The sequence below is a fragment of the Periplaneta americana genome, chromosome 6 (genome assembly GCF_040183065.1).
Source record: "Periplaneta americana isolate PAMFEO1 chromosome 6, P.americana_PAMFEO1_priV1, whole genome shotgun sequence".
Lineage (NCBI taxonomy): Eukaryota > Metazoa > Arthropoda > Insecta > Blattodea > Blattidae > Periplaneta > Periplaneta americana.
Genome location: NC_091122.1, coordinates 8,508,368 through 8,580,456, shown reverse-complemented (window position 1 = coordinate 8,580,456; position 72,089 = coordinate 8,508,368). Strand labels below are relative to the sequence as shown.

General features: G+C 36.0%; 1 protein-coding gene across 1 annotated transcript; it reads right to left on the bottom strand.

Annotated features, from left to right (window-relative positions):
• Positions 1 to 16,763: 16,763 nt before the first annotated feature.
• On the bottom strand, positions 16,764 to 61,655 carry LOC138702177 (uncharacterized). Its single transcript, XM_069829783.1, has 9 exons — positions 61,544 to 61,655; positions 55,533 to 55,600; positions 49,737 to 49,764; positions 42,756 to 42,784; positions 39,537 to 39,576; positions 37,409 to 37,464; positions 29,798 to 29,840; positions 22,266 to 22,300; positions 16,764 to 17,105 (listed from the first exon to the last, which is right to left on the bottom strand). The coding sequence occupies exons 1-9, from the start codon at positions 61,599 to 61,601 to the stop codon at positions 17,079 to 17,081; spliced, it is 384 nt and encodes a 127-aa protein (XP_069685884.1). The 5' UTR covers positions 61,602 to 61,655; the 3' UTR covers positions 16,764 to 17,078.
• Positions 61,656 to 72,089: the final 10,434 nt, after the last annotated feature.

Below are 72,089 nucleotides of genomic sequence, written 5' to 3'. Positions count from 1 at the left end.
AGTGTAACTAATATTACATAACAAAACTCTTATCGCATTATGCTTTTAAGGTGATATTAGTGAGCAACTTCCTATCATCAAATATTAAATTATTTTCTCGAAACCTGCTGAAGCTACAGAGCTGACGTTTTTACAACACATGGACATATATCTTTTGTTTATGATGTAACAGTAGTTGCTGTGGAGTAACGGCTAGCGCGTCTGGCCGCGAAACCAGGTGGTCCGGGTTCGATTTCCGGTCGGGGTAAGTTACTTGGTTGAGGTTTTTTCCGGGGTTTTTTCCTCGATCCAATATGAGCAAATGCTGGGTAACTTCCGGACTCTTTTCACCGCCATTATCACCTCCATCTCAAGACGCTAAATAACCAGAGATATTGATACAGCGTCGTAAAATAACCCACTAAGAAAACAGTAGTTGCTTTGTTAATTCATTTACTTACAAACATTAATGTCCCATACGAATAGTTTCAAAATTTGTAATACACTATCTTCAGTAATACGTAGGCTATGGGTATTTACGGTGTATTACATTTACGAAAACATTGTTTTAGTTGCTGTAAGGCAACTAAATAAATAAGCCTAGACCTATATCTGAAAATTTCAGTTTTGTATAAAAAAAGTTGAAAAAATATTCCTTTTGAATAAAAAGACAAACAAACTTGTGAAAAATGAGCATTAAAATTAAAACTTACATTCTTATAATGCACGTATACTCCTCAGATAAATCTAAAAATTAACATGGAATGTGAATGTCAATGCTCACATTTGCACGCTCACTCCGACGATGCTCTAATACTTGCAAAATCAAGCACATTTAGGCACTTAGAGGACATAGCCAATGAAGCAGTAGCGGCCGTCCACATGTGGGGCAAGACAAACAAACTCAACTTGAATGCGTCCAAAACATCAGCAATGCTAACTACAAGGAAAAGAAAAATAGGACCGATAAGCATCTCTATGGATAACACAAGCATTGTACTAGTTGATGAACTTAAGTACTTAGGCATAGTCCTAGTTAAGCGCCTGACTTACCGTCCACATCTTCAACACATTGCTGGTAAAGCTAACAAGCTACTTTCTGCTCTCTCTGCTGCAACTAGACCCACATGGGGCCTTAACTCCTCTGTACTAAAGATAATATATCGGGGAGCAGTAGAACCCATGGTTCTTTACTGTGTGGCAACATTTCAACATATATTGCAGAAAAAATGGACGCAAGAAAAACTGTCTCAGATTCAACGAGGATATCTCTTACGAATCATCCGAGGATATCGTACAATATCTACTGCAGCCTCTCAGGTTATAGCAGATATTGAACCATTATATTTGGTTGGTGAACTTAAAGCAAACATCAGCAATATAAAACAAGGCCGAAAAATCCCTCAGTTTTTGACACATCTCCGAGCAGAAGAACCAGCAAATCCTCTCCAGGCAGCGCATCCATCTTTAAACATACCCTGTCTCAAAGAAATTTGTGATGCAGATTCCCATGACTGTTTGATCTATACAGATGGATCGCGTTTGGGTAAACTGTCGAATCAAAATGCCAAAGTAGGTTGTGCCTTTGTCGCCTACAGGAACGACAGCGAACACACCTCAGCCATCTTCAGACTCTCCTCAGAGTGCTCGGTGTTTCAGGCGGAACTATTAGCTTTGCGAGAAGCAATCAAATGTTGTAGTCAGTCTGGTTACAGCGCTTGCGTTCACAGTGACTCGCAGTCAGCAGTAATATCAATTAATGATAAATATAACGGCTAACATTATAGCCTCAGAGATAAGAACTTTAATAATGAAAAGTGCCGTTCATATTTGTATAACTTGGGTCAGAGGGCATACTGGGATAGTTGGAAATGAGAGAGCCGATGAATTGGCAAAGATGGCAGCCAACTCTGATGTGCCACTGTCGTACAATTTATGTCTGATATCCTATATAAAAAAAGTAGCCAAAGAACATTGTATGCAAGAATGGAACGAAAGATGGGTCAATAGTGATAAGGGAATTCTTACAAAAGAGCTATAGTTTCCAACGGTCTATGATCGTAATAAATGTAAAGTAATAACGCCAAATTTCGCACTGACACAGTTTTTGACTGGGCATGGAAAATTCGGGGAATACTTAAATAGATTCCATATTAAAGACGATGCAACTTGCATTTGTGGGGAGGAATCTCAAGATGTCAAACATGTATTATATGATTTTCCAGTCTTTTGCAGTGAAAGATACGAGAGTTGTTACTGAACACTTTAAATTATACGTTTACCAAACCGTTAACCAATATACTTACCAACTGTAAATCATATAAGCATTTCATTTCATTTTTGAATAGAATATTCGTGAAACTGTAAAATGTTAAATTATTCCGAAAAAAAAACGTATTAGTTCTAATCAACTATAATGAAACTGTAAGTCTTCAATTTCGCATACTATAAAATTGCACTATTGGTTGTAATTTTTATTTTAATTAGGCATTTGAGTTCTAATTTTGGGCCATTTCTTGTAATACCTGATTATTGCCAATTGTTGTTACTAAATAATGTATTTAATTCGCAAATTTTAAGCCATCTCTTAGTATAGCTATTTATTGCTTCTAAAACAACATGTTTAATAGCTATATATATATATATATATATATATATATATATTTCTTCCTATTACCATTAGATATAAATATAGAGACATGTCTTGAGGCTTTATGAAACGATCCATTCTTTCATTAAGGTGCAATTTTGTACATAATTAATGTGAATTGTAACCTTAATCACAATTTTCTATTATAATTTTATTATTGTTTATTGCTTATAAAATATGTATTTTTGATGTCAACTATAACCCTAATATACCTCAGGGTGAAATAGGGTTTATTACATTGGATAATAAAAAAAATACATTTATTTTAACAGTATTTCCGTTCTAGTTCACGTTGCCGTTTCCGTTCCCGGTTTATTGTGAACCAGCTTTTAATATTTTCATGTTTCATATCATTGTGTTACAAACTATTTTTTTTATTTAGTTGCTATAAAAGATAGCCTAATTACTGTAAAGTGTAAACGTTCTTGGACTATATAGCCTCATTTTCAACTACCAATATTAAAATACCATTTAATACTATCCGTACAATAACGGGTTTTCATGCGTTGAAGGGTTCCGTACAAATTTTACGGAAAAACCGTTGAAACATGAGTCCTGCGCTAACAGGTTAACTCGCCGTTATTCGAGAACCAGTAAAGAGTTTGAGTGGCCATCACTTTTAAAAGTAATTTCCATCCTTTCTCAACATTTCTCTCGCTTTGACCCCCCCCCCCCCATCTAACGTGAAAAACAAAAAAGTTTGCCGCTTACCAAAGGCGAAGTCTGAACGATTTTTTTCACTTTCCAAAAAAGATTTTCAGTTCGATTTCTTTTTCAATGCTTTCCTTAGACATTGAGCTATCAATCCAAAAAATTACAACGTGATTGATTAAGTACAGAGCGTTTGCCTACGGGTGGGGCCAGCAAAGGGGCATGTGTTGATAGTCGCTTTGTGCGCGCAGGTGTTGAGACACGCTCGATAATCAAGGTCGACAAGTTATCAGTTGTGAGCCAGATGTCGCAGTGTAGTTTCTTGACACAGTTGCTTAAATATTGAGCGTGTGTAAAGTTTATTTAGAATGCAAAACGCAAAATTCACGCTTGAACAGAGAGTTTTTATTTAAGATGCATATGTGAAAACAGAGTCACATAGAGAAGTACGTAGGCAATTTGAAGTGAAATATCCAGGTGCTCCAATTCCGGGAAGAGAAACAGTTAGACGTCTTGTTAAGGACAACAGGATCGCTAAATGCTACAATTCCTAAGCGAAAACGAAGAGTATTGACGGGAGAAAAAATTGATGAAATCAGTGGATCATTTACACGCTCTCCTAATAAATCTCTAAGACGTGTTTCACAGGAAGTGAGTGTTTCAAAAACATCAGTCTTCACTGCTGCTAAACTTTTAAAATTAAAACCCTACAGAGTGAGTATCGATCATGAATTACGGCCTAGAGACGATGAAAAACGAGTTCAGTTTTGTAACTGGATTTTACGAAGTATTTTGGACGGTATGGTGGATCCTCATTTAATAATTTTTTCTGATGAGGCGTGGTTTCATTTACGAGGTTATGTTGCCTCACAGAACAATTGGTATTGGAGTACAGAGAATCCCCATTTAATTCATGAGTTTCCATTGCATGACGAAAAGATTGGCGTTTGGTGTGATGTTACAGGGAAGCAAATTATTGGGCCCTTTTTATTTCAGGATGCAGTAAATGCACAAAGATATCGCACTCTAATACTCGCGTCATTTTTCCAAATGTTATCAGATAATGAGAAACTCAATGGGTATTTCCAACAAGATTCAGCATCAGCCCATACAGCCCATGAATCCATGAACGATATAAGTGACGTTTTTGGAGAAGGGATTATTTCTTAGGACTTATGGCCGCCACGTTCCCCCGACCTTACAGTGTGCGATTTTTATTTGTGGGGAACTCTAAAAAATAATGTCTATAGGAATAATCCTCACAGCATAGATGAATTGAAGGCGAATATAACAAGAGAGATTAGGAAAATTGCCGAATACGAACTTATTCGTGCGAATGATAATTTTATTTAAAAACGCCAGAAATGTGTGGATTCAGATGGACATCAATTCCAACATCGCCTATAACAAGTTTAGTACTACGTAGAAAAATTCTCGTGTGCATGCTATTAGTATAGAAAGCGGAAGCTTACGGATAGACGATTCCCGCAAGCGACGCCGCTTTCCTGGCCCCACCCGTAGGCGAACGCTCTGTATTATAGGAGCTACGACATGATATATATTTGAAGAACCGAGAAATGTATAAGCCAATGCTTCCTATAGAAGCACGGTCCGAGCGATATTGCTTTCTTATCATTACTACAGTCCCGTCTAGACCTCCGATACTGTCGGGAGTGATCTAGTATCGGTAATCTCGGGACCAAGAGAATCTCGCGTTCCGAGACCGGAGCAGTTCCAAAATAACTGTTGTGTTATTTTTTACCCATCTCTAATATGGATATAGTCATTGTTTGGGCCGGCATTGTTCGTGGGACCTGATGTTCTTCCACCCAGGCTCATCGGAGAAAAATACAAAGAGTTCTTAGAGTACACCTTAACTGTTCTGTTACACCATGTGCCGTTAGCAATACTTCATGTACGATGAAGCTTCTGTTCACTTCGGTGTCAATGTCCGTCCATTTCTAAAGCAAAGGTTCTGTGACAGACGGATAGCCTAGGTAGAGATGGTCCAGTACCTTGATTCCTGCGATCTCCAGACTTAAACTGTATGGACTTATTTGTTATGTCACTTAAAAGAGTTTGTAAATGGAGCCTCGGTTCAAGACAAGAGTCTTCGAGCCCGTATTTTGAAAGATTGCGAGACAAAACGACATTCTAAAGGGATACATCAGCGCATCCGAGATTCATTGCGACGATGGGCTGATGCTTATATTCATGCTAACGGGAACCATCTTGAACACTTCCTGCAAGAGATTTTCATTTGGTATGCTATTTTCATTTCATAATGTACGCATCATACAATGTAAGCAGAGTTGTAAGAAAAGGGCTGTAACAAGGAAATAAAGCGTTTCCACACCACTGTTCATATAACATTTTTTTCATCCTCTATGTGTGAGGAATATGCCCCTAAAGTTTTGACATACTTTTTGGTTACATCCTATATAACTTAAGATCTTCTGTGGGATTTTTTTTTGATGGCATTCTAAGGTGATAAAGCTCATACTTGCTTTTATTTTGTCGATAACATTTACAATTTTTAATTTTTTGCGAATGTGATATTTTCTTATTGTGCAGTAGCCTATGTCCTGTCAGAGGCCAAAGTAACTTAATCTCTGTTCCTTTTATTCTTTTTGATATGCTATTTCGCAAGTGTCCACGTCTCTGATTCAGGAGTGTTGGATTTGCCAGTGTTTTGTAAAATTTTGATGTGGTTTGTCACCTTATTTTCGTTATTTGTTCTCATTGTGGCAATGAGTTGTTGGAGTATGGCGAAATCACGTAGTGCGACTTTTCGTCCCAAGGAGCACAAAGACACGGAGTAGACAAAAACAGCTTGGAGGTGAAGCCGCGCTTGCGGACAGTCGCCATCATGATGCTACCAAAACATCTGCTGCCGCTTGGTGTTACATCGTCGTTTTTATTCGTAAATCAACTAATTTCAAGATGCCTACATTTGCTGCGTATGACTGCACAAACAAATTTTTCAAAGAAAATTACTGCAATAAATTTTCACAGCTATAAATGTGCATGTTTGGAATGTAGGCCTACTTGTTATATAATGATTTAATCTAGATTAGATTCGTGCATTAGTCTCATTAATAGAAAGGTATAGTGTATGGGTATTATTGTAATTAGTTTTTATAATCATGATACCACGAAATCAAACTTCAGCTTCGCAGACTTAAACATTTGCGAGCGAAGTTGACCTAACGTAACCCAAGTTGAAAGTTTCGGTATCGCGTGCTGTAGAAAAGCCAGCATTGCGTGTACCGACGTTTGTCTTAAACCGAATGGAATAAGAATATAAAGAATAAAGGTGAAACTCCGGTATCTCCCCACACTGCACTATTCCTCGGTCTCATATCACTTAAATAATCCTCTCAACTGACTTACTAACCTTGTCACATACTCGACTTAATGTCACTTAGCTATCCCCTCATTTAACCCATCTAAGCATAAAGAAATTTAAATCAAACGTCAGTCCCGTGTGTGATGTTGGGCGATATCGTAGATTGGCCAGAATAATAATAATAATAATAATAATAATAATAATAATAATAATGATTTATTTAACCTGGCAGAGTTAAGGCCATACGGCCTTCTCTAACACTCAACCAGGAGTAAAGACTGCGTTACAAAAACACTACAAATTTACAAATTACACTACAATTTTACACACAGAACTGAATAAGATAATAATAATAATAATAAAAAATAAACAACAAATAAGAAGAAATCGGACATAATATATAATATACAGAAAGAAAGAAAAAAGCATAATAATATGTGAACAGCAGGTCAAAATAAATGAGGCATACAAAAAAAAGACAATTATTCATAATAATAATAATAATAATAATAATAATAATAATAATAATAAATAAGAATAGTAATAATAAATAAGAATAGTAATAATGATGATGATGATGATGATAATAATAATAATAATAATAATAATAATAATAATAATAATAATAATAATAAAATAGTGCAGTACAAAGTATACAGTGAATACAATATTTCTAAGTACACACAATAAGGAAAATTAAGATTATATATAGCTCAACTTATCACATTAGAGATATAACATTATCGGAAAATATGAAAACAAAAATATAAAATAAGTTGAATATCATTAGAACATAAAAAAAAAATGTGAATACGTGGAAACATGCAATACAACACTTGTCATAATAGTAAGTTAGTTTGGCAACTCGTCATAAGATAATTTTCTAACTTGGATTTGAAAGAATTCAATGTTCGGCAGCCCTTGACTTCAGGCGGCAGAGAGTTCCAGTGACGAGAGGTAGCAACAGTGAAGGATGAGGAATACAGAGATGATGTGTGAAGTGGAATTTCTAGCGTGTTATCGCGTTGTGATCGAGTATTAATATTATGATAGCGAGAGAGAGTATGAAATCGAGCGAATAAATAATAGGGGGATGAAGAGTGCATAAATAAGTAATCATATTACAAGAATTCGGGAAAATATTGTTTTACAGAACTAAAATTATTTAAAAGTCATTAGCATCATCCTTGTCATATTCACTTTATTTATGAGTATTGTATTACCGTATACAGTAGGCTACTGTGGAACTATTATTAAGTAATAACTATCAGTCAAGACGAAGTAATTGAAAATGACGACATACGTACTTCCATTGAAACGATCCTCCTATCAAAACAGGTATGTTATACGGTAGTATACACATGAAGAAATATTTAAATGAAATAATAATTTATCTGAATAAATACTGTATGTATTAATTACATAACATGGATTTTAGTTACATCTACTGTATATATTTTATTTAACATAGATACTAATAGAAAGAAGTGAAACCAGCAATTAATAGAAATTAATTTCCATTCGCAAACATCAATAATAATGCAATAAGTATGGTAACATTTTTTTTATTGTCAAAATCATTATGTACCGTACAAATGTTATAGCTAAACAATATTAACGAAGAGCCTATCAATTTTATATGGTTAAGTGGAGTACATTTTCCCTAAATAAAACCGGGACATCTACATATATGAAAATACTGGCAAAAGGAAGAGAATGATAATGTGCAATAAGCAGCCAGGTTCATTATTAACTCAAAGCAAATGGATCAACCTATCAAAGTGAATTGTAAGTTCGTATTTTTTTCTGGATCAGTAGCAAAATAAGGTCAAAGTATTTTTCTTTCTTTTTCTTTTCAACCTACCAAAGTATTAAATATACTGCATTGTGAAGAGCTGTCAATTTAAATAACTTGTATGTATGTGAGTTATCGATGACAGTTTTCCAATTTTTGCTAAAAATACGTGCCTAGCGGTTCTGTATTACGAAACAAAATAGAAACTGTGACTCCTCCAAGAAATTAGGGACTTACTGGATTCCTATTATCATAAGATCTTCTATAACGCAGTAGCTATTTTGCAGTGTTTTGGTAGCAACAAGATGGCATCAGGTCCATCAAAGCGGCTCACCCTGTCCAATGGCATTAAGATGTTAGTGTCTTCTCTGTCTTCTGTGCTCGCTGGTTCGTCCCAGGTCACTGACATCCCAGGAGTTATTTTGTCACAAACAGTTTTCGTACCAAGCGACTAGGACCAAAACGAGACACTTCTGTCCCACATTTCTGCTCGTTCCGTTCGTTAGTTACGAAAATAACGACAAGCCTATATGTTATGGTTAGAATATTCTTAGAACTCATACAACATTGTCATTTAAAAATACAGTCTTGTTGTCGCTATAGCGTTACAAATCAATAGGTTTTAAATTGAAAGTGTAAATTACAAAATTATCCAACGATGAGAAGGAAAAATTCATGTAGCCGTAGATCGTCAGGTGCAAAGAATTGTATATCGTTATAATGAGTAAAAGGATAATGATGAAATTACACAGTAGCCTACTTACGCGCTTTGGGACATCCTGGTTGAGGACATTTATTCCGATATATGTACCTGAATTAGGTTAATAAACTAGCACACTTTGATATCGTGATCAGGAAGAGGAAAAGGAATTGGTTGGGTCACTAGCTGAGATGAAACTGCCAAGAATACTGAAGGATGCACAGGAAGGGATGGTGAACGGGAGAAGAGTTCGGAGCAGAAGAAGATATCAGATGATAGACGACATTAAGATATGTGGATCATATGCGGAGACAAAGAGGAAGGCAGAAAATAGGAAAGAATGGAGAAAACTGGGTTTGCAGTGAAAGACCTGCCCTTGGGCAGAGTACTATGAATGAATTAACTTTTAAACCATTTGTAATTTGTTTGTTTTTTTTTTCATCAGAATTTCATAAAATATACAAATTACCATAACTTGAGCTTGGGACGTACAGGCGTTTGGGACTAAAATTGGAATACAAAAAAGAAAGGACTAAGTATCTCTGGGACGAAAGTTACTGGCGCCTTTTGCTTGGGAAATCGTCGTACATTCGCGAAATCATTGTAACTTCCCTTGCTAGAACCGCTGCAAATCTATCGTAATAATTTTTTAACTGGCCCACGCATTTTAGCATTATTTTTAAGGTGGCCTTAATTGAGGAACCTACCTTAGTTGTAATGGTATTAATTATTAATTAAATCTCCTGGTAGAGTTCTAGCCTTCATGCCTTCTCTTCTATTCAGCCATGCGACGGTAGGACCTCGTTGGGGCGCCAGAATCTGCGGCGGTCGGGGGGTGCGTTGGGGCGCCAAAATCTGGGGCGGTCGTCGGTCGTCGTCGCCCTCGGCTGCCAGCTTCGTCGTATATGGAAAGTAGCTCAAGGAGGCACGTTGATGTAAATAATTATAGATGTACACTAATTAATTTGGGCGCCAGCCTCCTCGAGATTACTCCGGTAGAGTATGAGATTCCCAGGTCAGCTACAAAACGGTCGGGACATGGGGTTTGGGAGACGTGCTCGTAGATTGAAATGATGTAGGCGCACACCAGAAGTTGTTGGTAAGAACTATGAGAACGTTTATTATTATTATTATTATTATTATTATTATTATTATTAAGTGTTCGTTTCAGATTAGCAGAAATGCGCGTCCAAGTGTATAATATACTGCTCTCACTTCCTACAAGTTGGTAGACTAATTTCTGAGTTCACGTAATTATATATTTTGTACTATAAAACGCCAGTAATATAATGGAGAGTTGATAACTTGATGACAATTTATTCCGAATGTAATAATAATGACGAGAAAAGAATTCAGACTTATAATAATGATACAACACACGACTTCTTACTAAACCACTAAAAAATTCTAAGTCCGTAAATTGTTATCCTTCCGAGTTAGGTTCGCCGAGAATATATGTGGAGAACGTCCACTCTGCACGCGTTCTATATGCCTTCTCTCCATCTGCAAAATCTACCCTCTACTTGCAACCACCAAACATACAATTTCGCCCTCCTATCTATAAATCACGTGTCTCTATTACGAATCCTGATTGGCCATGATTACTCTTACGTCACTTAAGACGCGCTCTTCAAAAATTGTTCGTTACTAGATTCTCCCCTACTTCCGATGTTTCCTGACACTTTCTAACATATACCAGATCATCTCTTTTTCGAACCTGGCTTGGCGTCATCTGCTGACCACCCGCAGGCAAAGTCCACACATTCCCTCATCGGTCAACTCCACGCCTGGACACATGTTTCCTGTCCGCGTAGCTAGGCTTCGGCCTTCCTGCCCACCTGTTACTTCCGCCTCACATTCTGTAACTTTCTTACACGCCCTACACTTACTATCCATATAAGAATATTAACACGAAATACTAATCTGATAAGAACCTCCTTATCCTATACGAGGAACCGTCTCAGCCAGAATTAACTAGCCTACTACAAACCATAGGAAGTACTACAAATATACGATAGTGGTAGTAAAATTATTATTAACTAGCCGTACCCGTGCGCTCCGCTAAATAAATATAAAGTAATTACGTAATTAAAATAGGACAACTGGTCCATGGAACATTCATGTTTGACAGAAGGATAAATCGTTTAATATGTTACTTAATTTAAATTGTATTTAAATAATTAAAATGCGATCATTTTGGTTCAGTGACCAGTCATTTGGTGCAATGATAATACCTTTAACATGTTTCTTAATTGTTATTACATGCAGATAATTAAAATATGATCATATGGTTCAGAGAACATCCGTTTTTGGTGCAAGGATAATTCGTTTAACATTTTTATAAATTAGTCTTGAATGAATCCTTTAATAAATCATTCCAAATTAATAAAGTTGATTGTGTACGAAGATAATTTTTATGTTAACCTTACTGTGCATCTTTGTTTTTTTTTCTTTTTTTTGTTTGTTAAGTTTATTTTATTCACGCCTTAACATCTGTGGTCATGTCGCGTGTTTAGAATGTGTGGGTATATCAGTAGGCCGTTTTTACTCTTGTTGACTTCCTGTTTCTATTGTGTGTTGTAGATGGTTTGTGTTCATGTAACTGATTGTAAACTTTGATTAACGTTTTTGGTATTGGTAATTGAGGCGGTGATGAATCATGGCATGTATCTTTCCAATCTGGCATTTGCCTTTATGACTAAGGGAAATCATGAAAAAACCCCAGTCAGATAGGTCGGCCACGGTGTTTGAACCCGGGACCTCCCGAATACGTGTCTCAAACGCTGCCGTCTGAGCCAACTCGCTTGGTTGTATATCATTGTTTATGCAAAATAAAAAAAATGAGGTACCCTACATAAATATTATTTTAAGAAACACAGGAAACGAATATGGGTAAATTATATATGTGCACAGGAACGTCATTTCGTGACACCTTTTACAATAACTCAGCTCCAGTGAGCTCTATGGTAAAATGCTTATTTATTATGGGCTGTATTTTTGGTCCAGTAAAAGTACTCTTCTTTACCACAAAACTCTTAACTATTATGTTCTGTGAACAAAAAGGAACTTAAGTGTATAAAATTAGAGTATTTTATGTGGATCAAATAAAGTTGTAATAATTAAGTTAAACAATATTTCGACAGAATATCAAGTTTTCTGTGCGTAAAGATCTATTTTCATCTTACCTCAGTCCTCATATGTAGCAGTGCATCCATCTAGGGAAACTACGAATTTCAAATAGTGAAGGTATTATCCAAATCGGTTAATTAGCTTCTGAGATTACTGCATACAAACACACAATATTCTCTGTATATTAATAATGATAACAGTCAAGGCCGCCTTAAATAGATGGAGTCATTTGTTTTTATTCCACTATAGCCATCGTCGTCGTTCCTGCAATAACTTCTATATTGTGACATCGATTTTCAGATTTTTGCTTCTGTTAAATAACTTAAATAGTGGTACAGCAAATAATACAATCTCTTATATGTAATTATATTTCTTTCTTTCGAAAATGTAATAATTCACGATCTCCTATGTACCACTGCCATGGAATGAATAAATGTGTTTTTTCTTCCTTTTATATTTTGCACATAGGAATTACGGAACAACGACGCTTTAATCTGAGGCGGCGGTGAAAATGTATTGTATTGTTATTTTAAAACTCTTGTATATCCTTAAATATCAGTCCTATCAAAATTTTGCCTGGAATAAATATCGGAAATCATTTTTAAAGATTGTTATGTAACATTTTTCACAAAATTAATAATAAGGGAGATATTTCGATTTAGTTAATTCAGGCCCCTTATAACCCCCCCCCCTTTAAATAAAGCAGTTGGAATGCCATATAGCCTAAAATCAAAGTTACAACGAATTTAATTTATATTCCAATTTTCATCGAAATCCGGTCAGTCATTATCGCGTGAAAAGGTAACAAACATAGAGACACAGACATACAAACAAAAATGCCAAAAAAGCGATTTTCGGTCTCAGGATGATTAATTATACATGTTAACACCAATTATTTTTGGAAAGCGAAAATTACCAGAAAAATTTCGGTTACAGATTTATTATTAGTATAGATGACATATTATTACGAAACAAGTTTTTATACTTTATGGCATGAGTCAATGTTTAGGAAAAGAGGGAAGGGAGTTTCATAGTTTTGAGGAGTGTAATTTAATGTGTTTCTTACAGCATTATAAAACAGTATTAATAAATAACATCAAATTAATGTGTAATGATTAGTAGCTTAATATCATGAAGAAAGGGGTTGCTATCATAACAGTGTTGTATTAAATGTTTTAGCACGGTAAATCGTGTCATAATGTTAACTTTATGGCACAAGTTATGCCGTCATAATAGAAGTCATGACGTTTTAGTTGCCATGGTAATATTTTACGGCTGTCTGTGGTACAATAATGTGGCATATATTGCACTGTTTTCAGTAACGATAATATAATGCTGGAGTACTAAAAAGGAAACAAATGTCCAGAAGATGACTTATTTCATCGTATGTTCTCCGCGTTCGATAGCAATTGAGGCACTCGGAAGCAAAGTAATAAAAGTGACATTTTTTTAAAAAGTGAGATATCTTTAACGTCACTTCTGTTCAGAGAAAAAGTAATATAACTACAGTTCCAGTCAGTGCTGCTCCATGTTGGCCTTACACTTGTATTACAATGCATACAGAGTTTTGATTGAGAGGCAAACTAATACAAGTGCGTTGCTTACATACGTATTGTTGTTGCGTCTCTTCTGTGTATGACTAATTCATTTGCCATAATGGAGAGAGGTAATAGATTACTTATTCGAAACATCTTCGTGGAAGGCCTGAACACATTGAGCTGGACCAACTATACAGTGATGCAATAAGGATAACATTTGCTAAGTGGAGAAACTTGCAATAGCTAATGAAATTCATCCCACTCATATACCACTCTTTCTTTGATGACCTGAAGCATTAGGATGGGCCTATAATAAGGACTGTAGGGCGTGGAAAAGTGCGTGGAAGAGGAAGTTGAAGGAATATTCGCGGTAGGAATACTACAGATGCACTTCATGACAGAAACATAGATGTTTCAGCAGAGAGAGATGTGGCTTCATTAGACGAGGTAGTGACGTAATGAACAGCGACTAAGGCTGAATTTCGTTTAAAATTTGAAATTTTCTTAGCCCTCTTCTTTCGGAGTATCAAAAACCACATCAATTGTTGCCCTAGAATTTGAATATAATATTCAACCAATCAGACACTATATATTAAAAAAGGATCTAAAAATACATTTAAAATTGCAAGCCTCATCCAGATCTCAGATGTTCTTCAAACTGTCAGATAATATCCTACGTAATTTCTACAAAATAAACAAAGAAGAAATACCAGTCTATATCACAGACACACTCATTGCTAAAACTCCAGTTGTAAATTAAATTCCTTCATGAAAATGGATAATTCCAGAACATAGCCTACAAATTCCACGAAATCATTTCAAAAATGATCCTCCATACATTCTTAAGTTAGATGCCAAGGAACTACTCTGCAGCACATATAAGGATTACATTCAAATTTATACAGATGAATCTCTAAACCCTGATGATGGAACATCAGGAGCAGGGTATTATATTCCAAAATATCAAGAAAATTACTTCATACCATGTTCAGCCTCCTACAGTCTTGACACTGAATTGCTAGCTATTGATGCTGCTCTCTAGTGTGTTACTCAAATTTCTGAAAGATCTATTTGAATACTTACCGACTCCAAGGGGGCTATATTTAATATAATCAAATATGTACCACACCTATACGCACATAGAATTATTCCAATTCAGAAACAACTAAGTGAACTAAAAAAACTCCAAAAGAAAATAAAATTTCAATGGATACCTAGTCATTGTGGTCTACGTGGAAACGAGAAAGTCGATAACGTTGCGAAACAGGCAACATATTTGAAACCAAGACCTCTTCAAGTGATATCTCTATCCAATGCCTTTACTTAGGTAAAGCTTCATTTTATAAACTAATGGATCAACAATTGGCTCTCTTCTGACAAAGGAAAAATTTTACAGTCCGTTAAAAAGAAACCGAATGACCTGGAAATTTACAAAAAATTGCTCAGACATGTTCAAACATTTTTAACAATAGCCAAAACAGGACACATTGTCACTCAATTGTAGCTACACCGATTTCACCTTTCTGATACTCCTACTTGTCTGTGGTGTAATAATCATGATGAAGGTCTGGAACACATTCTTCTAAACTGTCCATCCATAAACCACAAAAGAAGTAAATTAAAATCATCAGTATCAATTGCAGAAGACACATCTCTGCAGTATATATTGAGTACACCCCAACTCTAGCTACTAGCAAAAGGCGTCTATAATGAACACCGATCAAAATACCCCTCATTTACTATGAAAAAGAAGAATTGAAAATATTACAGTGGACTATAGTCGACTTTATGTTGTCTGCAAACAACTGGATACATTAAGACTGATTGATTCTTTCGGTTATATAGACACATTTTTTGTTATAATATGATAATAAGAAAGCTCAAGTGCTGTTAAGACAGAAATGTTTCAATGTTGTAAGCAATGTCCTTGTTCTTGTCTTAAATAATATAAGAATACTGAAAACCCTTGCACTTATATTACTTTTCCACAAAAATATTTTCGTGGCAAAATAATACAAGTGACTTTAGGACCCTATTTTACCTAAACTGTTTTAGAATAGATAATTTCTATTTAGAAGTTAAAAAATATAGGTACCGACATATACAACTGTAAATTTATAGCAACATAGTGCTGTAACAGATTTTTAAAGTTCCGTTTCAACTTCAAAGTCACTTATCTCAAAACTTACTAAATGTCACTTGTATCACTTTGCTTCTGAGTGCCTCAATTCTGTTTCCTTGTCATGTTGTAAATGGTACCAACTTTTGAAATTTTATCTTCTTGTGTTTTCATTTAAAAAAGGCACGCAAGACACAAATGAAATAATTTAATATGCATCTAAACAAAAGATGAAACTTCATTTCGTGATCTACAGACAAAAGTATTCTTTGCAATCCAAAAAGTTGAAGTAGATATTTGAATTAATTTATAAATTGTACGATTGAAGGATTATAGGAACTTTCATCCAGTCGTACAGTTGTATTCTATTTTGAGTTCTATAATCAGAATGGAATCACCAGAAGTTTAGGAGAATGTAATTTATGTTTCATATTTTCATTGTAGCTGTTTTGCAAGGAAGTTTGGAAAGTAGTTAATGGATTCAAGGAAAGACAAGGGCGCCCACAGAGGGTAGCGAGATTTGTATTTTTATGCTTTTTTTTCTCTACGTATTTTCTCAAACCCTCTGTAAATCATTCAACAAAAGCGAGTGCTTTAAGCTATGAATGCGTGCGCAAGGTAATTTGGGTTTCAAAACTGGCTATTTTTCATGTTCAGTTTTCTCTTTCCTCATCTATCCATTTCGTCTAATTTTCTAACCATCTTGCTACCACTGAGATTGGATCCTGCGGGCGTCCTTGAGGAAAGAACCCAACATTGTTCACCCTTCCAAATATAGTCCTGTCACTCTTTCTTTTGTGAAGAAGGGAAGGAAATATTTCGATACATTATGTTTATTAATTAATAAGTGACTTGGAAAGTTATATTTGTTTCATAGGTACAATTTATCCAATAAATTTTATTAGTGTATGAAGGTGTAACGTTACGGTTGTTTACTGTGATCGTATTGTCGCAAGTATTCAACAAACTGTACCTTAGTAGCGACAGTAACATATTAAATTATAAATAAAGAGCGTGATTGCATAAATCAATAAGTGTTTATTATTTTGTGCATAATCTTGAAATGTGCGATAAAACAAAGGAAACAGAATCCCACAAGAATGATATTTTCCCATATCGTGCAGTTTTTCTTGGAGAAAGTAGGATTAACTGGTAGAGGCAGGAATGCTCATCCTTTTCTCACTGCTTTCGTTTTCTGGAACACGCAAAAAATAAACTAGGTCTACAACATGGTTAAAAGTGGCAATAATTGGTGTGTCATCGCCTTGCAAGAACAATAATTTGTTACTTATTACAAAATATGGCTTATAAGGAACCCCCAGGTTCATTTCCGCCCTCACATAAGCCCGTTATCGGTCCCTATCCTGTGCAAGATTAATCCAGTCTCTATCATCATATCCCACCTGCCTCAAATCCATTTTAATATTATCCTCCCATCTACGTCTCGACCTCCCCAAAGGTCTTTTTGTCTCCTGCCTTCCAACTAACACTCAATATGCATTTCTTGATTCGCCCTTCCTTCCTAATGCCCTGCCCATCTCAAACGTCTGGATTTAATGTTCTTAATTATGTCAGGTGAAGAATACAATGCGTGCAGTTCTGCGTTGTGTAACTTTCTCCATTCTTCTGTAACTTCATCCCTCTTAGGCCCAAATACTTTCCTAAGAATCTTATTCTCAAATACCCTTAATCTCTGTTCCTCTCTCAAAGTGAGAGTCCAAGATTCAGAACCACACAGAACAACCGGTAATATAACTGTTTTATAAATTCTAACTTTAAGATTCTTTGACAGCAGACTAGATGACATAAGCTTCTCTACCGTATAATAAAGGCATATCCCATATTTATTCTGCGTTTAATTTTCTCCTGAGAGTTATTTATATTTATTACAGTTGCTCCAAGATATTTGAATTTTTCCACCTCTTCGAGGGATAAATCTCCAATTTTTGTATTTCACAATAATTTGTAATTATTTATCAATAGATTTTGGCTTTGGCATTATTGGAGACCCTAGATACATCTCTTGTACCTCAGTATAGATGAAGCGCTGGCAAAGTAATATGAGAAATATGTTTGACTTTGGAAGAATGCGTGCTCCCATTGCAAGTTATGATAGTAACAATAAAAGTACAAATGACGATGATACTGATAGCTATTTTTAAGAATCTTAGATTCACTAAATGAACGTAAAATCATATAATACCTTTTTCTAATTGTGCATAATTTCAACCGCTAGCTACGGCTAAAGCGTGAAAGATGAATTAGAACATATTTCAAGAGAAATACGGTAATAAATGCGACCTTTTCAAACATGCAAACCGTTCTGATTCTCGTCTTACTTCTTAGCATTAAGACTACTTTTGCAGAGGTTGTGGGGACATTCCAATCATACTTGGGTTGAATAAAAAGTAATGGCAACAGTTCGATATTTCTGACATGGCTTTATTCACAGGGGCACAACATTTACGTACATTCTATATAGTCGCCCCCCTTATTTATTACCGTTTGCCAATGTTTAGAAGTCGTCGTACACCATCAGCGCGTCCATCTTTGTTGAAGTTCCGTATTGACCGCCCTAAAGCACGGATAAGCTCATCTCTGGTATTGTACCGGGTCCCTCGCAGTGGTTCTTTCACTTTGGTGAAAAGATCGTAATCGCATGGATCATATCGGGTGAGTACGATGGATGTTCCAGTAGTCCGCGTTTTCCGTCTGCCTTGGAGGTACAGCGTGGTGCAGTATTAGCCCATCAGTGTCATACGCCACAATGAACATCTCCTTCACAGCACTTTGTGTAGGGCGCACGTTCTTTGGACGAGGAGAACCGGGATGCTTCCATTCATTTGATTGGCGTTTCAAGTTTGGTTCATACGAGCGAGTCCAGGTTTCGTCCATAGCGACGATTCGTCCAAGATAGTCGTCACCTCCCCTTTGGTACCGGTGCAACAAGGCCTTCCCGGAACGCTTTAATCCATCGTGCAACTGTGCGATATGGCAACGCTGCATCGCCACATGCTTCACGCAGTCCCTGAAAACATTCTTGTGCACTGTGACCTCGTGCCATCTCAATTTTGATCCAGGAACGTTGCTCTAGTTTTGTAAACATGATCTTAGGGCGCTCGCACTATCCCTATGAAAGTGAACGTTTTACACACTGCAGTAGATTGATGGAGTACTGTCGCCGCTGGCTGCACTAACTCATCTAACAGTCCTTGTTCATGTCCACACAGCTGGCAGCTCTCGAACGCACCATCGTCACGTGACAGCAGTGTTGCCATTACTTTTTATCCAACCTATGTATTTAGCGGGTTGCTTTAACGTTAACATGATACAGTAACTTCATTTGGACTCGTGGCCGGTTGGCGGGGATTAGCTCGGCCTTGCGCTGCGCTGCTTGTAACCGGTTGTGTTCACCTTCACTCTCCGGTCTCTTAGTATGCCGGCAAAATCAGTTTGTGTGAGACCACGTGTTTCAGTATGCCGGCTTGGTACCAGGAAGCACGCTGTTTGCTGGCGGAGGCGGATATTCAGTAAAATTAAACAGCATAGATGCAAATCATAACCACATACCTTGTCATAGAATATGTTGGAAATATGTCTTTGTTCCGCCACATATCTCTAATATCTTCAAGAAAGATTTAATTAACATGCTTTAATTCTTCTTCTGAAATTGCGGCAACTTCTCTTCTGATACTGTCTTTCAGTTTGTCCAACGTATGCGGGTTATTCCGATACACTTCATTTTTTAAAGTTCCCCATAAATGAAAAACGCATACGGTAAGATCTGGAGACCGCGCTGGCCATAATCCCCTAATGATGACTCTATTTCAACAATTTCCTCTATTAATTGTAACGACAGAGCAGCTGTTGAAAATATGCCTGTGTACATTCAACGTCCATAATTCTTCTAGGAATGCTGTGATTATGTTATCCCTGTACCTCTGCCCATTCACAGTATACTAAAAAAAAAAGGCCCTATAATTCTGTAAGCATTCACAGCACACAAAACAACAATTTTTTGGACATGCAAAGGCATTTCGTGTACAAGCTCGGGTTTTTCTGCACTCCAGTATCTATTGTTTTGTGTCGATACATGGCCATTTAGATAAAACCATGCTTCGTCAGTACGAGTAAAAAAAATAAATGCGGGTCAATACAGTCATCATTAACATTATCTAACGCCCAATTGCAAAAATTAACTGTACTTACACCATCGTGTGGTTGCAATTCCTGAGCTACAGTTATCTTATAGGGGTTTAATTTTAAAAGTTTAGTGGCATTCCAAGCCGAAATTCCTGATTCCTGCGCAAGTTTTCTCAGAGATTTCCTTGGACTTTGTTCTAGTTTTTGCCCCGTAAGAACACGGGGATTTGTTACCAAGAACGGATCCCGTTCGCTTAAATCTATTCACAAGATTACGAACTGTTTCTCTGTGTAGCGCTCGAACGGCAGGGAATCTGACTGACTTCTCTACAAGAGGAATCATACATAAAGATTGTGTGTTCTGAAGCATACTGGCACTATAACAGCACTAACGCACTGAAACGCGTACCTCATTAAGACTTGGCTTCAACTGATTTGGCGGAAACACTGTGAGACGGGAGAGTGAAGGGGGACATAACCGGTTACAAGCAGCGCAGCGCAAGTCCAAGCTAATCCCGCCAACCGGCCACACGTTCAAATGAAGTCACTATAAATAATTACAATGCGGAACTGTTTGAGTTTATGAAAAATACTTATGTTTTCAATCTCTCCCAAGGATCAACTAGATCTAACTCTTGCATTGACATAGTATTTGGAACTAATGTCAAATACCTTACTATTATAATACCGGACAGCTAGCAGTTCTGCACGCGAATGACGCTGGTGCTGCTACCTAAGCGGCCGGTGTGGAGATACTCGCGAAACAAGGTGTGATCAACTGCAGTGTATATTGTTGCTGGGTTAGTTAATAGTTTTATGAATTGTTGCTGTGTTAAAATGTCAGAATGTGTATGTACTGTTTATAATTGCTACAATTACAGCATTACAAATTGCTCCAAATCGTACTTTCGATTTCCGAGAGGTCATAAAACGTGAGTCAACAAAATTCTTTATTAGGCCTAATGCCTTTGTCTCTGTGTTTATAGAACAATAAATATGGGCTTTTTCTAATTTAAATCTAATAAATGAATAGAAGTTAAAATATGTTGGAAATTTTAAGGTTTTAGCGAATTAAGTTTTATTGTTATCCACACGCCTTTACTAATTACTACAAGCATCAGATTACTATCAATTTTATCTTTGCAGTTGTCAGCAATGCGTATATAAAGCATTATTGTAAATTCATTCTTAATGTCAGAATTGATTTTGTCTCATTAAAGCAAAGAACAAATACGCAGTATTTTTCATAATATGCAGCTTTGATATAAAGTACGGTACTATTCAATTAGTATTTATATTTGTGGACGTAATTCCACGCCGCTCCGCTAGATGTCAAGTCCGTGATATTTCGCACTCACGTCAACGCTGCTAGTGTACAGCTGTCCGGTATCATTATAGGAAGGTATTGCCAATGTAGGCAAGTTATCTGCCTGAACTACGTTTCATACTTGAGTTACCATACCGCCTATCTTAAGTACAACGAATCAACACACTCAAGTCACTGACATAAATAATAAATACGGTAATATAAATACTTCGGGTGCTGTAAATAAATAACGTAGATACTTATACTGTAGCAATATTTCAGTAAAGTTTCAACTTTAATTCCAAGGTAAAGTTATTTTAATACAAAACCTGATATTTAGACATGTTTGTCAACGTTAATCCCGGAACTTCGGATCCCTAATCATTTTTATGTACGCGTAATATTGATTTTATTTCGAATTTATTTGTTGAGTTTTATACTGCTTTTGAAGTTCAACTTACTTTGGAATATAGTGACGTGTAAATATAAATTACGTAAATTTATATACTTTGGCCTTGGATTGCATGGAATTAGCCTATATTCAGTAATGGATTTTTTCTTAACAAATGGCGGGCAGTACAATTTTCGTCAGTAACTGGCATCACGTGTTTGTAATAGTCTGATTTCCGATTACGTGATTATTTCATTTACAGTTATTACGAACTTATGACGAACACAGAGTGAAAAAAGAAAGCAGAAATATTACGTAACCAAATAAATGCGTCATGATTAGTGAATAAATAAATAATAATTTAATAATAAACAATTAAATAATAAATTGTGTATTCGTTACACATAGAAATAATAATAACAATAAAGTAAAAATAATGCATTAAAAAGGGAGTAACCAAATGGTAATATTGGTACAAGAGTTACATTGTAAATGGTGATATTGAATGTACTTACTTTATCCATTTCTTGGAGTACTTTCTTTATTGCAGCTGAAACAAACGGAACAGTTATTATTCATCTTTATATCTGAACGCGCGCTGTTGAAACAAAAGACAGATGTGTATTGTTGCAGAAAAGTTTGTGTGATAATCGTGCTTATTGCATTGGATTGTATTTCTCCTACAATATACAGTATTTCAGCATCAGATTAGGTAGTTAAAATGAACTATTATTTAAGTATGTTGTCAAGATCCATTAACATACCATTTACTTAAAGTGCCTCTTAATAGTACTGGTGATTGATAAAATGAAGAATGATTAGTTTAACTCTCTTTTTAAGATGTCCAAAGCGACCAATCTTATGAAGTTACCGTTTTTAACCTCGTACACAAATTTCACAAGTAAAGGACCTTCGTTGCAGGGTTGGGTTGAGGAAGCCATAAATCTGACTGACACGCTCCCCCAACTAGTGAAACCGCGGACAAAGATACCGCCAGGATGCCGCGTTATGAATTTTCCATTTTTGAAAGAATATCCCTGCCACTGCACTACGGTACGGTTTCAGTTGTGTGTTGTGGATGTGGCTCTCAGTAGGACGATGTTTAATTTCTTTCGGCCATGGATAAACTATAATAATAGTGAAGTGCATGCTGTGCGGGAGAAAACAAGTGGCACTGACTACGAATTTCCTTATGGGAAAAGTACTGTTCGTAGATTACTCCGAAGTATGGGGTCTTACATAAGGAAACTCTCTAGAGCTGAAGCCACTAACATCATTGCCTGGAGGTACTCGTTGCGTTCACAAGGCTACGATGATATGTATTTAGACGAAACCTCCCACGACAGTACAGTATATAATTATGTCGCATGAAAATCTGAACAGGCGACTCCGAAAACTGTGTGGTACCGATGTCCGGTGCAAAGGGTGACAGAATTGTTATTGTGCCCGGTGGGGCGTTTTGGTTTCACCGATGGTGCTCTAGCTGTTACAAGAAAATGGCAGACGCACCTACAGATTATCATCACAATGAACTTTGCAGTTTTCGAAAATAGTCCTGAAAATACTGTAATAGTATGTGACAGTGCACCTTATCACAGTTTTCAGTGTTACTTAACTTATAATAAGTTAGAACCTAATCTTGTTTACTAAATTTGTTAGGCCTAGCCTATAGCATATACAGTAGACTAAATATAAATACACTCAGGGACAAAAAAAAAAAAAAAAGGACACTTTAATATTTGCTGGTATTTTGCAAAACATTATCTTCTCATACAATATTATGGTAGCCATCTGTTGTTATGGAGACGTGTATACATTGTTGATTGTTTTTTGTTTTATAAACAAGCCATTACAACCAAATATTCCAATTTTGCTTTCGAAGTCTCAGCTATAACAATTTTGTCTCAACCATTTTGTGCTTCATTATCGTTATCATTCGTTATTTCTTTATTTTTACATTTTCTGAGTTTAAGTGGTGTTGTAACATTTGTCTTAAAACAAGATGCGACCCGAAGATGTGGCTCGAGCTGTAGCCCTTTACGATGATGGACGCAGTGTACGTTATATTGCAAATGTTATGAATATGACTAGAAGCACAACCCATGATGCCATAAAACGGTATAGAGAGAGACCCTAGAATATACCAGAAGACCAGGTTCGGGTCGTCCAAGAGCTACAAATCCAAATGAAGACAGGTATATGGTGTTAAGGGTTCTTAGGGAGCGCAACCTGCCAGCTACTAGTGTAGCCAAGCAATTTGTTAACATGCATGGACGCCCAATTTCGGCCAACACAGTTAGAAGGAGGTTGAAAGCAAGTGGACTGATATCAAGTAGACCTGCAACTGGTCCCAGACTTCTCAGGATGCATCGAGTTGAACGACTGCGTTTTGCAAATGATCACAAGGATTGGAGAAATGGACAGTGGAGCTGTGTTCTGTTCACCGATGAGTCCCGTTTCAATTTGTGCTCACCTGATGGACGTGAAAGAGTTTGGAGAAGGAGGGGAGAACGATTTTCACAGTGTTGCATTTCCGAAAATGTGCCGTATGGAGGTGGTGAAGTGATGGTTTGGGCAGAAGTGTGTACGGATGCTCGTACAGAGTTGGTTTTTGTTGAAAATGGAAGACTAACAGCTGATAGGTATATAAATGAATGTTTGGCTGATAATGTTGTGCCATTTGGCCAATTTGTAGGCGATAATTTTGTTTTAATGCATGATAATGCACGGCCGCATATTGCCCATGCGGTCGGAGATTATCTCCAAGAAGTGGGAATCCATGTTCTTCCATGGCCAGCAAGGCGTCCAGACATGAACCCAATTGAACACGTGTGGGGCATGCTGGGACGGCGTGTTAAGAATAGACGACCGAGACCAGAATCGTTACAAGAGTTGAGGAGAGCACTTGGCGAAGAATGGGAACTTATTCCTCAAGAAGACATTGCTAACCAAATTGAGAGCATGCCAAGACGTATGGATGCAGTTATTCAAGCCAGAGGGGGTAATACCCGTTACTAAAAAGAGTTTTTAATGTTTAAGGCACCATAAAATGAAAAAACAGTTAGACGAAACGATGCCATAGTTATACACTCTTTGTAATTTTTTTGTAAATTTTCTCATCAGAGATTTTTTTTTTAAATGTTGTCGTATAAGGTGCTAAATGAAACATTATTTTGTTTAAATGGGTTTTGTTTCATTTTGAAATAATTGGCAACAAAATACAAACAAATATAGAAGTGTCCGGTTTTTTGTCCCTGAGTGTATTTCAATGCGCGATAGCAGAACAACAGATATTGTTTACTTTTCTTAATCCAATGATAGGCATGCTAACGGCTCGATCATCGGTGATGACCTATTATTATTATTATGCAATTGATTTAATTTGTTCCTAAATAGAAAGTATAGTATATTGAAAAGAATCCAACCAGCTACAAAAGACAATGCATTTAGAGTCCAGCCAAGAGCAAACGTGGCAACAGCTGAAAGTTTTAGCAAGACAGTTTCCCCTAACTGGCCTGTCAATCACTGTCATCTGTGTAGAAGTGGTGTGAGGCCAGGGTTCTTTACTTGTGGAGCCGAGAATGAATTTGCCGATAGAAACTTTCTTGCTGTATAACTCTGTGGGAGAATAATATATTTGCAATCTGATTATGCTGTAGCTTTTGCTAGAAGCCTTCATGTAATTCTGAAAAGCCGCAAGGTCGCGGGTTCTATTCCCGATGGGGTCATGGATTTTCTCCATTGGTCTCTGCCGCATAATGGCCCTGGTGTTACGCAGCCTCTGACAAATGAGTACCAGGGGTATAAATGTTATGTTTTATTTAACGACGCTCGCAACTGCAGAGGTTATATCAGCGTCGCCGGATGTGCCGGAATTTTGTCCCGCAGGAGTTCTTTTACATGCCAGTAAATCTACTGACACGAGCCTGTCGCATTGAAGCACACTTAAATGCCTTCGACCTGGTCCGGGATCGAACCCGCAACCTTGGGCATAGAAGGCCAGCGCTATACCAACTCGCGAACCAGGTCGACCCAGGGGTATATCCTTAGGAGTGGAGTAATGGTAAAATTCAAAATAAGCTTTTTGAAATACAGGAAAAAATACCAAAAGAAGGAGTAAAAAGCCATAGTTTTGAAAGTATTCAATAAGGGGAATCAGAAAGATCCCAAAAATTACAGAGGAATAATCATATTGAGTTCCTGCTGTAATATTTCTGTCCAAATATTAAATGAGAAATTAAAATTTTATACAGAAAATTGTATAGATGAAGAGTAGTGAGTATTTAGGAAGGATCGTTCTTGTATAATTGCAGATTTGACTGTAAAATATTACTAGAAAGAAGACGAGAGTTCAATTTATAAACACCCTTACTTTTTTCGGATTATGTAAAGGCTTCCGATGATATTAGAAGAGCATTATTAATCAAGATTTCACAGAATGAAAGCGAATCCTATCCTCAATGAAATAAAGATGACTTTAGATTAAAGACTAACAAAATCCATCCTTATCAGTATGTCAGTAAAGGACGCCTCCTGTCTCCCACTTTAGTATATATTTATTTAACCTGATAGAGATAAGGCCGTCAGGCCTTCTCTGCCCCTCTACTGTACCAGGGGATTACAACTGTAATATGGAGAATAAAATTACAATTAATATTAAAATTACAATTACAATAAAAATCAAAGTACGAAAAAATTATCTGATTAATGAAAGCTAGACAATTTATCATAGAAGTTTAGATCAAAAGAATATTTTTTGTATTTACTGAATTAGAAATTAAACCTAGAGTACCGTAACAGAATAGGATAGTGATGAAATTACCGGATATTGAAATATTTCGTGATAGATTAAGAGAACTATTTACAAGAAATCAATTACTGACCTAGTGCCTAGTAAGTTTGCGTTTGAATTCAATTTTATTTCGACAGTCCCTGATGCTAGGAGTTCCATAGTCTTGGTAGTGCTATTGTGAAAGAGGATAAGTATGTGGAGGTGCAATGGAATGGTATTTTTAATATTGTTTCATGGCGAGAGCGTGTGTTGAGATTATGGTGGGAAGAAAAGTAAGTGAAGCGAGACGACAGGTACGAAGGAATAGAAGAGTTCAAAATTTCTAAGAGGAAAAGTGAATGTAAATTTCCTTTCTTATCTAGAAAGACTAGACGGCAGTTCGGAAGGCGGTCGGCTGCTATATGCGTCGTAGCATTTCTGGCATGTGACGTCACAAGCTTGTACAGCAGGACCAATCGGAATCAGTCTGTAACAAGTGCTTTCCAAGTTCGTTTGTTCACGTGAGTGTTTCAATACATTGAATAAGTAAAACTAACATTTACTGTGTGTATGTAAGGTAAATAAATGGAAGAAGAGACTGTAAAAAGACAAGTATTGCACAGGCAGGTGCGGAAAATATTGTTTAAGGTGTAGGCCTATAATTATTTTAAAAACGTTGACGAGCACAACGCTGCCGACCATCTTGATGCTGGCTGCAACGTTGCCAACGTGCAAGAAACGGCTGCAGAAGCATGTGGTGTGGGATTGAGAACAGTCCAAAGAATATTGTTAGTGAAGGAAACAGGGTTTTTTGGTGTCATGCTTACAGTAATCAACGGCTAAGATCATTATTGTCTTTTGATGATTTAAATTCTCTCCTGCGCGATTTGCATCGCACGTGCGCGTGAAGTACGATGTGGCAATGTTGTACACTGTCTTGCCCGCTCTGTCTCTGTCGACGCAAACGCTAGCAGACTACCGCCTTCCGAATTGCCGTCGACTCTAGTTTAAGCCAACCTATTGCTTCCAGGGATGGAGTAATATAATCATAATTACGAACATTGCTTACAAAACGTACACACAAATTATGAGCGCGTTGAAGTTTCGTTTTGTTGTCGCTGGAGAGGTCAGTCAGTAAAATGTCCGCATAGTCGAAATAGGGAAATGCAAGTGTCTGCACAAGGGACTTTTTTAAGCAAGAGGGGAGATGAAAATTGATCTTTTTTGCACATGGATAATAGAATATACTTTTGTGCACTACATTCAACACAGACGCGCACGCTCAGGAGGGAAGCAAGAAGTTATAAAAAGGAATCAAAATATAAAAAAATAGTAACATTCAGACAATTTATATGCATATATGACCAAGTCGTAAGAGCAAATTCAGAAGACATTAAAAAAATCTATATACATTATAAATATAAATTAATCCCGTATCACCGCAGCAGACATGAAATTCTTGACATGGCAAGATCACAAAACAAACACAGAAATATGTCATAACAATTTTATATATTATAGTTTACCTTGGAAGTATAGACTATATCTAGGATGAAAACCAGAAGAGAAAAAAGTGAAATTTAAAAAATTTCTAGGCATATAAATTTTACTCAAAACAGAAAATGCTAACTTATTTTCATAAACTTTCATTATATGTCTATCATGAGACCTGAGTTGCAGTGTACGATGAATGCTTGTAAAAATTTTCAAATGAAAATAATTGTCTGTTATCAGTTAACAAAGCTTTGTACACAGAAACGGTTCATTTTCCTAGCTTTGGTGTCCTTTGTACCTCTTTTGCTTTCCTCACACACACCCTCTCTTTCTAAAATTTGGCAAGGAAGTGGTTTTCCCTACTTCCCCATTCAGTTGCTTCAAGTGAGATGCCTGTCCACCCCTTTCTGTACCTGCATGAAAACAATAGCAGATATTTGTCGTGATTCGTGACCATTTGGGGGCGATCCTGTTTTTGCACATTCCACAGAATAGGGGAGGAAGGAAATATGAAAGTATTAAAATTTTACCACATGGAAATGAAAGAACATACTTCTAAGAAATTCAGAGAACGAAGGAATCCAACTTTCCATATAGACAAGTGGATAAAATAGCTTCAAAAGGTAAAAATGTGGTGAATATGACTAATATATCATTAAAATATGTCATATCAGGATAAAATTGTCAATTATACACAAATATGCTCAACAAAGTACTTTAACTTAATTTTTTTTTCGGATGATGCAATTCTGTATATTTCAGCAACTGACTGTGACTATAAAATATGCTAAATCATGAAGATAGTAGTCCTAATATGAGCATGAACAAAGGCGGCGGACACGTAGGACTGACATCTCTGATTTTGGTTCAAACAATCTTAAATTAAATTGCTAGGTAAATATTCGCAGCTCTCCGTGTTTCATCATCATCATCATCATCATCATCATCATCACAGTGTTACAGCTTTAGTTTAGCGGTCTTACTAATAAAAACTGCATATACAGACGTTTAACTGTGTTATACAATGAGTAGCTCGTTTATAAGTCGTGTGTAAATTTCTTACTAATAATCGCTACATACGTCGTGTGTAACAGTCATAGTTTCGTCATTACTTCATTAAGAAAGATAATAGAATGTTTGAGGTTCTCTATTGCATCTGGTAGAGTGCTCTAGTGTGCCGTGTTAAGTATCGATAGTACAACTGGCTCTGATCTATTACCACACTATATTTTGGTCAAAGAGTACAAGCTACAGCAATATTATTCTAATTATTCTGTGCTCTTTGGTTTGTTCTTCTGTGGTTACAAGGCGACCATCATCATGAATTATTACAGTCGATACGAAGAGCTGATAGAGGGGCGGCCATTTTTTCTCTATATACAACGCTTAAACAAGGGGTTTCGTGTATATAACTAGTGCAAAGCAATTCCCATTGTATAGTTACAGACTGTTTATACATTCATCGCTTATGCATGGTTTATTAGTAACGTTTTCTGTCTCAACCCTGCATAAGTCTCGCATAAAAACTATACACGGTTTATTAGTAAGACCGTAAATGTTTTACTGTTTATTCTTAGGAAAATAACACGTACAAAAATACAGTCTTAATTCTTCCCTGAAGGAGTAAAACCTCGAATTTTAGAATTACATGTTTGAATTATATTTAATTCATGGCTTGCTTTTGTATTATTTTTCTATACAATTATGACTTGGTCGTCTACAAATTAAATTATGATCTTAACTTGGCGTCAAGACTAGGAAAATGGTTAATCAGTAGCTCACCTTTATTTTCAGGACTCGCAGCGTCAATGAATTGCTGTGACTCCTGTAAAAATAAATGAAGAAGAAGTGAGGAAAAGTTTTTATTCGCAGGATAGTAGATACTGAGAGTTCCGGAGAATCACAGCGAGTCCACTAACCACATTGAAGCATTTTGTAAGTAAAATGATAAAATAAAATCATGAGTGGGTTCTGTTTGACTGTACGAAAGACTGTAGTGCCTGCAGTTAGTGTTCAAATGTGCAGTTTGTAACATTGTTGTTACAGATTAATGAAAACAGAAGGAGCGTTACGAAGATGACACATACTTTCTCGTTATCAGTGTTACGTGATTAAAAGTGATTGAATTCGTGGTGCTGCCATGACATTCCCCGTTCCTCGTCGGTGGTGTAGCGGTTGCCATGATACCATTGAAGCTGGAGTTCGCGAGTTTAAGGCCGGTTGAGGTAATTGGATTGTAGAGGGTGATAAAATACGTAACAACATCTCCTCAGGGAGAGGAATAAGAATGAGTGTTCCGTTGAGGCGTTAGATAAAATACTAGCACTACAACTACTAAAAAGTCATCGGTGTAGCTCAATCGGCTGAGGCGTTTGCTTGCCGATCCGAAGTTGCGTAGGGGCGTGGGTTTGACTCCCGCATGGGCTGATTACCTGGTTGGGTTTCTTCCGAGATTTATCCCACCCGTAAGGCGAAAGCCAGGTAACCTATGGCGAATCTTTGACCTATATCTCCAAATACCATCTAGCTATCACCAATTTCTTCTGCACTAAATAACCTACTAGTTGAATGTATTTTTCTTGCCTGACTAATTAAAGAATTGCTGGGCTCGGTGGAAAAGGCGTCCATGTCACATTCCTGTTGATTTTTAGTTTCTTTGATAATCCGCCAGATCTTGCCATGTAGACCTCTTTTGTGAACTTCCAGTCTTGTGGCATGTATCTACCGGACGTGATAATCATTCATAAATACCTTTTCTTCATTCGAAGATATAATCTCAGAGAAATAAATGCTTCTCCCACAAAATTTAGTTTCTGTGCCATGGGTCCCTTTTGCACTCACAACCAACATTTTCATGGGGCAGGTAAAAAGTTCATTTTTTCTTCCACTGTGTTAATAATGTCGAAACAAATTCTTATACAAATTTTGGTCACTCGAGCGCTATTACGAGGGCCGTCGAGAAAGTAATTTTCCCTGGTTCGTTTACAGAAAGAAAACACAATTTGATTGGAAAATTTATTGGGACTGATACAGCAATTGTTGATCTACGTATTTTTCAACATATTTTCAATTTGAATTTGAGACATTGGATCGACAGACAGGTGCACACGGTTGTCGCACACTGGTTCCGATCCCGGGTGGCAGACTTCTACGACACAGGGATACAAAAGTTGATCACACGGTGTGACAAATGTCTCAATTCCAGTAGGGAATTTGTTGAACAATAGCTCAACTGCTGTATCTGTTCCATCAAATCCTTCCATGAAATTGTGTTTTCCTTCCTAGGGAAGCTTACTTTCTGGATGACCCGCTTAAATTCACTCGAGGTGGCCAAAATTTCTATAAGCACTTGTTTTGACGTTATAAATATGGTGGAAGAAGAAATAACTTTTTTATTTTCCGCCATGAGGATGTTGGTTTGTGAGCCCCTGAATTGCAAAGATCTATCGAGATAAAACCTCTAGCATCAAGAGAATGCAATGTTTTGTATTACTATGTTGTATTCTGTTGCCGCTATACTTGTAATTGAATCGCAGGAAAGTTTGTGCTTACAAGGAATGTTCTTGACCTGGAACTCTCAGAAACGCACAAAAACATGCTTTTAGTATAAATCGCTGATCACAAAAACAGTGGTATGAGTCATACCCATGCAAACTGCGCGCTTTACCACATGATACATTTGAGTGATCTTCTATTGGAAATCTAGGAGAAGAACATTGGTAAAGCAAAGAAACAAAATATCAGTACAATGGAACCAAAAACACGCATATTTCAATATCGTGACTATATTGCTACATTTCCCATCAAAACAAACAATGAAATATTGCGAACCTCTTGATGTGTTCTTAACTACTTTAGGCTGTATAAGCACAGTCTAGTATATACAGTCGCGAAGCTTGGGGTGATTTTTTGCATTTCTCGCGATAGTTGCTAGCCGCTAGGAACAATAGACTGTGTCACTGTCATCGTGATCTAATACAGGGCGTAGTGCAGATCATGTGACTCGCTTAACCCGATCTCGAAGGGCGGCGTTTCAACCATATAAATTAATTGGAATGCATAAAAAGTAACATATATTTCTCAAAAATGTAGTGTAATTGCATTAATAAAATTTAAAACAATGATTAGGAGACACTTCAGACATAATTCTTTGCGAGTTAAGGTGTAATATTATTTTTGGTGTGAAAATTACGTTGCTCGTATGTGTAATAGACCTACCTGCCTTTATTTCGATTAAATATTGCGAAATTATTGTACATTTATTTATGCACGATTCAGTAATTTTCAATTGCACCGCACGAATATTTAGATATGTTGAAATTATAGGTTATGTTTACTGTCCCAGTTGCCCCTTTCTGTCTAATTGTAGTGGTCTCCAATGCCCTCCCATTCAGATGGAAATATTATAGGTTATGTTTACTATATCTTATAGTCCTAAATTCACAATTATACATTATAATGAAGCATAATGTCATGTATGATACTCCGCACATTCAATTTGTCTGCATTTTAATACTACAATTGAGTATTGAATTATTGTATTTATCTACTACCTAAGAGACGAAGTAACAATCGTACGTACACTAATTTCATAAGAGTGGTATGATAAATTTTCTGTCTTTATCAATGAAGGTAGATGTGCTATATTAAAATCACAATATAAATTCTCAAAATAGCTTCCATCCTAAACTTAAAATGTTGATGGGAAAAGATTATGTTAACATTTGTAAAATTCTCTTCACACTAAAATAACACAGTTTTGTAATTATTTCTGCAACATATTATGCAACAAGAAGTAAAGGGAACTTATGGACACATTACACTAAATAAAACTTAGCTATGATACGCAATAAAGTTATAATATAATAATTCACTGAGCTCCATACACTGAAATAGAAAACCCGAACATATATTACGGCCTGGTCTAGATCGAAAAGGCATTGACTGTGCCGAATTTCGCATTGTTGTGAAAAGTTACGTAAACTGAAATGTTCGTTATCGGTTGTAATAACTGTAAATGGCTAAAATACAATAATTTGAGTAATAATATGGGACAAGGAGACGTTTGTTGTACTATAAATTCTAAGAAAAAGAGGTCAGAGTTATCCTTCCGAAAGATGCAGGAAGGTGAGTTTATAAAATATAATATATACTTTATGAAAATAATATATAAACCTTATGTAGTTCGTATTTCAATAGTGGAAGGAAGGTGTTAATTTTTCAAAAGAACACGATATCAAAAGTACAATACATTTTATCGTCTGCTAGGGAAAGAGTTTGTGATGAGGCGATAGTAGCGATCGTGGTGGCTAGCAACTATCTATGGATGCATATTTCAACTGTCTATGTTTGCATATTTAGTAAGTATTGAGCTTCGCAACTGTATATACTAAACTGTGGTATAAGCTCTATATCAAATGGTCGTTGATTTTGTAAGATTGAAATGTGAAAAACCACTAGTAAAGTTACCTGATCGCCACTTCATCATCAGACTTCACTTTGTGACATACAATCAACTTTCTGTACCGAAGTACAAGCATACTGTATGTTGCAATATGCTTTGACAAAGGCAGGTTATGACATTGATATTCTAATATCGTATGAAAATGTAAATAGTGTGACTTATGATACTGGACTGCTTGAATGCTGAAGTGACGTTAATATGAAAAAGTGGCTTTTAAGAAGTGAATATTGTTCAGGTCCACTCTGCTGTAACCACTTCATTGAAAGCACACACCTATACTTTGAAGATAGAATAGCCGTGCAACACTATCACGTCAGTAGAAAAAATTTTCGGGTTTCGTAATTACTTTAAGCAGAGGTTCTGTGACACTCTTGATGAGAAATGTAGCAATATAGTCGCGACATCGAATTAGGCCTATGTGTTTTTGGTCCTATTATATTGATACTAGTGGCTTGTGCAGCAAATGCTGCTGCAAACTAAGTTCGTTAGACGTTGAAATAAAAATTTTTCAGATTTATTTTCAATGAAGAATACTTGTCTTTTTGATAGTTATTTGCTTCCATAATAATGAAACATACTCCCTCTGAATGCATTTTTTTTAGGCCAAATACTTTCTCTTGAACCTATCCAACTTCAGTTTTTGAGTTTCAACGCGAAAACGCAAGTATCAATGTCAGGACGATAGCAGTAGCTATTTCAGGTCATTGTGGATTGTAGGCAAAAGTTAAAAAAATGTCAGATTTGCTAAGGTTTCGAACAATAGCATTTTCGTATAGCTGCTGCATGTAGAACTTGAAATGTAGAGCGTAAAATCATTTTATCCTGCTAAGAGATCTTGCTGAAATGATCTGGAGACTACAAAATTTTCTAGGCCTCTTATTTTATCAGTAAGTAATACCTTTTGATCTTTCCTTAGGAACTGTAATTTTTGCGCTCTGTCGAGCCAATACTGAAGACAATGACACGTATCAATATCTACACTACACCGCCATTAAGTATATGAAAAAGACCCAACCCCACTGGGCTAATAAGTATAAAAATATTTGATTTTTAATAATAATATTATTATCTTACTTAAGTTTTGTAGTTATATATAGCAGTCATTCAGTAAATTATAGAAATGAAGATCTAAATTAAGATATTCTCTACATTTACTTACATAACCTCAAAAGGTTTCACTTTCATGTCATCAATATAGCATCAATATTATGTACAATTAATGAACAATAGATGCATCATGATATTAACTATAATAATATTTAATTTCTAATGATAATAATGTCATCAAACCACCTCAAATTTCGTAGATTTGAATATCCAATACACAGCTGTACTCAGAAAATTATTATACACTGCAGAATCAGTTTTTAATAACAAATTGAATTGAGCTCTAAATATGTCGGCAATCCTGCAGGTCATGGCCTTCGTGTAATAGCCTATTATTTATTGTAGTGTGTGTTTCGTTCTGAAATTCAATCAAGTCGGTCGTGATTCGATAAAATAAGTTCTCAAAACTGACAACAGATGGATTTTGGAAAATGGGAAAATTATGTAGGAAAATTGACATTTCACTGAAAACTACAACTTTTCCGAAAAACTTTGGGTTCCAAGCTTGAAAATGAGGGGCCATTTATTAAAATCCGTTCAGCCGTTTTCCCGTAATTTCCATTACCAGTTAAAATTATATATATAGATTTTGCTTCTTTGTGTTAGCAAAGTTCTTCTGGTAGACCTTGATCATTCAAATGTGTCTTACGGTAAGACGCGCGGTTTTGCCTGGGAATGACTAATGCGACTGTTTTTCTGATGGGCGATTTGTATTATAAGCATGATTTTGTGCGCTTCTAAGCTTTAGACGTCAAGCACATCCCTTGTGAGAGCTTTCTTGTCCAGCGGCAGAATTCCCTCTGGCGTCGTACATCTAGAGGCGGCCCTGCCAGCTTGCCATGCTCGTGTCTTATCGGTATTTAAAACCCGTCTCACACGGATAGTGTATGTAAATTAGTGAAATATTAATCACCAGGGGCGGCCCGTCCTTACGTGCTACAGTACAATGATAATTTTTGCTCAAATAATGTATTTGCAATACCACCATAGTATCTGATCTGTCATTTGACAATTTTCCGTGGTTATGTTCATGACGTGTTATAGAGTGTTTAGTTCTTCGCTCTTAGCTCTTTGGTGCCTCAGGGGGTACGTTGTGTTACTCAAAACTCTACATGAGAATGTAGACAATTAATGCGCATGTGCGAAGCTGAAATCACTGCTCTGATTGGCTATTTTTACGCGGGGAAGTGCTGTAGTCAGCTTCAGCACAACACAGCTTGGAGATTGCAAAAGTAAAGCGTAACGAAAGAATGCTTGTTTGTGGAAGAATTCGGAACTATGTACAATGTATTTGGTAATTCAAGTGTCCGACTGCTGCTGTCATCTACCTGGTTTTTGAGGTTCCTCCTGAATCAGTCAGCAAGCGACGGAGAATGGAATCCCAGAAAACTGAAGCCAAGGAAGTATGTGACCGTATAATTCAGAAAACTACTCACCGTTTCCAGTCGTTAAGCTATCTAGACGCAACAAAATTGTTAAACAGCAAATTTTCTGGCAATTTTTCGCATAGCCTAATTTTCCTGAACGCGAACTTGAAGTTGCTGCCAACAGCTATACTGTACTGAACAAAAGAGTGTTAAACACACAACTTGGAGTTCTATACGGAACACCTGCCTTCCGGAATATAGATGGAGCTGTTCAATTGTTACGATACATAGCCTCCAACAATTCACAGGATCCATTCTGTGAAGTAACGAAGTTGTTAAATATTTTGGTTACAACACCAATGACCACTGCTGAGCCAGAAAGATGTTTTTCTTGCTTAAAACGCATAAAAACGTTTTTAAGGAACACTATGTCCCAGGATCGCCTCACTGCTCTTGCAACACTGTCAATAGAAAAGAGTATGATGTCCAAGATGAAGGGTTTAACACCAGGGTAATAGACAGGTTCTGCAGTAGGAAGGAACGTCGTATGGATTTCATATTTCGTCACTAGGCGAGTCTCAAATTAAGATAAATACATATAAGTGTATACAGCAGGCCAATATAGGAATTGTAGCACACTCATTATTTTGACCACCAGCTGCTACTGTTAATCACATATAATTTTATCTGCTGTACTTATACTGTACAGGTACAGTTAATAAATGAAGTAAAATTCCGTATTTGTAGACGTCATAGTTATACGAAATGCGTTTGGTGTGCAAACCAGCAAACAAAAGTTAATGAGCACATTATCGTCGGCGATTTTCATTTAAATAATAGGTCAAGAAAATAAACTGTAAACGCTAATGTCATTATAAAGAAACCGAACTCTTGTGAATGGTTAAAAATTTTAATGAGAGAGTATGTGTCAACTTCGCCACTAATTTTTTATGTTTCTTCCCTCAGAGTCCAAATTGTAGAGTACGAATCTTCAAAGAAACAGTAATTTGAAAATAGTAGGGCATTTTTTGTGACTAGTTGCAGGAAATGGGATCTAAAGTCGGATTTTTCATTTTTTTTTTTTGTGGTTTCAAAAAGAGGATGAAATACTGAGCATTCAAAAAGAAATCATGGTTCATGGTGCTATAGTTTTTAATATATTACTTATTAAATGTTGATATTACATTATGCACTTTTCGAGAAAAATGCAAATTAAAATTTTCATTTGTTCTCTTAGCAACTGTAAGAAAGATTTAGGTATCTATGAAGCACTGTGTAAAACTACGTCCTAGTTTAGTATGTAAAAACCCCTACAGGTAGCGCAAGATGTAAGAACATAGAAATGCATTTTTTACACCGCAAATTCGTTATTTTGTTCTCCTGTAAAATTTCCTTTCGCGACTTTAGGTCCCTTTTCGCGCAACGGGTCACATTTTGTGTTATGGTTGAACGTACCTTCTTTGCTATGTCGTAAGCCAAATTCGCAGATCGCATTCCCCGATTAATTCTCCCTGTAAGCAGAAAGAAGAAAATATTAACCTCTAGTTACAAATCAACACCATTCTGCGTACGTCACTAAGGGAGTATCTATAGAAAGGTTGATTGGTTTTTGTAAAGATGCAGGTAAACAAGAAAGTTAATCGGTCTTTGCACTCTTATGGAAACTGGATATCTTCTGTAGGAATATTGATCAGGCACAATGCAAAACCAGGCTGCTACAACGTCATCTTTTGTAACTCGCGTGTCACAATTAATGGTCTTTATGGTTTTATACACGTAATAGAAAGATTGCAGTTATTTAGCTTAATCCTGAATGTCGCTTTGTTGGTTTTTGTTTGCAACTCTGTGATACTGGATGGTTCACTACGGCCAGATTCTCAACCCGTAACGGATGACTGCGCTAAGGTTCTCTGTTTACCTATGTTTCCAAACGAGAATCGTTATTTGTTAGTAGACCAGGTCCCACCAGCCGGCTGGTGATCGGGGAATGCTCTGGAATGATTAACTTACAAAGAATAACAGATTAAAAGTTTTATCCATCTCAGACACGAACATAATATTGGCGCTACCTATTGGGCATGCGTTGAATTCGAAATTCAAATCCGTTTTTCTTCATCATTTATATTTTTGTAGTCCCAATTTGATTTTTTCGAGACAGTTCGCACATTTCTGTTATACATGCTTCGTTTTAAGTAAGTTGTTGCAATGGCATTTTCTGGAAAATAATTTCCTGAAGACAAAGCCTACAGAATCCAATAAATGGTAGTAGAAATGGTCTAAGGACAATAATATTATATAATTATTTCAGTAGAAACTTAACATATATTAATTTTTTCCCTACTTTCTTTAAGTTCTTTTGCGTAACTTAAACCTGAATATGGCTCTGGAAGATCTGTGATAAGTTGTCAACATCAACCAGCAAGCATGTTGCTTATAAATGTCTCTATGTAGAGCCTTTTTTTTATACATTCTGCTGAACCCTTAACCTTGCTTATCTCTGACAGAGTCTCTGTTTCTTTGAAAGAAATCTAGGTATGAAAGGGGAAAATAAATTTGAGAGACATGCTGCTTCGTATTAAATTGTAAACCCTGAACACCTCTTCCACAAATCTTTGTAGTTGTCTGGCGTGTAGTTCCCACAAACTCCACGCATCCCGATTTGAGACAGTAGAAAATGTAATTCTCTGCATTTTTATGAGATTTGAGACTCTTATTTGCTCAGATTATAACTTTTAAAAATAATTTGAACTCTGTTGTGAATAGAAGTTTCAATACATTTCTTTTACTGTCGGATAAGCCTCATTATTTTGCATTTATATAGAGGGAGGAAGTGAAATAGCGAATAGCTCATGTTGTATCAAATGTAACAAAGAACATAATATAATGTTGATGGAAAGTTAATAGTTTTTTTTTATGAAATGTTCAACGGCCTCTTGCTCGGTAACCATTGCGAGTGATTTTTGTCCATAGCGACAGGAAATCTAAGAAACAGTAATCTATCCCTCTGGACGGTTTTCGTGTAAAGTTAATATTACAAATTTCTAATTTCAAGCCACTGCACGATGCGAACAGGTTGGAACGTCGTGCCAGAGATCAGCTCATCTAGCGAGACACACCGAGTTATTTTACCTCTTACATCTGTATCACGAGTACAGTGTATTAGCGGCGATGTTGCCGAAGTGCTAAAACTTCAAACTTAATTTTCTAATTGACACTGCATTTAAACACAAAACGTAATATAGGTTTCCTCTTCATTCATTAAGTGTATCTTATCGTCCCTTTCACTCAGGAATGTTATTTCCCTTCCACCCTGTCTACTCTGCAAAGGTTAATAATTAACCTTATTATTAATTACCTTTATTTTTATCTTGTTTTATTTACGACTTTTAAGCTGATTTTTGTCATTTGTTAATTCATTCGGTGTAACAATTCGTTGAAGTTCAGCACGACACAACTTTAGCTCATTGCAGTGAGAGAGGACGATTTGAAGCTACACATTTCCATAATGAACACGGAGGCCTTACCTTTGGGTAATGTACATGGGAAGAATAATACATTACGGAAGTTTTCCATGAATACTAACATTTCCAGTCCTCCATTTTGTCGAGAAGTGCGGAACGTGCCTGCAACACAAAAAATAGATACTGTTACATAAGGCATTATTCTTACAGATTTTAGTTGGATGACTAGGGATGTGAAGTTTATGCACTATAATGTAGTATTGGTACTTATATGCCTACCAATATACATAGATAGGTTGGTAGGTAGGTAGATAGATAGATAGATAGATAGATAGATAGATAGATAGATAGATAGATAGATAGATAGATAGATAGATGGATGGATGGATGGATGGATGGGTGGGTGGGTGGGTGGGTGGGTGGGTGGATGGATGGATGGATGGATAGATATGGATGGATGAATGGATAGATAGATGGATGCATTTAATGTCATCCAGCGATTTACAGCCATAGACAACGTCAGAGTAGATGTATATATATTATATGGCTCCTACAATTTGAATAAATGTAAGTATAAAAAAATAAGTATACAATCACCAGATAATCACAAAAACAGGTTAAAAGTTTTAAAAGAAATAGTATAAAATCAGGTTAAAAATGTACAGATTTGTACAGATTTGTCAGTTACATGGGGTTAAAACAAATAGTATCTAAAACGTAATATTGCTAAAATCATTGACACTGTAGATTGGATTTGCCATCAAAGTCCTTCTCACCATCCTTCTGAAAGTAAAATATGACGTGTTTCTTATATGCAATGGTAAAGAATTATAAAGTTTATATTATATGGAAATAAAACTATTGCTTGTAATACTATATTTGTACTTGGTGAAATATATGTCAAGTCTGGAACGGGTAGAATAATTATGAATGGTTGAACAAGTAGGAAGATTATGCACATTACGCTTAACATACAGAAGGCAATCCAGAATAAACATTGACGGCAACGTAAGTATTCCTAGTTGTACAAAAAGTGGTTTACAATGAGTTCTAGAAGAGACACCACAAATAATTCTCACTGCTCTCTTTTGAAGGATAAACAACTTAGAAACCGAAGTATGGTTGCTCCACAGAAGCGTCCCGTCACTTAAGTGACTGTAAATATGGGCATAATAAACCGTAAGTAAAGAATTATAACGTAATGTTTGTTTGAGGATTCGTAACATGAAAATTCCTTTATTAATTTTATTAACAAGATATTCTATGTGCGTACTCCAGCCCAGACCGGCTTCGAGGTGAATGCCTAGGAATTTAACTCAGGAAGACAAGTCAGTAATTTTTCTGTTAAAAGAAAATTGAATATCTACAGTCTTATTAGAGTTGATGCTAAGTCTTTTATCCTGAGCGATGTGTTGGCAAGCTGTCTTTTCATCGAAACATCATTATCCTGAGAAATTCCAAGTGCCAAATCATCAGCAAACATGAAAGTGTCAAGGCAGCCATCCTCAATGCTGGCTGGGAGGTCGTTAATATATATAATGAACAGCACAGGATCAAGAACGGAACCCTGTGGGACACCAAACTTGACAGGTTTAAATTGAGACATTGCACCATTACAGTAAACAGATTGGTGTCTGCCTGTTAAATAAGAATTTAAAAACATAGTACTAGAATTATTAAAACCATAAAATTTCAGTTTTTGTATGAGTATGTCGTGATAAATGGTATCAAAAGCTTTGGTAAAATCGTAAAAACGGCCTACCATTAACCTGGAGTTTTCTAAAACACTAAAGCACTTCTCCACAAATTTAACTATGGCTTCAATTGTATTGTGGGAGGATCTAAAACCATACAGATTAATAAATAGACGATTGTATTCAAAGTAATCTGTAATTTGATTGTGTAATAAGATTTCAAATACCTTTGAAAGTGTAGGTATTATACTAATTGGCCTATAATTTGAATAATCTAGCTGATTACCTTTTTTATGGATCGGAATAACTTTGGAATATTTGAAGATGTCTGGAAAGGTGCATTTATCAATACAAGTGTTGAAAATATGAGTTAATGGTTCACAGGTAAAATTAGCTGCAGTTTTGATAATTTTTGGACTGATACCATAAACATCTGGACAAGAACTGTGAATGTGAATGTGAATCTGTGAATGATCTCCGGACCACGAGAGCGGCAGCCTAAATGTTGCGCGCTAGTTATGGGGAGAGCATGTTGTCGGTGATTCGATGCAAGAGAAACAATCATTTCCAAATACGTATTTTTGTGCATTAATAATTGTTCGTTTATTTGTTTAAGAAACGTCTGTTATTGTCTAACTGGCCATAAAGCAACGTTCTCATTTTTTCTTATCATAAAGGGTTCTTCATGAAAGAAATTCGGTTTTTCGAACCTAAAATACTTCTGTTATAGGCATTTATATACCTTACTTACTTATGGCATTTAAGGAACCCGGAGGTTCATTGCCGCCCTTACATAAGCCCGCCATCGGTCCCTATCCTAAGCAAGATTAATCCAGTCCCTACCATCATATCCCACCTCCCTCAAATCCATTTTAATATTATCCTCCCATCTACGTCTCGGCCTCCCCAAAGGTCTTATTCCCTCCGGCCTCCCAACTAACACACTATATGCATTTCTGGATTCGCCCATACGCGCTACATGCCCTGCCCATCTCAAACGTCTGGATTTAATGTTCCTAATAATGTCAGGTGAAGAATACAATGCGTGCAGTTCTGCGTTGTGTAACTTTCTCCATTCTCCTGTAACTTCATCCTTCATTAAACCTAAACTTGTCCGAAAACTCTTGTTTACAGGATTGCTGCATCACTTGTATCACTCTAAATGTGTAAGATTTAAAGTCCCCGATCTTTGTAGCAATTTCCACGGAGAAATAAGAAAGACTAGAGGATTGTAAGGACTTTTTCCTAGCGATGTGAAATGCTGTCCAAAATTTCCTCGGTAAGGGAAGAATAAACTTTAAAAAGTACGTGAAAATGTGTCCTTGCAAGGAAGTTCGGGGCCGAGAAAAACTGAATATGTGAGCTCCAAGCTTGTTGGCCACTTGTCTCGCCTGAATTTTATTTGTAATACTTTCTGCTCTGCTAAATTATTCGGAAGATTTTGGATCGTGAACGATTGAAACGTACAGTACGAGTAGTATCATCTTGGGTTCCTCTCAGAATTACCTGAGCCGTGATAGCTGGCTGCGACACACTGTACATCCGCTACTCTACTTCGCGTGGGGCTGGGAGATTGTTCACTCATCCACTACAAATTCTATCTGTAATGAATTCACAAATAACTGTCGATGTAGAACCTATACTTACTTCAGTCAGTTTAGCTTTTACTCCACTGTCTGGAAAAGAAATGAAATATGTTATTACTATTGCTCAAAAGAATATGCAATAAAACTTAAAAATATGCAGTGTAAATTAATAAAAATGACATTAAATTAGAAAAGCCTGTCACATTAAGCTTGGTATAGAACCCTGTAAGTGTAAACTCAATGTTCAACAATGGGAAATGGTTAAATTATGGCATTTAAAAAGAGATTAATACAGTGTATAGGAACTAATTTAATTTAAATAATTTTTGATAGGGACGGTCTCATGAGTCCAGGGTCCAACGCCGAAAGTTTCGTAGCATTTGCTCTTAATGGGTTGAGGGAAAACCCCGGAAAAAATCTCAACGAAGTAATTTGTCCCATCCAGGATTTAAACTCCAGCCGGCCAGTCTCCGGCTCTGACATTTCTCTTGGAAAGAGAAGAGAGAACGAGAGAGAAAGATAGTGACCAGCATTGCCAACCTGTAGTTGTGAAAAGAACCTCGAAATTCCACTGTGAATGAAACTATTCTGCTAAATTTTAACCTTGAAACACTCTGGTTCAGTTTAAAGTAATGTTTTTAATTCTATTGTAATTTGCTGTTACAAGACTTGAGTTCTGATATGCGAGGATTAATTCAATCGCAGTTTGCAATGCTGGGAGAGAGGCAGGCGCTAGAGGTTAAAGTTGTCAGCTAGAACCAACGAGCACAGAATACAATAGAGTAGACACTAGCATCTTAATACCATTGGACGGAGTGAAGCCGGTTTGATGGACCTGACGCCATCTTGTTGCTAGCAAAACATTGCAAAATAGCTATTACGTTATAGAAGATCTTATGATAATAAGAATTCCATATGTCCCTAATTTCTTGTAGGACTCACACTTTCTTGTTTGTTTCGTAATACAGAATCGCTATGCACGTATTTTTAGCAAAAATTACGAAACTGTCATCGATAAATCACATATATACAGGTTATTTAAATTGGCAGCTCTTCAAATTGCAGTATGGTATTTAATAGATAATCTGGAAGGTTAAACAAACAATAATGATAAAAAAGGAAAATAACAGTTTGACCTTATTTTGCTACTAGTCCAATAAAAATGCTACCCTATAATAATTACTTTTATAGGTTGATCCATTTGCTTCGATTTAATAATGAAACTTGCTTCTTAACGCAAATTATCATTCTCTTCCTTTTGCCAGTATTTCGTATAGATGTCCCGATTTTGTTTAGAGAAAAAATGGAATGCTCTTAACCATATAATATTTGATAGGCTCTTCGTTTATAGTATATAATTAGATTATAACGGCGAACAAAAGTGAAGTTTTATTACGAAGTGGGTCAAGTCAGTTCACGACCGAGTAAATGAAGCTACTAAGTCTGCAAAGCATAAGTCTGATTTCGTGATTACAAAAATTAATTACAATAATATTAATACACTATTTCTTTTTCTTCATCAAACGAATACGTGCATTCGGTTTAAGAGAAACTTCGGTACACCCGTTTTCTATAGCACTCGACACAAACTTCCAACATGGGTTGTTAGGTTAGCTTCGCTCGTAAATGCTAAGTTTACAAAGCGTGTCTGATTTAGTGATTATAAAAATTAATTACAATAATATCAATACACTAATCCTTTCTCTTAATCAAACAAATACGTTAACAATACGAATCTAACCGACTAACTTAGGCTAAATCATTCATTACCGTATCTAGCCTACCGGTAATAAGTACATTTCACACATGCATATTTACCCGTGAAAAGTTATTCCAGGAATTTTTTTTGAAAACCTGTTTGTGCAGCCATACGCAGAACATGTAGGCATATTGAAATTAGTTAATTTATTAATTAAAACAACGATGCAACATCACAATCAACTGCCCATGTGCTAACCGGGAGCCCAATGTTTTGGTAGCATCATAATGGCGACTCCTCCACAAAAGCGGCTTCACCTCCAAGCTGTTTATATCTACTCTATGCATTCTGTGCTCGTTGGCTAGAACCAACCAGCTATGAGCGTTGCCACTTCTTTTTTTATGCGAAGCAAGTGGCGAACAAGTTGTTAGCTCTTTGTGTTATAGGTAGTACAGGCACGTACAGGCGAAGTAGTTGTGTTGTTTTGTGCTTGAGCGATTTACGGTGGCTGTAAACTGTATTAACGATATAGTAATATGGCCAGTGGTTCGTCAGAATCGAGAAATAAAAAAAATCGGCTGTTTTAACAGCCAATATCATGAATTTATATATGCAGATTGTTAGTTTTTATTCTGTTATAATTATTTAGCTGTGTACGGTAACGAAAGATACGATCTACGTTTGTGTAAAATGATTTACATATGCGTTCGCATTAGTTTTTTTTTGTGATGTACGCTAGCTGTGTACATTAACGAAGGATGTGATCTAAGTTAAATGTAAAATGATTTATAGGCATGCCTACGCGTTCGAATTAGTTTTTATTCCGCGCCACAAAATCGGCCGGCGAGAGCGTGACAGTTTTAATTCTGTCTATACGTTTCGGCAACACTGTCTCCCTCGGTCACGAGAAACGTCAGGGCCGGAGAACGACCGTTTCTCCACAGCGGTGGGCTGTATGAGTGTTAAGGGTAGTGATGAGCAGAAAACCACGGTGATCGAAAAATCACGATCACACCTATGATTAAACAGCTCTTTAAACAGTGATCACAGTTCGAGGGCTAAACTACTCCCTATCTGAATCTGAGACAGTTGACGTTCTTTTCTGACTGCGTGTGCTGCGCTGCCGTGCTTACGCTACCTAGTGACAAAAGTGGGAACTACTACGCCCGCGAGTCCACACCTGTGGAGTAACGGTCAGCGCGTCTGGCCGCGAAACCAGGTGGCCCGGGTTCGAATCCAGATCGGGATAAGCTACCGCGTTGAGGTTTTTTCCGGGGTTTTCCCTCAACCCAATACGAGCAAATGCTGGGTAACTTTCGGTGCTGGACCCGGACTCATTTCACCAGCATTATCATCTTCATTTCATTCAGACGCTAAATAACCTAGATGTTGATACAGCGTCGTAAAATAACCCAATAAAAAAAAAAAAACTACGCCCGCGAACGGTGAGTGCCCGATTTTAACAATATATTAAGTGTAGCCAACTCAGTAGATTTCAGGCTGATCCTGGCAGATTTCAATTTCCTAAAGGCGGAAAATATACTATCGTCAGCCGACAGCCGAAAATCTGGCAGGCTTTTACATTGCTTAATTGATTCCATTATTTTAAGCAGTGACATTATTAACTGACTACACTATTCAACTAGTAAAATTACAATAATAACAACATTTTAACAAATATGAAAATGATTTTTAAAATAACAATGTTTCATTAATTTTCTGAGTGATGTGTGAATTATGTCAAAATTGCTCATTTTTAGTTTTTTTCTATATAATATTTCACTTCAGGAATACTGGACAAGATCAAATTGACAATCGTTACATTGGGTAGCCAGACGGCAAATGATCAGTTTGTCTATAGCATTAAATTATATGAATAGATAAATAAATAAATACATAAATACATAAGTAAATAAGTAAATAAATAAATAAGTAGTAAGTAAATAAATAAATAAATGAATAAGTAAGTAAATAAATAAATAAATACTTAAATAAATAAATATAAAAATAAATAAGTAAATAAGTAAATAAATAAATAATTAAATAAGTAAATAAATAAATAAGTAGTAAGTAAATACATAAATAAATAAATAAATAAATAAGTAAATAAATAAGTAAGTAAATAAATAAGTAAATAAATAAATAAGTAAATAAAGAAATACATAAATAAATAAATAAATACATAAATCAATCAATCAATAAATAAAACAATAAATCAATAAATACATGAATAAATAAATAAATTAATAAATTAATTAATAGATATATGAATGAATAAATAAATAAGTAAATAAATAAAAAATAAGTAAATAAATAAATAAGTAAATAAATAAATACATAAATAAATACATAAATCAATCAATCAATAAATAAATAAAACAATAAATCCATAAATACATGAATAAATAAATAAATAAATAAATTAGTAAATATATAAATAAATAAATAAATAAATACTGACTTTCAAACCTTTAATCGCTTTTTAAAATGATGAAACGCCTGTATTTACACCTCAGTATTGTGCTTACACGCACTTCTGTAAAATACAAACACATAACCTCAACATTTTCTCGCCCCCTCCTACCATGTGCGAAAAATCGAGAGCATTGAAATATCGCAGTGAGACGCTCTGATGAGCGGGGAAGAATGAACTGTTCAGTGTTCACCTCGAACAAGTTCGCAGTTCAATTACTGTTTCACTGTGTAAGATCACCGTGATCATACATGAGCAATATTAGGTCGAACAGTGATCACACAAGAGCAGTTTATCTCATCACTAGTTAAGGGTGCTCAAAAGCTGTTGTTGCAAATGGCCATAAAGTAATTGAAAAATGCATCCAATAGCTGAATAAACCGGCATCCTCGATTAGTCAGACGGCTCTGCTAGTAAATACAGGTAGCTAATCTGACGAAATACGCCCCTGAAATTATTTGCTTTTCTCCTGAAGCGTGTATTATAGATTTGTCGGTTGCGTTCTTATTCTGGGGAGGTCTTCAATTGAAGCGTTGGGCCGAATAACGGTCTATGTTACAATATTTCAAAATAGAGTTTTTAATGGAATAATGCTCTGTATAGTCTTACACATCTGTCACAAAAATTGTTGTTCAATATCTGTATCAGAGGCGCTTCTACACGAGTTACAAGCATGAATTTGTTAGTTGGAACAGCGGTCTATATCACTAGTCACTTCTAGCGTATCCAGTTGTTTACATCGTATCGGGAGTTAAGGCTGGTTCACAATGAACCGGGAAAGGAAACGACAACGGAAACGAGAACGGAAATAATGTCAAAATAAATGTATTCAAGTGTGAGCATTCACAATTAACTATTGTAAATGGTCACATTTAAATACATTTATTTTAACAATATTTCAGGAGAACAAACTCCCGTGCAGTAAAGGCTGTTTCACAATAAACCGGAAACGGAAACGATAACGAGATCGAGAACGGAAATAATGTCAAAATAAATGTATTCAAGTGCGAGCATTCACAATTAACTATTGTAAATGGTCACATTTAAATACATTTATTTTAACAATATTTCCGTTCTCGATCTCGTTATCGTTTCCGTTTCCGGTTTATTGTGAAACAGCCTTTACTGCACGGGAGTTTGTTCTCTTTACGAATACGGGTGCACTTGAACTCTGTGTATCAGGTTTCGGTTGATCTATTACGTAAAATTGACGACTGCAAGACAGTGACGATTTCTACGGTAGATATTGACCGGCTAAATAAATAAAAAAAAAAGAAAGGGGTCCAGACAAATTAATATTAATAAGTGGAAAAATGTGTCACTAAAGTCGCTGAGCGATAGTGGTCTTGAGTATATAACAAGGAAGACGAAGTCGCAAGTAAGTGCGAAAGATTGCCCAAGTAATGTAACTTCCTGTCTGTTATTTTTTTAAGTATTTTATTAGTTGCATTTTAATTTACACTTTACCTAGCGCTAGTTGCTCTATGTTGTGTTTTCTCACAGTATTTCGTTTCGAGAACAGTTTTGTGGAAATTCTTGTAAGGAGATGTGCTCATAGCTTGCTCTTGATGTCGGAATAGAGCTGTTTAAAATGTATTACTCTCTTACAGTCAGCATTTAAAAACTGTGATTGTTATTATCTTGGTCCACAACTGTGGAGTAACGGCTAGCGCATCTGGCCGCGAAACTAGGTGGCCCGGGTTCGATTCGCGGTCGGGGCAAGTTACCTTGTTGAGGTTTTTTTTCCGGGGCTTTCCCTCAACCCAACATGAGCAAATGCTGGGTGACTTTCGGTGCTGGACCCCGGATTCATTTCATGTTATTCAGACGCTAAATAACCTAAGATGTTGATAAAGCGTCGTAAAATAACCTACTAAAATAAAATAAAAGTTATTATCTTCAGTATTAATAAAATTTGTACTTAACTGAGAAGTCATTTGTTGTATACAGAATATTCTGTAGCCTACAGGAGTTCAAATTCCAACGCTCAACAATTTTTCAACTGTAATATTTAATTTTCTTTATTCATTTGTTATTGTTACAACTTTCATAAATTGAATGTTGTCCCTAAATCTTATACTGCAGTTATTTTGTAATAATAGTAATATCATTTGATTCAATCTTGTATGTTTAGCCTATTCATAACATGACATTGAGTGTAACTTTAATAAATTACATGGTGTTGATTGATACTAATACCATATCTTTCAAAAATAAATGTCATAAACACCTTGTTCATAATTTAACCTTTTTATTGATTTTTTATATTTCATGATATTCTGATTGTAAAAAAACTGTTTGTCTGTTTTCTCCAGTAGCATTTCTGTGGAGTTAAAAATGTTACAAACATTTATGATGTGTAATATGACTTTGAATAACATACAATCGTATACTTCGCTTGGTATACAAAACATATTGATGGAATAACGGTCTATGTTGCCCGTCCGATAGTAAATTTATGAGTGGAGTTACGATGTAACATTTTTGTTCCTCCTGCACAGCTAGCAGATTGTAACATTAGACCAACGCTTCAATTGCAGAGAATGCTTTCCGTGTGTAATACAGAAACCGAATTTACCTTTCTGCAAATCGCATGATTTCGTTTATTGGTGTGTTTCAAGTAAGAGCCATTCGCATGTGTTAAAAGGGAAGGAATTTATATGAAGCTCGTAAAATGTAATTGGGAATATCGTATATTTCGTCGCCTTGGTGAATCTGGTTTATTTATTACAATAATTAGTATTGGCAGCTAGTATTTCTTAAGTAAGCTTTCCCTACAATAGTTATCCAGTGAAAATTTTCGGCCAAGTCTAAGCCGCAATATTCCGTAAAAAAAAAAAAAAAAAAAAAAAACTAATGTTATTACTTACCTTTTGTCTCATCGATCACCTTTTGAGTCTGAAAATAAATGAAGAAAATTTGTTTAAGTGTTTAAAGAGTGGAAAAATTAAAGGCACTGTAATGGTCTGACAGGAAGGAAAGAAGAGAAATAAAGGCGGGGTACAATGTTTCAAGTTTAAACAGTGAAGTAAGCCTGTCCGTGAATGGCAGCACTGTCGGGCCAAGTTTACCAGTAAGTTATTTCTCATCTATAGGACTTTTGCTTTTAAGTAACTCACATTGTAGATATTTGTACAAGTCTTGCTGTCGGAATCTCTGACGGAGAAAATAGGAAACAAAATGGCGTATGTGTGCAGAGACCGGTAAGAAATACGCCCTAAAATAAGAGAAAAGCAGCAATACATTGACATGCAGTGACCAACCCGGATAACCACAAGATCATGTTAAGCTACGGTTTTGGCCAAATAAGAGATTCTGGTCTTCACGGAAGTGTTTTATTCGGGTCACTGGAAGATCTTTGGAAATTATGAAGGAAACGTCAGCCTCAGACATAAGCATCATCATTGTGGACCTCGGGCTGACGTAATTTAATCATGATTGTTACTTAATACCAATCTGTGGGTGTTCTGGTCCAGGGAAAATCCGTGTTTGATAGAAGAATGAATCGTTTAATATGTTACTTAATTAACATTGCATTTAAAGAATTAAAATACGATCATTTTGGTCCAGAGAGACTCATTTGGTGCAAGGATAATTCCTGTAACATGTTTCTTAATTATTATTATATACAAATAATGAAAATAGGATCATTTGGTTCAGGTAACATCCGTTTTGGTGCAAGGATAATTACTTTAACATCTTTCTAAATTAGTATTGAATGCATCCTTTAATAAATCACTTCAAATTAATGTCAATAAAGAGTGGATTGTGTACGGAGATAATTTTTTATGTTGGCCTCATTCTACATCTTTTTTTCATTTGTTAAGTTTATTTATACACGCTTTAACATATGTGATCATGTCGCGTCTTGAGAATGTGTGGGTTTACCAGTAGGCCGTTTTTACTCTTGTTGAGTTCCTGTTTCTATTGTGTGTTGTAGATGGCTTGTGTTCACGTAACTGTTTATAGATTTTGATTAATGTTTATCGTATTGGTAATTGAAGCGGTGATGAATCATGGCATGTAAATTTCCAATCTGTCTTTATGACTAAGTGAAACTATGAAAAACCCCAGTCAGATTGGTCGGCCACAGAGTTTGAACCCGTGACCTCCCGAATGCGATCTCAAATTCTACCGCCTGAACCAACTCGCTCGGTTGTGCATCATTGTTTATGTAAATAAAAAAATGAAAATGAAGTGGTAAAAAAATATTATTTTAAGAAACACAGGAAACGAATATGGGTAAATTATGAGCGCAGGAACGGCACTTCGTGACACTTTGAATAATAACTCAGCTCCAGTGAGCTCAACGGTAAAATGCTAATTTTTACTCTGTATGTAGGACTGCTGTATTTTGGCGCACTAAAATGCTCATATTTACTACAAAACTGTTAAAAATACTATTATGTTCTGTGGACAAAAGAAACTGAAGTAGGATATAAAATTAGACCGAATAAAGTTTAAATACAATAATTGCGACAGAATATCAAGTTTTCTGTACGTAAGAATTGATTTTTTATCTCACCTCACTCCCCAAATGACATTATGTCCTTCTAGAAAAAACACACTTTCAAATGGTGATGAAATTATCCAGATCGGTTAAGTAGTTTCAGAGATTTCTTCATACAAACACACAAACATTCTCTGCATATTAATATTGATAAAGATTTAAATATTTATATATTTCCATTATAGAATACAAATATATCCGTATAAAAATAGTGTTAAGTGACAAATATTCTCCGTTTGTTGTATGCAAGGCCGCCTTAAATAGACGGAGTCATTTGTTTTTATATCATTATAGCCTGTTAATCTGAGGCGGCGTTGGTAAAAGTGTTGTTATTTTAAAACTCTTTTATCTCGTTAAATATCAGTTCTGTCAAACTTTTTCGTAGAATAAAACTTATCGAAGATCTTATTTAAAGTAATCAATAATAAGAGAGATATTTCGATTTATTTAATTCAGGCCCCCTTATAATCCCCCTTTTGAATAAAGTATTTTGAATGCCATATACTGTAGTATAAAATCTAAGTTAGGACGAACTTAATTAACATTCAAACTTCCAGAGAAATCGGTTCAGTCGTTATCGCGTGAAAAGATAACAAACAAACATACATACAGAGAGACAGATAGACAGACATACAGACAGACAGACAAAGAAAAATTTCAAAAACTCTATTATTGGTCTTAGGATAGGTAAATATACTTGATAACACCAATTATTCTTGAAAAATCGAAAATTACCAGAAAAATTTTGGTTACAGATTTATTAATAGTATAGATTTCATTTCTATTATAATCATTCTCAATGATGTTAATTTCTGAAAATTCAAAGGATTCAAAGTGAGGTTTAAAATCTGACAGAAGTCCGAAGTTTATCAGTTAAATGTTCACCCTTCAGTCTCGGTCTTTTTTTTCCACTTCACATAATTTAATTTCGACAATAATTGTGTTGTAGGGCTGGGGACGGAGCGGTTCGGTTCGGAGCAGTTACTGTGACTTCATTACTCGGTTGATCCGAGTACAGTACGGAGTACAAATTTGTGGCGGCTGATTTAAAATATAGATGGAGTGTTTTACAAGCGTTGTAGTAAAGCGCTGTCGGTTTTCCAATTGACGAGAAAAAAAGTGCTTCTCTTCATTGCAAAATGGCGGTTGCAAATTTTATTTGCGTGATTACAACTATTAGCAGAGTTATTATATATGAAAGGCCTATTTAACCTTCAGTTTTTTTTATATATGACAGACTAATTAAAATTCATAAAATACTTTATAATACTAACAGCTAATAAATTATAATGTGAGGTGAACGTTTAACGCTGCAGCTGAATAAAAAAGAAGATAGAAAGAAACGGGCTCCATGAAGCGCTGCCTAAAACACCTAAAAATAACACACAGAATTATTTACTATTACGGAAAGTGGATAAAATAATCAATAAAACGTGGAATCTTGAACTGGAGAACATAATGAGGTGAGCCTGCCTGGAGAGAAATAAAAAATAGGTTGCAGCCGCCAAATTACTCTTCAAGGAACGACCACTCATATAAATTGAGGGAAAGAAGGCAGAGGACGGACACTGGAAAGTTTTCTTTTCTCAATCGTACTATCAGGGACTGGAATGCTTTACCTGCAGACTTACTAAAGGCTTTACCAACAACCAAAAATGCATTTAAAAATAGGCTTAAGGACCTTACTAATAGACGGTAATTATACACAGTACTTAAAGGGTGTAAATGATATGTTGTTATTGAAGTGTTGTATCAGTGAAGAATTATGTTGTGTCAGTGAAGTGTGTTGTATCAGTGAAGAAGTATGTCGTGTTAGTGAAGTGTGCTGTGTAAGTGAAACGTGTTCCTGTCAGTGAAGCTTTATAGGTTATAGTGGCAGTGCAAAGTATTTGAACAGTGAAATGTTTTTGAAGTGTTAGTGAAATCAGGATAGAATCAGTGAAATGTGTCGTAGTTCCAGTGCAGTGAGTGAGTTGACAGCGAAATGAGTGTAATGTTGAAAGGTACTTGTGCAGATATGAACATATACTCGTGGGTTTTAGTTCGATCTTAGTTTTAAGATACAAATTAGAATATTTCAAATGTTATTTTAAGTGATCGTTTCATTTAATTTAGTATATTCTCTGTTGTTGTTATTATTATTATTATTATTATTATTATTATTAATTATTAGTATTATCATTAATTGTATTTTTAATTAATCATTTTATTATTGTCATTATTGAGTGTAATTAATTACCACTGCCACCGGGTATATACCCATTGCAGTGTGAATAAATACATACATGCATACATACATACATAATGTTTATTTATTTTAGAACATTACTAGCCTTCCATACAACCATGTTCTCTTTGGGGAAGAGTAATATTATTGATAAATTAAAGTAATTAGGTAATATAATTCGTAGAAATAAATACAAATAAAATGATGACTGATGAGGTAACAAAAATCCAATAAACACAAATAGAAAAAATATAACGCACTTTCTTTTTTAACATATTTCGATATTAATCAAACACTCTAATATAATAATAATAATAATAATAATAATAATAATAATAATAATAATAATAATTATAATAATACTTATGGCTTTTAAGGAACCCGTAGGTTCATTGCCGCCCTCACAAGAACCCGCCATTGGTCCCTTTCCTGAGCAAGGTTAATCCAGTCTTTACAATCATATCCCACCTTCCTCAAATATATTTCAATATTATCCTCCCATCTACGTCTCGACCTCCCCAAAGGTCTTTTTCCCTCCGGCCTCCCAACTAACACTCTATATGCTTTTCTGGATTCGTCCATACGTGCTACATGCCCTGCCTATCTCAAACGTCTGGATTTAATGTTCCTAATTATGTCGTGTGAAGAATAAAATGCGTGCAGTTCTGTGTTGTGTAACTTTCTCCATTCTCCTGTAACTTCATCCCTCTTAGCCCCAAATATTTTCCTAAGCAACTTATTCTCAAACACCCTTAACCTCTGTTCCTATCTCAAAGTGAGAGTCCAAGTTTCACAACCATATAGAAGAACCAGTAATATAATTTTTTTATAAATGCTAACTTTCGGCTTTTTTGAGGACAGACTGGATGATAAAAGCTTTCAACCGAATAATAAATGCACTTCCCATATTTATTCTGCGTTTAATTTTCTCTCGAGTGTCAATTATATTTGTTACTGTTGCTCCAAGATATTTAAAATTTTCCAGCTCTTCAAAGGATAAATTTCCAACTTTTATATTTCCATTTCGTACAATATTCTGGTCACGAGACGTAATCATGTACTTTGTCTTTTCGGGATTTACTTCCAAACCTATCTCTTTACTTGCTTCAAGTAAAATTCCCGTGTTTTCCCTAATCGTTTGTGGATTTTCTCCTAATATAGTCGCATCATCCGCATAAACAAGGAGCTGATGTAACCCGTTCAATTCCGAAACTTCTCTGTTATCCTGGACTTTAATAATAGTAATAATTTAATAATTTATTTATTGAATCTGACAGGATTCAGGCCATAAGGCCTTCTCTTCCATCCTACCAGATAGCACATATAAATACAAAAAAGAAATACAAACACTGATGAATAGTAGTAGTAATACTATTATTATTATTATTGTTATTATGTACAGTAATATGTTCAGACTGTCAGTGTTCATTAGGCCCACTTGACAGGTCATATAATAGAATGAACTCCTCTTCAATACTAGAGTTTCAGCCAGCCTTGGGGATAAGGAAATAATTTGTCCTACAGCAGAAAATATTTAAATACAATAGTACCTACGTTGTTGTCTGCTAGAACTAAGTGAAACACGTGAACTCTGTTTGAACTGACCGGTAACGGCTACGGTTAACCGAGTAACTCCGTTGCTCCGCTGCCAAGCACATAAACCGATAGAACCGAGTAACTCAACAGTTCTACTCGCTCCGTCCCCAGCTCTGTTGTGTTGTTTATAAATTTCTGACCCACATAGTGTAGTTGACCCATTGGCTTTTCAGAAAAGTATCACTCTGTAAGGAAATTATCTACAGTTGCAAGCACGGCCTGGCATCCATGATATTAACAGAACATTCTTCCATGATAACATGATTTTGTTTTTTACCAATACTTAAAAGTTTCTCTCAGTATGTAATTACGAAAATTATTCTTCACACTTACTAAATCTGCTAATTGTGTTCCGAGTTCTTTGGCTTCAGGGTCCACATAATCGCCGTAACCTTGCGCTTCTGAAAAAAAAGAAAAAGTTTGTAAACACAGTGATAGTACGCAGAGCGATTGGTGGATATTTAATTACCTGGTTCGTAAGGTATGGGATTTGTGAGCTTCCAATGGGGGAACATGCATGACACTTTCAGTGGGGATATGATATTATGATATGATATTTATTTCTACAGCTCTTATTTAATTTAGTAATGGGTCGCCACCACATCTCTATATTCGTGGTCCCCGTTTATTACAATAACACATACAAACTTTCATCGACGTGTGCAGTCATCTTATTGTACTTTTACTACTCCCATTACAATAATACATACCCTCAATTTACTATCTAACCTCTCATCTTGAAAACTTTCCCTTCTATCTAGTGGTCACCTGACCACTTTTTTTGTTTACTTATATTGAAGTATTTCCTATAGTTTAAAATTTCCTTAATTTATATATTATCTTTTACCAACTACTTAATCATAATCATTTACAATCACTTCTACCTCTCCTCACTTCTGTCATTAGTTTTATCCCCTGTTTCTTCACTAGTCACTGAATCACATGTTCATTTGTTCATAAATTTTTGATTGGGCGTTATTATTGGGGACCAAGGTGGAAGTGGAAGGTGTTTGATCTGAAGGTCTTCCAGGGCTTGCATGACTACTGCAGCTCGATGTGCACAAACATTATCTTCAAGAAATAGGCCTATACAATTTTCTTGAGCAACGGTATCACGCCTGTTCGAAATGCACTCTCTCACCATTTCCTCTGCGTACCTTTGACCTCTCACAAGGGAAGGGTTTCGGCTCGAACAGGAATTTTTGGTTAAAATTTGTACAGAGACTTACTTCACAATGGTGATGAAGACCCTAAAAGCATTCATTTGTGTAACTCTCCGTTTGGTTGGTATTGGTCAATACATTTCTTTAAAAATGTACATGAGGATTGTCTATAAGATGTCTGAAACAGCATGGAGCAGAGCAATAAGCACTACACGCAGAAGCAACTTACTTACTGGCTTTTAAGGAACCCGGAGGTCCATTGCCGCCATCGGTCCCTATCCTGAGCAAGATTAATCCAGTCTCTACCATCATATCCCACCTCCCTCAAATCCATTTTAATATTATCTTCCCATCTACGTCTCGGCCTCCCCAAAGGTCTTTTTCCATCTGGCCTCCCAACTAACACTTGATATGCATTTCTGGATTCGCCCATATGTGCTACATGTCCTGCCCATCTCAAACGTCTGGATTTTATGTTCCTAATTATGTCAGGTGAAGAATACAATGTGTGCAGCTCTGCGTTGTGTAACTTTCTCCATTCTCCTGTAACTTCATCCCTCTTAGCCCCAAATATTTTCCTAAGCACCTTATTCTCAAACACCCTTAATCTCTGTTCCTCTCTGAAAGTGAGAGTCCAAGTTTCACAACCATACAGAACAACCGGTAATATAACTGTTTTATAAATTCTAACTTTCAGATTTTTTCACTGAAGACTAGATGACAAAAGCTTCTCAACCGAATAATAACACGCATTTCCCATATTTATTCTGCGTTTAATATCCTCCCGAGTGTCATTTATATTTGTTACTGTTGATCCAAGATATTTGAATTTTTCCACCTCTTCGAAAGATAAATCTCCAATTTTTATAGTTCCATTTCGTACAATATTCTGGTCACGAGACATAATCATATACTTAGTATTTTCGGAATTTACTTCCAATCCTATCGCTTTACTTGCTTCAACTAGAATTTCCGCAGAATAAACTCCAGAACAATCTTCTGAACCACATTCCAGTGCTGAAAAATCAAATACCACCAGAATTACATTTTTGAAGTCCGAGACTTGTTCAGGATTCATGTAACCAGTTGATTGCCAGGAATATTGAAGCATAGAGCGGTACACTGGAGCAGACAACTAATTATGAATAACAGATTGCATTTTCGTTATAAACACTCGATTTCCCAAGTTAAGTTCTGGATTCTCAGCAAGAGTCCTTATGCAATCTGTTATCCTCCGAGCATATATTTTGTATTGTCTAAGGAAATAGATATCCAGAGGCTGGATATATTTAGTTTTTTTTTAGGTGGAATGATCATGCATTCCATGTCCTAGGCTTGGAATGATTCATTTATTAAGGTTGTGTGCTTGTGCACATTCAATGACTCACACAACAGTCTACATTCCTCATTAGCTGCAGTATTTTCAGACAGAACGTTGGAGAATAATGTTCTTAAATGGGCTTTAGACATTTTACCAGTCACACTAGGTTCTAGGCTAGGCGTAGGTGTCACATCCCCTTAACTTGTGCAGTGCTCTCCTCACCCCTCAACTTGTACAGTGGTATAACAGACAAACCACACATTACACAAACGAATGCTTTCGGGGGCTTTACAGAGATGTAAAGATGGGCCTGTATACAAATTTTGGATACGAAACTCCTGTTCGAACCGAAACCCTTTCCTTGTCAGTGCTCCATCGATTATATGAAGTTCGGTTCGCCAGCCTAAGAACACACCAGCCCAAACCATAACACTTCCTCCACCATAAGAAACTATTCGTTGGACATATTGCGGTACACTGCGATTGCCAGCAGACCTGTGTACTCTCTGAGGTCTGTTGTCATTAAAGAGGCAGATCTGGACATTTCCCCAAAGAATACCTTCTTTGATCTTGTGATTGACCCATGCTAATCTTTGTCTGCGATTGATTGGTTTAAGTGCTAGACATGGTAGCGTTCTATAGGACGTCAAACCTTCTTCCCAGAGTCTATTTCTAATTGTTTGATCAGATACCGAAGGGCCAGTGGAGTTCTGAAGGTCTTGTTGTATATGTCTAGCTCTAGCAAATGGAGTTCTTCTTGCTTGGATGATGTATTTTGACGGTCTGTCGAGGCGTAGTCTTACGATTTGATCCAGTGTCAGGTCTTCTGGTTACCAAACCCGTCTCCCGAAAACAAGGAAGCACTCTAGAAATCATACTCTGGGATTTATCTATCAATCTGCAATATCAACCTGACATTCACCTCGCTGCTCTAGTCGACCTACCATCTCTACCTAATCACTTGACAGATGATGCTTCTGCATGTTAATTCAAAGAGAATTAATGAAAAAGAGCAATCTTGTTGTTAAAACACGATTAAAAATTAAATTAGAACGTGGATGTGTGAAATCTGATGGCAAAAAGTATGATTATTCACAAATAAACAATTATTGAATTAGGCTTCAAATTCTTGTTGCTATAAAATATTCAGTTGTTTGCATATCTAGGAAGATAACTTCATTATTATTTGAACAAAAATATTTGGAAATAATAATTGCTATTGCAATATTCCTATTCATTTTTAAGTAGTTTATTAGGTCTACATAGAATATTACAATTATGATATAAATTTTGATAAAGTGGTGTCGACAAATGTTCAAAAAACAATTTTGTACAGACTATGTTGTAATGATAAACCAAAATCCAGAAGATTATTTTTAATAAATAGGGAATTCAAAATATGTTACACATTTGAATTAAAATTGAGCAATTTAATGCCGGTACTGTTTATTAAATAATGGGAATATTCAGTAATTGTATATTTCTTAAATTTGTTTTCGCTGCATTATAATGAATATGATGTATCGGTAAAGTTCATTACTACGAGATTACACTATTGAGAAATTTGTATGAGAATAATTGTGGCGCTGTCAATCTTCTACCAATTGAAGGTAGGCTTACATATTTAAATTCCTTTAGTAACGCATTGTAAGAATTGCTGTTAATTAAAGCACATCTACCATATTTATTTTCTTAAAATACATAGGCCTGCATCGAAGGAAACGCTTCTGAATTTTTTTTATATTAATATTATTATTATATACATCTGTCCACATAATTGAAAAATAATAATATTATAATTTCCTACGTATTGCAAAGTAACTTTAAAACGTGTTCATCGTTGAAATATCCCTGGAATTATAAAAAGTAGATCCTGGTTGTCCATATATTTTATCCATGATCTCATCAATGTGTGTTTTTTTTTAATTTAAATTATATTTAAGAATTAAACCTGCACTGTTAATAGAAATTTTCAGAACTCAAATTGTATTGAACATTTGGTTGTAGAGATGTTCTGTGAAAAATTATGAAGCAGCATTGTTAACATCAGTACCGGTACGAAATTATCTAGTACGAGTATACTCCAGGTAAGGAGACTGTGTAGCTACTGTATATCATGTTATGCTATTTAAATTGTACCATAGGCATGCAAAGAGAAAGAACATATTTATTTATTCCAACGTAAGTGTTGGTCGATTATTATTCCGAGATACTTAACTTGAGGAGATTGATTTAGAATAGGACAGTTACAATTATTAGAAGAAGAATTGGATGTACGAATTTTTAAATAAAATATTTGTATCTATGTTAAATATAAATTTGTTGAACTATTAAACATAGTTTGGGTGGATATGACGGTGAAATGAAATGTTCAATGAACTATACCACAGGGCAAAAGTCACCCTGTTAGTTTAAGGTTATTACAAGCAAATAGGCTATTCGAGTTGCAGAATAACAAAAATTGTGCCATGTCCCAGCACTAAAGTTTACTCACATAGTGTGTTGTGGTGGTTTTTTCTAAGAATTTTGAAAACATATAAGGGGTACTGGTCTTTTATATTTTATTGGGAACAACCCCTCCCCAACATAGCTCTTATTTAATCAGACTCGCAACCTGCATTCTTGCCCTGTAATATCTTAAATTGGTTTTAATTTCTTATAAGTGGTTGAAAGTGATGTAAGTTACCATACGAGTCTTTTTTTTTTTTCGCTATGCTACCAGTCGCATCTTCCCTCGCTACAACATTAAAATTGGTAGTTGCGATCAACGATTTTTTCACAATCGACTACGTAGTTGTTTTTTGTGAAAATTTCAACAATAAAAAGTGACGTGTCGTGATATTACAATTGGAGCAAAACATGTGGAGCATACCAAGATACGAGAGTTTTTAACGCAGATGTACGATCCTACCAGGCCAAGACACGAATTCTGTAAGAACATGTGTATTGCGATGGTCGTTGCATATTCAACGTCTGCCAGTGGATGGCATGTACTAGGAAATTCGTATGTCCCAGTGCTATAATGTGTCGTGAACGTGCAGTATATTTCCAGCCTACAAGCATAGTCTGTCTGCTTGGTGAGTACCTGCCGTTAGTTTGAAACAATATAATTTTGTCTTGACAATTGGCAATCGATGTTTCCAGAAAACTTTGAAATATGTATAATAATTCTATTCTGCAACAAGATACATATAATCCAGAAATTCGTACGCCATCATTATTATAAGCATTGTAAATGTTGTTTAATAAATTAATCACTGGTTTATCTGCATATTGTTAGATAATCTTTATGAATTTACATATTTAACTACATATTTGACTCTCTCTATTTTAGTGTATATATTTACATACATATTTGGTATACTACATAAAAGTTAGTGTTTTTTTTTTTTACTTATGGTGGCCTTAATATTTTAAACTGTAACGCCAATACTCCAAGAGCGTGACGTCATACAATTTCGTGTGACAATTTCCCAAAGGTTGTGTTGTGGGTAACCTATCATGATACGGACGGGTTTGAAAATAAACATGAAGAAAGAAATGCTGAATAAAGTGATAATTAGACTGATGCAGAAGGACGTGAAGATAAATTGAAGGAGGAAGACGAACAGATAGAGAAAGAATAAGACATCAAGAATGATGATAATCAAGAAATGGAAATGAAGGGAAAGGAAAATGAACAGAGAACTGGGAAGAGAAGATGTCTTCGAAAAGCGAAGGGCGGGAATCAGATGAAGTAGACCCAATCGAAGAACAAGTGGAACGAATTTTTATATTTTATAATTTCGTGCACCAGACAGCGAAATGTGGAAGATTTGGTAACGGTAACAAAGAGCCAAGCAATGAAGTGTTGAACTTACCAACGAAGACGAAGGGCACGAATGCAGCGAGCACGAAGATCAACAGCGAAGTTCTCATTGTCTTGTAGTAAGGCACCTGTCTGCTGTCAATGGTACGCCGTCTCAGTGAAAACGAAGAGCTCCACCGCCTTCTTTTATACGGTCTCCACGGACATGACACCGATAACATGCTCGTTACTATGATACGTTCGTCGATTATATAATACACGACACGTATGTTTCATCATAATGTGACGTGCTAAGCGTCCATTTGTGGTTATGGAGTAATTTATTCATAGCGTTCTGCCGAAGGGCAGGTGTTTCACTGCAAACCCAGCATTTTCCAGTCTTTCCTATTTTCTGCCTTCCTCTTAGTCTCCATTTATGATCCGTATATCTTAATATTGTTTGTTTGATATCTTCTTCTTCCCCGAACTCTTCTCCCGTTCACCATTCCTTCCAGTGCATCCTTCAGTAGGCAGTTTCGTGTTAGTCAGTGACCCACCCAATTCCTTTTTCTCTTCTTAATCAGTTTCAGCATAATTCTTTCTTCACCCACTCTTTCCAACACAGCTTCGTTTCTTCTTATGTCTGTCCATTTCTCACGCTCCATTCTTCTCCATATCCACATTTAAAATTCTTCTAGACGCTTCTCTTCACTTCGTCGTAATGTCTATGTTTCTGCCCTATGCAATGCTACACTGCACACAAAGAACTTAGTCCGTCTCTCTCTTTGTTCTTTTTCCAGAGTTCAGCAGATGATGCTCCTTTTTGTATCAAGAGCTTCCCCTGCCATTGCTATCCTCCTTTTGACTTCCTGGCAGCAGCTCATGTTACTGCTTGTAGTACGCCCCAAGTATTTGAAGCTGTCCACTTGCTCTACTGCCTCATTTAGAATTCGCAAGTTTACCTTCTTTACTTTTCGGCCTAAGACCATGGTCTTCGTTTTCTTTGCATTTATCTTCATCCCACACAGCTCTCAGCTATCATTTTGCTCCAGTAGTGTACAGTATATGGAGTGATCATAATTCTGAAATTGGAAACCTTGATAGGCTAATGCTAATTGTGATTTCCCGATCTCTGATTCATCGATTGTCGAGCAGTATGTTGCTATGCTTGAAACATTCTTTGCACCGAGACAGCACCATCTTAACATCGAAAACATGTGGTTTCTTGATCGCCGGACATGACACATTTGAACTTATTTTTTCTCCTTTGGACTCTGGACAAATTGTCTTCGGATGGCTTCTACCTTTTCATCATTTGTGGATGGTCTTGCAGTACGCCTTTTCTCCAATAGACTTCCAGTTTGTTTTAACTGTATCGTAACGACGAATGTTATTCTCTTGTGGTGGTTCTTCGTTAAATACGCGACGAAATTCACTTCGTACACGAGTCACGTATTCCAGCCACAAAACCCATTACGCTTGTCTTTGGACATCCATCTTATAGGCCTATAATTAATTGCAACAATAAATATTATTGCATTTGTTCCATCGTTATTCTCTCAGTGCCTCAAACTTACAGACGAAAGCTTTGAGATTTTTATTCTCATCTGGGACCAATATTACATTTCTGCCCTATATTCATTAAACAAATAAATTCCTCTGAAAGCCCGCCATGACTTTAGGGACACGGTGTATGCCAAGTGTCAACGTGAATCCTCAGCCTCATGACGCTAAATGCGAGTACCATCTCACCATCAGCAATTCAATTCATGCCACATGATTTCACAGTTGATATAACGTCGTTATAAGACTGGCTAAGAAGGGAACTGAACTGTGAAGAAGTTATTCATTCATTCATTCATTCATTCATTCATTCATTCATTTATTATCTTCCATAGATCTTATATGAGCAATGAAGCTTTAAGATGTGGAACAAGTCAAAATTTTACAATATTATAATTACATTTTTACAAATTTTTACAATATTTTACAATTTTTACAGTTTTACAATGTAGTAATTTTGTACAATGATGAGGTGAGGTCCGAGGATTCGCCAAAAGATTACCCGGCATCTGCCTTTGGGTTGGGGGAAACCTCTGAAAATCCCAACCAGGTAATCAAATCAAAGGTGGAAATAAAGTGATGCCGAGGACTCGCCATAGACCATCCGGCTTCAGTCCCGCGGCTGGGGAAAATCTCGGAAGAAACCATTCATTGAGACCAAAGGGGGATCCAACCCAAGCCTGAACGCAGCTCTGGATGAGCAGCCCAGCGAGTCTGCCGACTGAGCTACATCGATGGCTCTACTAAAAGTATACAATACATATCCAATCAGATTATTAAATTTACAAACGCAAACGATCATTCATCAGTTGAGCTATATGTATAATACAAAACAAGTAAGTTAATTAAATTTAAGGCATAAACAATTCAATCAGTTATGATATACATAAATTGATAATACATATCATGCAAACTACTTCAAATTACAAACACAAACAATTCATCAATAGAGCTATACAGATTATTATTCAATTTAAAGCATATACAATTCATCGGCCAAAACTATACAAACATAAATACAAAGTAAGCAGTTTAATTCAATTAACAAGCATACTTTCATTAAGCTATACAAATTTGTACAATTAATATCAAGTAGATTAATTCAATTTATAATCATAAACAATTCATCATTTCAGCTATAAAGACTACTGTACAATTTACAGCATATACAATTCATCAGTTGAGCTATACAAACTAGTATTCATTTTAAAAGCATATACAATTCATATAAACTAGCCAAACTACACAAACATATACAATGAAATTAGTTCAATTTACAAACTTATTTTCGTTAAGCTATACAAAACAGTACAATTCATATGAAGTAGATTAATTCAATTTATAAGCTTAAAAAATTCATCAGTTGACCTATACAGTATACTATTCAATTTACATCACATACAATTCATCAGTTATGCTAAACAACAGATTAAGTCAATAGAAAAATATATTTTAGTTAGGCTATGTGGTGTCTTTAAGATACAATTATCTTTCCTTTAAGAGGACACTCCACTAACAATGACAACGTTTTTCTGAATAATGATTTATCAGTCAGATTTTGAGACAATATTTACTACTGTGTAAAGGGCTAACAAAATCCAAGTTTTGAACTTCCAAATATTCTTGGCTTTTGATTTTTATCTGTTTTTCTATTTATTTTTACAAATATTTTCAAACCTAAGTTTTTAGTAGATCATGTAAATTTTTAAGCTTCATTTTCTGCGGTTACATTCGCAAGGCACAGACAAGCATTTCTATGCTTTCGTCTTATGAAATATTTAATTTTTTTCACTTTAATGTTTTTTTTTTTGAAAATGTTATTTGTTCTATAATTCATTAAAAATATTAATAAAAGAAAGTAGTACCTTTTCTCACAAAATGAATGCATAGAAACATGCAGCTGTCTCATAAATACTTGCAGTAATAATTTCATCCCGATTGATTAATATTTGGCATAGAAAATTGGTGTTGAATCATGAAAAATAAGCTTATGGAAAAATGGATTTGAAAGTAAAATGAATATTTATGTGAGTTAGAATTGTCAGCCCGCTACACGCATCAGCGACTTCAGGGAGCCAAGTTAGTGGAATTGTAATAAGAAATTTCTAAAAAAAATGTTTTTGATGAAAATCTGCTTTTGACTGCTCTTTAAATGCCACGCTCCCTTACAGACAAATTAAAAAATAACATGTTTGTAATTAGAATTGAACAAAATCCATTTTCGTTGTGAAGATATACATTCTAAAGAATTGAAATAGCCAATATAAATTTTTTGGAACATTTTCATGAATTTGTATGGAGTCTCCCCGTAAGGTGCGTGTGTCTGACGCAAAAGTGAGAATAGGGGGACATTTGAAAGACAAAGTTGTGAAACTGATGGAATGGCAAGTAAAGTAACATTTATTTTTTTTCCTAAATCCAGTCCATTTGAGCGACATATTGTTTAATTTTGAGGACGTTATGTTCCTCATTCTTCGCGATTGTAGTATCAGTTCAGTTACCTTGAGGTTTTCTAAAGACGGAATTGTAGCGTGCTTAATCAAAAGCAGATAACCAGCACAATGTATTCGTCCTTCGTTTTTTAAATTATGGAACAATGTAAACTATCACCCATGTGATAGCAGCATTAACTACGTAATATTTTGTTTCTTTTTTACTATTGTTTGCTGATATGTCCCGATCTTCAATACAGATTAAAAAAACACATACACGTGGAAAACGTAATAGCATTGTTTGACAGTGCTGCAAAATGAGGCGATTTTTTCTACGTAGGCTGTCTTTGGTTGTCATTTTGCGATCACGAAAAGTGGAATGGTGCTCCATGGGGAAAAGGAGTTTTTCTTTTCGTGGTGGAAATGGCGCTGTTTTATTTACTGAAACTGAAAATAATTTGCAACGATCATTTTACGTGTTTAATATTACCTCAAAGGAATTTGACATAACTGTATTTAATCAAAAAGCTAAATCTAGGTAATCTCTGGATTCCCCATAAAATGGAAGTTGGTTGCGTATAATAGTAAAATTGAACAGGCATCGACATTTTGAGATTTGTGTGAACATATTAATAGTTAACGCCAATTTAAAGACGGGAGTATTGAGAAAACAATTAAGGGTAATGGAATTGCAGGATATTTAAGAGTACGAGCTTCAGAGTTTTAAGCTTGATTTCAGTGATGTTTTCACCAGTAATTATTCTTTCATTGATGATGTTGAAATTTTCAGATATAATATTTTGGTTTGTAAATTTGGGCTTTAACAGTTAAATGCAAAAATGCATATCTTACTCATAAATCAGATTGCACATGAATGAATTAAAGAATGAAGATTTTTTCTAGTTTCGATAGCGGAAGATGTAGCTGTATAATAAAATTGAGTAATGGAATTCCGTATTTATTTTTTATGTTACTTACTATGATGTAGCAAAGTACGCATGATATCTCCGTGCAGGAATTCTGCATTACCATATGGTGAAGAACGGGTAGAATGGAGAAAAATTCTCTCCGGAACCGGCATTCGAACCTGGGTTTTCAGCTCTACGTGCTTACGCTTTATCCATTAAGCCACACCGGATTCAGGACGTAGACCTGAAAACCTGGGTTGGAATCTCGGTGCCGGAAAGAATTTTTCTCCGTCCTACCCATTCCTCACCATATGGTATTGCAGAATTACTGCACGGAAATATGATATGTCCTTCGAGATAAGCGTGAGTAATCACTTTGTGGTTCAAGACGGCGCACAGTGTGCAATTTTCCCAGTCTAGGTGGACAAAAATCAAATTTCGACTTGTTTAGTTAGACATAGGTGAATATGAATTCCTGTTCTTTAACATTTGAAGAATGTTGTGAGAAATAGCTTTTACTGTTTTATCAGCGGCAAGCTATATTCAGAAGGGTTTGAACAATGAATTCTTCCTAACACTTCTCGCTCCTGTTCAGCCGTAGACTTACTATGTGGGTGAAAAAGAGCCATTTCGTCTCTTGAGTACTTTATGGTTCTAACTCCACTTTTTAACAAAATCGAGTTATGGTATACATGCGAATCTCATGGACCTAAAGAATATAAATTGATCATAAAATTACAATAGAAATAACCTAAGAATATTGCAATTCGCAGTTGTTTTTAGTCCTAAGTCCGAAAGCAACACTTATTTTTGTTCTTAGTGGTTGTGTCTCCAGAAGCGAATCACATTGCTGTATACAGTCACATGATTACATAACGAAACATGGTGGCAGCGAAGAGGAAAATTCAAGGGAGCGCACAGTGACGAGAGATAGTGATATTATTAATAGTTGACAAGTATTAAAAACACATTAAATAATACCAAACTTTGGCATTTTTTAAAGCTGCCTGAATGCATATTTACTCATGTGAACTAAGTTAGAATCTGATGAAGTCCAGAATGAACAAGGATACGCAGTTCTGTTTACCACAACACCGACTAGGGAAGAGGAAGATCCCAATATGTTTCGAAGGGAAGAAGTAAATAATTGTCTTGAAACTTTTGTGCAAAATCGTACTCTGTTTTTTTTTATAATTTAGCGCATAAATAGCTAATGATAAGAAATATTCCGTTCTCGGAAAAGGTTACGGGATCCAAGTCAATGTGCGGAAACATAAAGAATGGGAGACGAAAGCAAGGAACTAAGTATGTGGATGGAAAAGGAGATTTAAGAAGAGGAAGGTCCATATAGAAGGGAAAAAAACCTGCCATGCTACATGCAAGTTCAAATATTGTATGAAAAAATTCTGCCAGAGGAAAGACAGTTAATTAATTCATAGTTAATTTTGGGAAATTAGGCTGTGGTATGGTTCATGCGTTCTGCAAAACAAAAACAGTATTATTATGTCAGTAGCTATTTGGCATTTTCTAAGCACTAACAAACACAGAAAGAGCGTAGAACCAGGCTGTAGTCTTGTATAGAAGATTGATGCTGTTCTAGTGATATCCAAAGGCATTAATATCTCTGCAGTACTTCTCTCTGAAGTAAATATTTTCTTTACAAGAATGAATTATCTTCCAGATAAAGTATGTGTTAAGTTATAATAGTGAGTTTGTTGCTGTGAAGCTTTTCAAAGGAAGGAAAGCAAGGTAACATAGTAGTATTTCTTTAACAATGCTCATCACGTCTTACAACTATCATGTGACCATTCCTTCTGCAGAAGTAAACTACCTGGAGTCAGCGGACGCAGGATTTTTTTTCGGGGAGGGATTTGAGGAGATAGTAAAAATAGAATAATGAGAAATAAGTTTATATACTCACAATTTGTTTCCGAGTCACAAACATTTACAAGTTGGCCTGGGTAGCGTAGTCGGTATAGCCTTCTGTGCTCGAAGTTCCGGGTTCTACCCCAAGCCAGCTCGATGGCATTTAAGCGTGTTCAAATGCGACAGGCCTCATATCAGTCGATTTACTGGCATGTAAAAGAATCCTGAGGGAAAAAATTCCGGCACACCGGCGACGCTGATATAACCTCGGCAATTGCGAGCGTTGTTAAATAAACCATAATTTTTTAATTTTAACATTTACAATGACTGCAATACAAAAACAATGACAGAATGACATTTACAGAAGAAGGCGACGAGGCTTCTTAGACATTTCATCCAGTACTTCATGAGCTTTTACTTCTACATTTTTATGTATATACATCAAGGCCAGTCCATTTAATCTGTGTGCTCCCATCGTGCTCCCCAAGTAAGTCTTCAAATACCGCAATGTTGAGAACGACCGTTCTGATGTTGCTGTAGTTACAGGCAACGTGCAGAAAAGTTTCAGCGCCTTGCGGGTGCAGGGAAAAATAATTTCATTGCACCTGATCAGAGATGATATAAAATCAGTAGGTATTAGGTGAAGATTTTTCTGATCAAGGAAATTTCTTCTCCACATCTTCAATTCATTGAAGAAAGACTCTGGTGATGCATCAACATCATTGGGCCACTGATTTACTACAGCCTCAACAGCAGTTTCTAAATCTTCATCTGATGCTCGCACTATGTTTTAGGCAGAAAAGTTTGTATGGACTTCAGGATTCCCTTATGATTTAAAAACCTGTCCTTGAGCTGACTAATGAAATAGTCTAAGAAGAGAAGGAAAATTAAAAGCCTAAAATACTCTTCATGACTCTCTGTCTTGAAGTAAGAACGCTGTGTTTGTCTTCCTGCAGGTCTTGGAATTTAACACTTTAGCAAAGAGAATTTACGTGGAAAATTCTCTAATTCCTATGTACATTCACGAATTAAAATTAATATTATTTTTGTTTCTTGTTTCGTATTTTTCTGAAAATTTCGGGTGGGGATATATTCCCTTCATCCCCCCCCCCTTGCATCCGCCCCTGAGTCAATGTGTCCATACGTGCCCACAGTTGATGTTCAGTTTTAGAAAACTGTGTTGGAAGACTATTAAAAATTACATATGCGTGTTTCTTTGGAGATACGCCTTCTAATGATAAAATAACTGTTCAAGTTATTTTGCCAAAGGTTCTATCTCCAATGTTTTTGTTTGAAATACGGCAATGTAAACTTTTGCTGAAATGTGTAACAAACACTTCATTATGAACGTAGAAGTATTGTATTTCTCGTATCTTCCCTGCCAACAGAATGCTACGCTTCTACTAGATGCATTATGGTTGTGCTAACAGATGGAGTTACTTTGTCAACAATGTGACGCTAAAACGTGTGTTCAGGTTACTGCCCAGCGACAGTCCTGATGTATTTTTATATTTGTGATGATTGGTTAATTAATATTAACCCGGCACACTCACGATCACACTCACATTCATACAAATTTCCAGACTCTAGACACCGAGCGCCGAGCCCGGGAATCGAACCCGGGACCTCCTGCTCTGGAAGCCAGCATGCTGGCCAACAGACCACGGAGGCAGTCAATTTAGGTTTAGGTTTAGGTTTAGGTTTTGTGGAGATAGAACTATTAAGAAGTAGAGCGACGAATTTTTATTGTGTTGTGAGACATGGAATCTGTTCAGATAGGTACTCCTTACTAATGTAACTTCATTTACAAGTTTGTAAAATATTATTCCTCTTATAGAAGGGTTTAAAAATAATTGCAATAAAAAATATTATTTTAAAGTTCTCCAAATATGATGTAACTTTTAATATAGCCGGTCACGTCCGGTTACAACAATTCTTTTACCATTTAATACAGCATCATTTAGAGTGTTGAATACTTGTTTTAAAGTTTGCGCATTCTCGTGCATTTGTCAGTAATGAATTTTTTTCAGTGGTGGGGTATAGGGTAACTATTCCATATTTGGCTTAACATCAGAAAATAATAACGTAATCAGGAAGTTTTTAATCACTTGTGAGTGTTTTAAGCCTACAAAATTATTCACATAACATCGAACATCAGGAAAAAAATACTTTGAACACATTTTATCTAACCTTAACAAACGCACAGAGAATCAGAACGCAATCTATCTAACCCATCTAACAGATTTTTATGAAACAGTGTACGGATGTTAGAGATAGAATATATATTTTTTTGTGTGCAAACTATATTTACGGTTCCATAAGAAGAAGTACCCCTTTTACAGGGAGTGCATTTACGCAAATTCAGCTTCTCTCCTACATAATAGATTTTCATGAAACTTTGTACAGGAATTACAGGTAGCATATGAAGAGTCCACTGCAAGAATGATGGATGTCATTTGGAATACATTTTGCAGGAGAAGCAATTGAAAGTTTGAAATGCTTAGCGCTCAAAACTTAACTGTGATTTTCCGATCATTACTGGACGATGACTATCAGTGTTAATGCCATATAACTCTGTATGTACATTCTATATGTCTTAAGCTATGCATTGACAGTCTTGATTCATTTTCGACAAGAAAGTGACATCCATCATTCTTGCAGCGGACTCTTCATATATTTCATGTAGGCCTCCTAATTCTGATTACACCTGTATGCTATCTGTAGGTCTAATTGTTGTACAAAGTTTCATAAAAGTATATTATATAGGAGAGAAGTTATTAATTTTGTTTAAATGCACCCGCTATAAATAGGCAATTTTCTTGTGCAAATGTAATCAGAGTTTGTACAGAAAACATGTGTGCCACCTGTGAGGCATGTACAAAGTTTCATAACAATCCGTTGGAATGCAGAGAATTGATTAATTTTGTCCAGCTAGATTTGCGTTGTCCCGCGCCGTGGCGTCGCGGTCTAAGGCATCACGCCTAGGACCCCCGTTACGGAATGCGCGCTGGTTCGAGTCCTCATGGGGGAAGAAATTTCCTCATGAAATTTCGGCCAATGTATGGGACCGGTGCCGACCCAGCCAATGTATGGGACCGGTGCCCACCCAGCATCGTGATGCACTTGGGGAGCTACGATAGGTAGCGAAATCCGGTTGCGAATACCAGCTATAACGGCTTGGGTGATCATCGTGCTAACCACACGATGCCTCCATTCTGGTTCGATGATCGTCCACCTCTGCTGTGGGCGTGAGGCTAGCAGCCGGCTGGTCGGCCTAGGCCCTTCACGGTCTGTAGCGCCACGGATTATTATTATTATTATTATTATTCGATTTGCATTATTGCACACTGAACGGCGCCGTGTGCCGTCGGATCCCGACCACTTAGTCACTCGTAAAGAGTGCACCTCTGTACATAGTGTGTTGGACATTGTGCCACTGTCACATGTTCTGTGAGGGTAGGCCACCAAAGGGGAACAGAGAGGTGGAACTGAAACTGAAAAAGATTCAATCCGGCATCGGGATTTGAATTCGGTGTGGCTTAGAGGATAAAGCGTCGGCACGTAGAATCGAAAACCCAGTTTCGAATCCCGGTGCCGGAGAGAATTTTTCTCCGTTCTACCCATTCTTCACCATATTAATTTTTTGTTATCATTAGCGGTTTGGAAGAAAAACAATCTATATATATATATATATATATATATATATATATATATATATATATATATGAAAAGAATGTTTTAATTTTCCTTGAAGTCGTGCATAAAAATTATTCTGCTTTGTAATTTAAAGGACAAAGATAGCACACGTATCTATAGAACACATTGTTTAAAATATGCAATAAAATGACAT

Coding starts and splice junctions, on each gene's coding strand:
- LOC138702177 (XM_069829783.1), bottom strand. CDS start 61,601: ATGAGAACTTCGCTGTTGATCTTCGTGCTCGCTGCATTCGTGCCCTTC. Junction 55,601..61,543: donor CGTGCCCTTCGTCTTCGTTG/GTAAGTTCAACA, acceptor CTTTTTTTTCAG/AAGCGCAAGGTTACGGCGAT. Junction 17,106..22,265: donor TACTCCAAGAAATGGATAAA/GTAAGTACATTC, acceptor TGCGTGTTCCAG/AAAACGAAAGCAGTGAGAAA.